We start from the raw sequence: 52,528 nt of genomic DNA, 5'->3' as shown, positions 1-52,528 counted from the left end.
TAGCTTACCTCGGACACGCATATGTGGCACTTGTCGGGGTTGAGCCTCACCCCTCGCTCCCTTGTGCGCTTCAGCATCGCTCTGAGACGCTGGTCATGTTCCTCTTTAGTCTTGCCGAACACTAGTATATCGTCCACTATGGCCGTCACACCGTCCAATCCTTCATATGTTTCATCCACGCGTCTCTGGAACTCGTCTTGAGCGGACACGATTCCGAATGGCAGTCTGAGGAAACGATACCTGCCAAACACTGTGTTAAATGTCGTCAACATTGAGGATTCAGTGCTCAGTTTGATGGCCCAATAGCCTGACCGCGCGTCTAACACGCTAAAGTACTCAGCTCCAGCAAGCTTTGTGGTGGCGTCCTCCAGCGTGGGGAGGGGGTAGTGAGGTCGTTGTATCACTTTGTTAAGAGCTCTGGGGTCTAAACACACTCTAAGTTTGCCTGTCTTTGGCTTCTCAACAATGACGAGTGCGTTCACCCATTCTGTGGGTTCTGTTACCTTACAGATTATGCCGCCTTTCTCCATGCTGTCAAGCTCGTCCCTCAGTTTGCTGCGTAGGGCGATGGGGATTCTGCGTGGCGGGCAGACGACCGGCGTTGCATCTGGTGTGACGCGGAAGGTGCACTCGCCTGGGAACTCTCCTATTCCCTGGAAAACATCTGCATACTCATCCATTATGCTCTGTGATGTGACATTGTTTTCCTCGCTCACAGCCATCACTATTTTTACCAAGTTTAGGTCACGGCATGTTTTCATTGCCATGACTGGTGGGGCGTTTGTGTCAATGACGTAAAAGTCCAGCATCATTGCATTGTCTCTGTACTTACATTTGAGTTTGCATGTGCCTTTCACGCTCAGCGCGCCTCCTCCATATTCAGTGAGTCTGTGTATTGCTGGTTTCAGTGTCACATTTTTGAACAGCGCCTGGAACAGGTTGGTGGGAATAGTATTGGCCTGTGCCCCAGTGTCTAGTTTAAACTTTACCTTCTGTGGAGGTGTGCCAATTCCAACCTCTACGTAAGCCTGCTCGTTGCTTTTTCCGTTGTTCTCTATTGAGATGCAGTCTATGTACAGCTCTGTCTGTTCTCCCACAGCGGTGCTCTCCACTGTAATGTTGTCGAAGTACAGTTCTTCCTGCTCTCTGTCAGTGGTGTACTCTTCTGGGTTCTCTCCGACGGCATGTACTGTGCCGCGGTAGTACTTTGTCTGTCCCTGGGAGCTAGACTTGCATACTTTAGCAAAATGATTGAGCTTCTTGCATTTAATGCATTGTTTACCCTTAGCTGGGCAAGTGGCTTTAGCGCCGTGTAGCCCTCCACAATAGCTACACGCCCTAGCGGCGGTGCTAACGTCCCTTTGTCTGAAGTTAGCGTTAGCTGCTTTGGGTGCGTTCGGTTTGTAAGTCTTTCTGCCTATTGCGTGCACCGTTTCATGTGTGCTGTCCTGGCCCATAAACGTTAGCTGTTGCTTTGCTAGCTCGTGTGAGCGGGCTACATCTATGGCCTTTTCTAGCGTTAGCTCAGCTCCCTGGCTAAGTAGCTTTTCTCTCACTCTGGGTGAGTTGGTGGCAAACACGATGCGGTCCCTGACCATCTCGTCGGCATTTGGGTAGCCACAGTCTTTGACTAGGAGCTTTAGCTCAGTTACAAATCGTTCGAAGGATTCACTCTCTCCCTGCATCTTTTCATGAAATTTATATCTGGCATAAATCGGGTTTGCTTTGGGGGTGATGTACTCAGTGTACTTATCGTAGTACGTTTCTAGCTTCTTGGCTTGTTCTCCGCTGAGTGTCCAAGTGTTGTGCACATCGCGCCCTTTTTCCCCTATCCAGAGCAGGAGGTAGCTGCATTTCTCCTCTTCGTTCTTCCCGCGCAGGGGGCCCTTGAACATTAGCTCCGTTGTTTGCCGAAATCGTCTCCATGCTTCAGGTAAGTTCGCCGATTCCCAGTCCATCCGTGGAGCTGGAACGCCGTACGAATCCATATTGGGTATTTAAACTCCGCTACTCTGACACCATGTAATGATCTGTGCCCTCTGGCTATGTTAACTTATAACATTAATAAAGCAAGGACGACTTCTCTCGTGCTGGGTGTTTATTCACCGACCGGATTCCGACTGACGTTGTTACGTACATCACGTGACTTTGTTGTGGCGCTACGGAAAGCCGTAAGGGACATTAGCAAATCAAATGTTACTAGCAAATATTACAGTTATTACTAGCCAAAAAAGGCTACGTTAGCCAGCCAGCACACAAAATGGGGACTGCACAAGGTGTATGAAGAAAAGTGAAAGACAGCGCCATCTAATGAGCAAATGTGGTTTAAATGTGTTTGTTTTATTGAAGTAAGGACATGTTTGGTTCAGGGGGTGAAACAAGATAACGCATATTTAGATATTCTTGATACTGATAGCTTCTACACATGTATGTAATGCCTTTTGAGTGGTGACCACAAATACAATGTTCTATTTGTTCCTTAGAAAACGAACTGGATGGAGAAACGGTGGACCATGCCTTAACAGAAACCATGCTAGGCCACTTATTTCAGGGCTCTTTCAAAAAGCAGGCAAAGTTTCTGCAATTAATACGGCAGATGAAGGAGCCAGTGTACACAATAACGTTGGAACCGTTGGAGCCAGGGGCTGCAATGTTGGAGCCAGAGGCTGGGAGCCGTCCATCACTTGGGACAAGGCAAGTATGAATATATATATATATATATATATATATATATATATATATATATATATATATATATATATATATATATATATATATGCTATGTCACACTCCATTCCAATAATCCAATGAGTTGTTTAGTTGTGCAGCAGATGACCTGGGTGATGGCAACACCAAGTGAATGTGCAAGCAAGTGATATTATTGGAATAAAAGTAGATCAGATAATTGGCATTTTATTACAAACTTTTTAAATGTTGTCGTATCTTTTATAGTGGTTATCAAGCCATTGGTAAACTCCCCGAAGTTTGTGTCATCCCAACATTCCCAAAAGATCTTCAATTAAAACTTGATGCAAAAGAAGAATGCCACAGAGTAGCGAAGGACAGGAATAAAATAATCAGTCTTGTATGAGACAGTTGCACAATACACTATGTAAGTATTATTGGCTTAATTATATTACACCCCATATATTTCAACATTTCACAATAGTGGCTATATTTTCCTAGCCCAGCTTCACCATCCTGATCATGTGATCAACAAATTCTGTCTCTCACATCAGTCTGGGATCAGTCCATTTGGGTCAGTAACCTAGAAATACAAAATCTACTGGGCCAATCACAACCATTTATCTAATATGGGGTGGATTTAAAACTATGACTGTATAGAGGAGCGCCGTTGAGGCATTTTTTTTTTTTGGGTACACAACCATTTTGTTACTCGGATTGGTTGCAGGTCCATCCAATTGTGTCCAGGGGCATTTTAATTGATGCCCCTTGATAATGCCCCTTGAGACTCGAAAATGAACTGAGCGACTCAGATGCTTCGCTTTTTGAGAATTGGGTCTGGCGATGCCCGGCTAATACTTTAATGACCACAGATGATTTTCAGGGTAAATAAAAAACACAAAAATTAAGTTGTTTTTCTTCTGTGGTAGGTATCCCACTAACACAGAGTATATAAAGGCAGCCTTCCGGAAATACCCATTCCTGAAGGATGTTCAAGGAAATGGCTATGCATGTAGCTTTGCTCCATTGACACAGTGATAATTATTTGGTCAAATGTAAACCCTGATTGTCATTGTTGTCTAGCTAGCTTGGTGGCTTGTTCATTCACAGTGACTGCTTTTGTTAGAAACTATCCTTTTGGTAGCTAATGCTTTTGTACAATTTTGTTGCTGAAATAACCTGGCGCATGTAACTGAAATGCAAGTTCAAGTCGGAACGTGCTCCACTTGTCCACAACGTTGAAGTTAAGAGGATCAAAGAAAAGTATGGCCACGGAAAGAAGTCCAAGCAACCTGAGAGTCCAAACAACACCTGTTGGAGAACTGAGCAGCAATCAGTGAGTTCGATTTAAAATACATTAGTGTTTGACTGAGTCAGATGCCAATTTAAGTGTTTAGTAAAGTGAGGAATGATGTTTTTCTATTCCATGTAACTGTTTTTGTCAATAGGAAATCGATCATCTTGGGGAGGATGCATCCTCGATTGAGGGTCATTTCAAGGTCTTGCATACTCAGTACAACAAGACGCAGCCAGGTGCAGTGATAGTATGTGACCTGATGTAGAGAAAGTTTGCATGGAGGTGAAAGGAGGTTGTAGAGGGAATGAGTATCAAGGACACTGTGAAGAGGTATCCCTTCTTAAGGACACCCTCTGGGGTAAGCGTAAAAAAAAAGTTATATGGATGTTCATAGCTTGAGTAGATTATGCAATATCTAGATATATAAGGTAGTGTATGTGTGATAATACTTAATGTAATACATTTGCAGAATTGGTATAGAGTCAGCATGCCTAAAGTTGTACCTTTTTGTGTGTCTTGTCTGTTTGCAATTGTCTGAGGAGGTGGATAGGATCCACACCACAGACATCAGCATAAGCGGCAGCTTTACTGATTGCTTTGAGAAAATTGTTCCCAAAGTGCTTGCTCTGGCTCAAGCAAAATCCCCATTAGCGAAACTCTACTCTCAGGCAAGAGAGGATGCACTCACAGAGGATCTACCAGGTACTTACAAAAGAGCATACAGGAAGTAAATGAAGAGCTCCAGAAAATGACTACAGGCCAAAATGATAGAGCAAATAAACCAGTAGAGTTGTCTGAAAGGCTTTTACAAAAAGCAGGCATTGTTGGTTCTGCATCTCATAAGTGGTTTCCTTTTCTGATTGCACATCGTGTTCCCCCTGATTGTAAATATTGGTCTGTATAACTGTTATGTCGAGAAACTGTAGATATTGTTACGGCTCCTAAGGTGAGAAGAGAGAACCTTCCACTTTTAGACTTGCTCGTTCAATGATTTTTGACAGGGCTGAAAGATGTATTTGGCAATGTTATTACACCAAAGTGCCATTGTTGTGGTTACACCGCCCCGAGCTGCCTCCCCGGCACGTTCAAGCCACTCCGCCAGCTCGGACGTGCCGGAAACATCCGAGCGCTCGGCTCGCGCTCTGAGGAGACGAGCGCTGTCCTGCACCAGGTGTTTGCCATCATCCATCAGGCACACCTACGGTAATCAGGCAGCCCTCTACAAGAAGCCTGCCAGAACGCTTGTCTGTGCTTCGACGTACTGAACCCTGTGGTAAAGTTCTGACAAGCCCTCCAGCGTTCCTTGCCCTCTTGCTATTCCGTTTATTTCCCATTGTCTATATTCGTGTCTGTCCTTTTTCCCTCCCAGGGCTCTCCCTCCCCGACTTCCAGGGCTCCCCGCGTCTCCCTCGCCCCCAGCGACCTTCACGTTTTCCCACCTGACCTCTCCAGCGATCTCCCTCCGTGTCTCTCTACCTGGACCCCTCCTATTCGGACTTGACTTCCGGGATCTCGGACCCGGACTTCCTCGGACAACCCCTCGCTCTATGGATTCGGACTTTGGTAGCCAGGCGCACATCGTCTCAACAACGCCCACCTGCGAATCACCTGTCATTATCCCCTGTGGCAGTGTTTGTTTTTCTTCTCTGCATTAAATCGCCCTTCGGGTTATCCCGATGCTCTGTTGTCTGTCTGTCCTTTTGGGTTTCGCTACACTGGCCTCTGGTCTTCATTCGTGATACGTAACAGCCATTACATGATTCACTACTCTAGATTAATAGCAATGTTCTTCGTTCTCTCTGGTGCATGAGGTTTGAAGGCAAGCGCCAGTATTTTAAAAATGTTGCCAGTAATTGCCGGAATTTTATCAATATAGCTTCCACTCTGAGCAACCATCACTAGTTAAAACAATGCTGGGAATTTTCCTCAAGGAATTTCTAGATGATTTTGAAAAGGTACCAGGAAGGAGTACTAGCACACCATTTATTTCCTTACCTCTAAGTCTTAGGTGTGTCCTTAAGTTATATTTTACAGATGTTAGTTTTGAAGAGACGGTACTTCAGCATTGTCAGAATTAACAGTTAACAATGTGAAGTACAAGCACACAAGATGTATTTGTAGTGGATGTCTTGCATGGTGAGAGAATCCCTTCGTTTTTCCATGTTAAATACATTTTTAATTTTGACACTACAGGGGTACTTGGTGGTAAACTTCTACTTCCTGAGTCTTTTAACCCTCGCTTTCATGCATACTGTGTTAAGTTTGACCAGGAGTGGACTGTGATACAGCCAGGGGCAGAGCTGGACTTCAGTGCTATAGATGCATATTCAGTTGATGGTAATGTCTTTGTTCCAGTGAAATATTGTGTTTAAGAACATGGACTGCAATGTAATGTTATTGATACTCAGTGTAAGAATATGAATGTATAAGCTACGGTTGATGGTTTAAGTATATGCAAACTAAAATATCTTACTTAACGTTTACTGTAACCAGTTACAATGTCAAATAAATGCTGACATTTTTTTTACCTTGCCTACATTTTTCTGTAGAAAGGGGACATTTTTGCCACCTAAAAGGTACAATGGCTTCGCCACTGGGGTGGTACCCCCAATAAGGACAAATTTGTACCATTTTATGGGGTACACTTTTGTACCAGTGCATCAGTCAGTTAAAAGGTACAAATGTTAGGGTTTGCGGAAGACCCCAAGCAGAGATGGGGTTAGCCGAAACTGGCGTACTTTATTACTAGCTCATACAACGGTCAACACAGGAGGGCAATGAGCGACTAAGAAAACAGGAAGTCCAAGAAAAAAAACTCACGGGTAATCCAAACTGGGAACACGGCAGGATACTTCCACAGGGAAACTTCACAAAGAAAACAGTAAACCAAGGGCTGAGATAAACTCGGAGAGAAATGCACCGGGAGGGAAGAGTAACCACTCCTGCGAGGAGGTTACGGCACGAACTGACAACAGGCGCGGGAGACCAGCAAACTTAAGCCCAGCCCTGACGACTAAGCCCGGCCCTGACGATCTGATTGGCTGCCGGCGCGGGGTGGGCGGCCCGGCCCCGACGAGCTGATTGGCTGCCGGCGCGGGGTGGGCGGGCCACGACGCGGGGTGGGCGAGCCGTAACAGTAACCCTCCCCCCCTCCACGGGAGCCACCAGGCGACTTGCCCAGCTTGTAGGGATGGGGAACGATGAAACTCAGTGAGAAGCCCAGGGTCCAGGATGAGCTGGCGGGAGACATAGCTACATTCCTCCGGACCGTAGCCTTCCCATTCCACCAAATATTGGAACCCCCGTCCTCGGTGCCGGACGTTCAGCAGCCGGCAGACCTTCCACTGGGGGTGCCCATCCACGATCTCAGGGGGAGGCGGAGCTGGGGCCGGAGGCATCAGAGGACTGTGGGAGACAGGCTTAACCCGAGACACATGAAAAACAGGATGGATCTTCAAGGAAGCCGGAAGCTTCAGACTCACCGCCGCGGGACTGAGCACCTTCCTGATCTCAAAGGGCCCAACAGACTGGGGGTTCAGCTTCTTCGCGATGGACTGAAGCGGGAGGTCCTTCGAGGACAGCCACACCCTTTGGCCTGGTTGGTACGTAGGCGCTGGGGACCGACGTCGGTTGGCTCCCCGACTGGCGCGCTCAGCTGCCCGGAGCAGAGCAGCTCTGGTCACCTCCCAGACGCGACGACAAAGGTTCAGATGGGCCTGCACGGAAGGAACTGCCACTTCCGACTCCTGCGCAGCAAAGAGAGGCGGCTGGTAGCCCAGGGACACCTCAAAAGGTGAGAGGCCGGTGGCAGAGCTGACCAGGGAGTTGATGGCATACTCGACCCAGGGGAGGAACCGGCTCCAGGAGCTGGGTTTTCTTGGCGGCCACGCACCGGAGGGCAGACTCCACGCTCTGGTTCATCCTCTCCGTCTGCCCGTTAGTCTGTGGGTGATATCCAGAGGAGAGACTAACAGAGGCACCCAACCCCTTACAAAAAGCCCGCCATACCTGGGAGACGATCTGGGGCCCTCGGTCCGAGACAACGTCCAGGAGCAGGCCGTGGAGACGGAACACGTGGCTCGTCAGGAGGTCCGCCGTCTCAGAAGCCGATGGGAGTTTGGGGAGGGCCACCAGGTGCACTCCCTTACTGAAGCGGTCCACCACTGTCAGGATCACAGTGTTACCCTGGGAGGGAGGCAGTCCGGAGACAAAATCCAACGCCACATGGGTCCAGGGCCGGCTTGGAGTTGGGAGGGGCTGCAACAGACCCGCGGGTGCCTGGTGAGGGGCCTTGCTGCGAGCACAGACGGAGCAGGCCTTTACGAAGTCCCTGACGTCGTTCTTCATGGTGGGCCACCAGAAACGCCGAGCCAGGAAGGTGAAGGTGCGGTGGACACCCGGGTGGCAAGCAAACTGACTGGCATGGCCCCACTGAAGAACCCGGGACCGGACTGAGTCCGGGACGAACAGACGGCGTGGAGTTACGTGGCTCGGGGCGGGATGGGAGCGCAACGCCTGCCTGACCACGGTCTCGATGCCTCAGGTAACCACGCCAACCACCCTGGCCTCAGGAAGGATGGGAACTGGCTCCTCTGTAGCTGGCTCCCTCCTCGGATGTTGTCGGGACAGGGAGTCTGCCTTCGTGTTGCGGGACCCGGGGCGATAAGTCAGCGTGAAGTCAAACCGACTGAGGAAGCTGGCACACCGGGGCTGTTCCGCCCCCTCCACCACTACTGCGAGGAGGTTACGGCACGAACTGACAATGGGCGGTCCGGCCCGGACGAGCTGATTGGCTGCCGGCTCGGGGTGGGCGGGCCACGGCGCGGGGTGGGCGAGCCGTAACAACAAATATGTTATTAAAGGTACATAATTGGCTCTCAAAAAGTACAAGCAATAAGGGTACAACTCTGTACCTATGATAAGGGTGCTATTGCTGTACCTTAAGGGTACCACTCCAGTGATGAGACATTTGTACCTTTTAGGTCCATTTTTGTACCTATAAGGCACAGACTGTAAGGGTACTACTATGTACCCATTAAAATGGTACAATGGATGTACCTTTTGAGGGTACTGCCCCAGCGGCAAGCGTTTGTACCTTTTTTGACATTGTCGTACCTTTTTTTTCTGAGTGTGTATAGTATAGTACAGTACAGTACAGCTCTTTGTCTCCACCCAGTGAGCAGGGTAGTTTACTGTGGTTTGGTAGAACATTGAATTTGGGGTGTTTTTCTTCAGATTTGGGCAGAAGCATGACGGATTGATGGGAGGGTTTTGCACTGTGTTAAAAAGTACAGCTCTGTCCCAACTTCTTGGTCTTTGCACTGCTGACACACTCGTTTGTCTGTTGGCAGCAGTGTTTTGTGTGTGCCAGTTTCTATTGCTAAGCGGTGCTCATTGAGTCTGTTTCGTCTGCGTGTTTCTCACATTTGTTGCTTTTATTTTAGTTGGGTAATCTGCTAATGTATATTCTCTGTCTAGGGCCAAATAGCATTGCATCTGGCTTTGTGATTTGGTTTTGGTTTGCCATATTCGTAATAATTGTCTTTTAGGTTTGAGGAAATGTGTTTAAGCCGAGTGTGTTGTGTAGTCTGGACCTGGTCTTGAGCCTTTAAGGTGTTAGTGTGTGTTAGTGGAACGGGACGGCTGAAGACCAGGTTGGTAGGAGAGTTCTTATCTTTGTCTCTATCTCTCTGTCGCTGTCGCTGTCTATCTCGCTCCCTCCCTCTCTCTCTCTCCCTCCCTCTCTCTTTCTCTGTCTCTCTCTCTCCCTCTCTCTCTGTCTCTCTCTCTCTCGCTCCCTCTCTCTTTCTCTGTCTCTCCCTCTCTCTGTGTCTGTCTGTCTCTCTCTCTCTCTTTCTCTGTCTCTCTCTCCCTCCCTCTCTCTTTCTCTGTCTCTCTCTCTCCTTCTCTCTCTCTCTCTGTCTCTCTCTCTCTCGCTCTCTCTCTCTCCCTCTCTCTCGCTCCCTCTCTCTTTCTCTGTCTCTCCCTCTCGCTCTGTCTCTCTCTCTCTCTCGCTCGCTCTCTCTCTCCCTCTCTCTTTCTCTGTCTCTCCCTCTTTCTCTGTCTCTCTCTCTCTCTCGAGCGGAAGTGAGTGGAAGTGCGAGTGAGTGAACGGAGCGACAGCGTTTTTTGCTTCGGTGTGAGCGAAAATTTCCATGCTTTCTCTTTCTTTTCTGTATCTATTTTCGTGATTAGTTTGTTGTTAGGTGGTCAATTTTTTTGGGGTGTAGTTTGGTGGTCCGGTTGGCAGCCGGGCACCATGCCCGTTGTCAGTAGTAGTGCGGAGCTGGAGAAGCTGACACGCCGTCATGCGGTTAAGATATTGCCGAGTGTCGGCTGTTCAGTGGAGGAGGCCAGCTATGCTGTTAGGGTGGAGGAGGCCAGCTATGCTGTTGGAGAGGTTGTCGGGTTTGAAAGTGTGAAGTCTGCTTCGCTTATGAACAAAGCTGTTGTCATTTTCTTAGATGACGTGGCCAAAGTTGGAAAAGTTGCGGAAAATGGCGTCGTGATTCGCAACACTTTCACCCCTGTTCTCCCGCTGGTGAACCTGGCAAAGAAGGTCACTATTTCAAACGCGCCTCCGTTCATTAAGAATGAAATGTTGGCCACGGAGCTGTCGCGTTTCGGGCAGCTGGTGTCCCCCATTAAATTGGTTCTGCTGGTGTCCAAGTCGCCAAAACTAAGACACGTTGTGTGTCACAGAAGACAGGTGTTCATGATCCTCCAGGACAACACAGGCGATTTAAACCTGACTTTCACGTTCAAAGTGAACGGTTTTAGTTATAACGTGTTTGCCACCTCTGAGACGATGAAATGCTTCGGTTGCGGTGCAGAAGGACATGTGGTTCGGTCTTGCCCTGAGGCCGGACAGCAGACCAGCTCGAACCCGCCGCGGCCTGAGGCGCCGAGTCTGACTCGCCCGGTGCACAGCAGTCCGCAGAGAAAGTAGAGGAGACCGAGGCAGACACGCAGGACAGGGAGCAGACTGAGAAACAGGACCAAGCTAAGAGTCGAAATGATGCCGATAATGCCCAGACCAGAGAGAAACCGAAAAAATGTAAGCTGACAGAGGAAAGGAAATGTGATAAAGGTAAAATGAACTGTGGTCAGAGTATGGAAAGTGCGGTCAGTAAGGAACTGGTAGATGGCAACATGTTTACGGAGGAGAATGGTTTAACAGCTAAACGCAGTAAAAGGAAAATGTCTGACAAAGAGCAGGGTAGTGCCAAGGCCAAGAAAGTGTTGGATGATTTATCGGATGAGGAAAGTGAGTGGACACCATCACAAGAGGATGAAACCATTTTTTGTCCCCTCGAGACAATTAGGAATTTTTTAACTGACACTAAAGGGCAAAGGGCGGTTAGAACCGACCAGTTCTTCCCCGATTTGAGATCTTTCGTCAGGTCTGTGGCACGACTGAGGAAGGAAGAGGGGGCTTTCACTGACCAAGAGGTTTGCCGGCTCAAGAAAATTACGACAAAAGTCAAGGCACAATTAATAATCGATGATTAAGACAAAATTTGTTCTCATATTGTTTGTATGTGCTTTTCTTGTTGCAGAGACAACTTCTTTCCCTTTCATGGCTGATTTGAAGATAGGGTCTTTAAATATAAATGGAGCCAGGAGCGATGTGAAAAGAGCTTCTCTCTTCAAGTTGGTAGAATTGAAAGGGTTGGATGTGGTCTTTATTCAAGAAACTCACAGTGACGCTGTGAATGGAAGTGACTGGAAGAAGGAGTGGCCTGGGGAGGTCTTCCTAAGCCACAAATTAACTAACAGTGGCGGCGTTGGTGTGCTTTTCTCTAAGGGTTTCAGTCCCTCTTCTTTTGAGGTAGAAGAGATAGTGTGTGGTCATATTCTAAAAGTCACGGTACAATATGAGGGTGCAAAATTAATTTTTGTGAATGTTTGTGCCCCAGTTTCGGCATTGAGAGAATGAGACTGCTGAACACCTTATGTGATGTAATTCACATTTGTACCGATTTCTTTTTGTTTCTGGGAGATGATTTCAATTGCACGGAAAATGCCAAACTAGACAGGAACCATCTAGAGCCTCATCCCGCTTCATCTGCTAAACTTAAGCGGTTGATTGAAACCCATGGCCTAAAAGATGTTTGGAGAGGTTTTTACGAGAGTGACAGGCAGTACACGTGGAGTCACTCCAAGGATAATGTGTTATCTCTGGCCAGACTTGATCGTTTTTATTGTTTCAAACATAATTTTGGTATCTTTAAATCAAGTCAAATAACTCCTGTTGGTTTTTCTGACCATTGTCTTGTTCAGTGCTCTTTTTTCATTCAGAATGTTAAAGTACGGAGTGCATATTGGCATTTTAATACTGGTCTTCTACATGATAGAACTTTCAGAGAGGCTGTTGAGTTTCTTTGGGCTTTGCACGGAAAAAGCAAGACCACTTTTTCTTCATTACAGCAATGGTGGGATGTAGGAAAGAGCAAAATAAGACAATTATGTCAGGAGTATACTCGCAATGTCACCAAGTACATTACCAGATCTCTTAAAGAACTGGAGATTGAAGTAGTAGAGTTACAGGATTTAGTGGATTCTACAAGAAATCAAGGGCATATTGAAGCCCTTAAAGCTAAAAAGGCTGCCTTAGCCAACCTGTTGGGCACCACAGCACAGGAAGCTCTGGTCCATTCACGTTTCATGAATGTGTCTCAAATGGATGCCCCATCACAGTTTTTTTTTGGTTTGGAGCGAAGGAATGGTCAAAGGAAGATCATTCATTCGTTACGCTCTGGCGATGGAACCACAATAACGGGAACCCCTGAGAGCCGCAGATATGCCACCTCCTTCTACAATGATCTGTTTAAAAGTTAATTTGTGGAGGATGCAGAGTTGGCCAGTTCTTTTTATGCTGGGCTACCTCAGGTGGACGGTGATACCAATGCGGTGTTAGATGCAGAACAGTCTCTGAATGAACTGTATACTGCTTTCATGAGCCTGGGCAATTGTAAAGCACCTGGCATTGATGGACTGCCCGCTGAATTATATAAGTCTTTCTGGTCTGTGGTCGGCAAAGATTTGCTGGAGGTGCTTCAGGACAGTTCGTGCAGAGGACAGCTACCACTGAGCTGTAGAAGGGCAGTTATCACTTTGCTGCCAAAAAAGGGGGATCTACAAGACCTGAAGAACTGGAGACCTGTATCTCTGCTGTGTGGGGACTATAAAATCCTCTCCAAAGTTTTAGCCTCTAGACTTAGAGAGGTGATGAGTAAGGCCATTCATGTTGACCAGACTTATTGTGTGCCCGGCAGGTTAATAAGTGACAATATCACCCTAATTGGGCACGTTTTGGACCTCTCTGGCTCATTGGGTGTAGATACTGGTCTCATTTCCATAGACCAGGAAAAGGCTTTTGACCGGGTTGAACACAAGTACCTGTGGCAGACGCTAAATGCCTTTGGGTTCAGCCCAGGTTTCATAGCCAAGATCCAGGTACTGTACCGTGACATTGTGAGTATACTAAAAATTAATGGTGGTTTGGCTGCGCCTTTCATTGTACAGAGGGGAGTACGTCAAGGATGCGCACTCTCTGGAATGCTGTACTCCCTTTCCATTGAGCCTTTCCTTCACAAACTCAGGGAAAAACTCTCAGGTGTTTTTTTCCCAGGTTGTACCACAGCTGTGAAGGTCTCAGCATATGCAGATGACGTTATGATAATGATTAACAAACAGTGTGATATTGATACCTTGGAGGGGACTGTAGGTCTTTTCAATAGTTTGTCGTCTGCTAAGGTAAACTGGGAAAAAAGTGAAGCCGTGATGGTTGGGAAAAGGCCACTTGACAATTTAGTTCTACCGGGAGGGCTGATTTGGAAAAAAGGAGGGATAAAGTACTTGGGAGTTTATTTGGGTGACGAATCTGTGTTGGAAAAGAACTGGGAGAACATTTTAGAAAAAATAGAAGGCCGGCTTAAAAAGTGGAAGTGGCTCCTGCCAAGCATGTCTTACAGAGGGAGGACGCTTGTAATCAACAATCTAGTATCCTCCTCATTATGGCACAGCTTAGTTTGTGTTGACCCCCCTCCAAATTTACTTGCAAGAATTAAAGCTGTTTTAGTTGATTTTTTGGGGGGATAAATTGCGTTGGATTCCCCAGGCTGTCCTTTTTCTCCCCAAGGAGGAAGGAGGACAAGGACTTGCACATTTGGCCAGTAGAGGCGCTGCGTTCTGCCTTCAATTCCTCCAGAGACTGCTTTATGGCCCGAAAGACTTGGTGTGGAGACCACTGGCACACATAGTGTTGCAGAAGTTTGGTGGTTTGGGACTGCATGACTCACTGTTCCTCATGGATTTGAAGACTGTGAAGTTTCAAACCCTGCCACCTTTCTACCGCGGTGTCTTCACAGTGTGGAAGATGGTGGTGAAAGAGAGGACAATGCAAAGTGACTCCCTGTACTGGTTGTTGAGGGAGCCTGTGGTGCATGGAGGACGTCTGAACACACCCTGCTGGGCAGGATCGACAGTCAGAAGTGTTTTGCAGAGCAGGTTTTCTAACCCTTGAATCGGTGGTGAACGCTGCTGGACCTGACCTGAGCAATGCAGCTGCTCTTGCGGCTGGTCTGGGAGTGCGATCTGTGAGGATCATCAACAAGCTGCTCGAACACTGGAAACGCTGTCTGACGGGGCATGAATTCATCCTGTTGAATGAATACAGCAATGGTTTGATCGTGCCTAATGTCGATGATCCTTTTCCTTGTTTAAGTATTCGTCCCAGCTTTGATGACTGTTCAGGCTTTTTTTTAATGAGAAGAGAAGTACTTTTCTAAATTTAGAAGAGGCAAAAGGCAAATTACTGTATGGAACGATGGTTAAATGTCTAAACAAGGGTAAACTACATGACCGTGTCGACACACCTTGGCGAAGTCATCTGGGCTTGGGAGTCGACGTCAGACCTGCTTGGAGGTGTTTATACAAACCACCATTAACAAAGAAGGTTGCTGACTTGCAGTGGAGGATTGTGCATGGGGTGGTAGCAGTTAATGCTTTTCTTTCTGTCATGGGTCAGGGTGTGAGTGATAAATGTATTTTTTGCCCTTACAAAGAAACTGTTTTCCACTGTTACCTGGAGTGCGTGCGCCTGGTACCACTGTTCATGTTGTTGGAGAGTTTATTCAGAAAGGTAGGGGAGGTTTTCTCCAAGCACACTTTCATTCTGGGGTTTGTGTATAAACGAACTGTAAAAGAAAAATGTCAAATGATGAATTTCATCCTGGGACAGGCAAAACTGGCCGTATTATGTAAGCAGAAAGAGGAAGATAGAAGACTCAGTAGACACTGATGTAAAGCTGCTGTTTACTAGAATGGTAAAAGCCAGGATGATTCTTGATTTCAATTATTACAAAGAAATGAAAGATACCCAGCAATTCAGTGTTATCTGGGCTTACAGGGAAGTGTTATGCTCAGTGAAAGATGACCAACTTGTTTTTTCTGGAGAATTGATGGGATTTACCTTTTATTTTCTACGCAATGTATTTATTGGCTTGTGGTTTGAATATGATTGTATTTTTCTAAAATAAAAGTCACTTTTTAAAAATCAAAAAATCTCCCTCCCTCTCTCTTTCTCTTTCTCTGCCTCTCTGTCTCTCTCTCCCTCCCTCCCTCCCTCCCTCTCTCTTTCTCTGTCTCTGTCTGTCTATGTCTCTCTCTCCCTCTCTCTCTCCCCCTCCTCTCTTTCTCTGCCTCTCTGTCTCTGTCTCTGTCTCTGTCTCTGTCTCTGTCTCTCTCTCTCTCTCTCTCTCTCTCTCTCTCTCTCTCTCTCTCTCTCTCTCTCTCTCTCTCTCTCTCTCTCTCTCTCTCTCTCTCTCTCTCTCTCTCTCTCTCTCTGTTTAGCGTTGCAAGTCAGTTTAACTTTCATGTTACAACCTGGTGAACTCAACTCTGCCTAGAAACCGAAGTGTCACAGCTCTTCCTGAATTTCTATTGGCTAAAAGGTGGTTTTGGCGCCCTCCTGCTGAAAAGGTTTTCAACATCCAGAAGAGAAGCGTCCGTCGTCGGTTCTTTTATTTAGTTCTATCAAATGCAGTTGGTACAAGAAACAGGATGAGAGTCATTTTGCAGCTAATTTTTTGTCCTCTTGCGTCTGCAGGTATGTGTGTGTTTAAATTCGGACCTTTAAACACGTTTTCTTGCATAAATTGAATAAGTCACTGCGCGTGCTCGGGTGATATCACGGGCTAAAGTTGTAATATTCACCTCGAGCGCGGGAGAAGATAAATGCTGAGTCATCCTTTAGTTTATGTTTTATGATCTATTCCTTAATTTCCAATATTAACATTTGTCTTTCCTTGAGCTTTTTTGAAAGAATGATCATTTAACCGGAGATTGTTCGTGGAGATGCTGTAGTAACTGTGTCTTTCCGGTTTATTTACTGATCATACCAGCGTCGAATAACATCAGTCACTATCTTAACATTATTCCACCACGTTGTGTTTCTACCCAGTCGCACGGACTTTCGATCGTGATACCACCACGATTATGACCTGATTTACGTGATGCGGTCACGAAGGTTAGGGTTAGGGTTCTATCAGATCGTGACCACATCACGTAAATCAGGTCATAATCGTGATGGTATCGCGATACATTAATTAACGTGATGCCATCACGAAAGTCCGTGCGACTGGGTTGGTTTCTACCGATTCACGACTTTTCTTCTTACCTTACCGATAGTAGCCGTATGGGGGCGCTGTGGTCACGTAGTTGGCAGCTGAACCCAAACGTGCGTCTTCTATACAGATGACGATATATATACTTCCTTTTTTTCTGAAAATGACCTTATAGATTACAGGCTATGAAATAAAAGGGGATTATTATAATTACAAGAAGTTGGTGATATAGTTTAACTGTCGTCTCAAATTACCTAACTCCAAACTGTTCCCGTGACAACCATCACAACACAAATAGTGACACAATATAAAATATTTAAAACTGTCATAATCCTCAATCTTCAGTCCACATACCTTCCTCTGAATACCTTTCTCTACTTTCATTACTGCCGGGAGTTTACTTCATAGGAAGGTTTCTTTCTTTCTTTCCGTCTTTTTCTTTCTTTCTTTCTTTTTGTCTTTATTTCTAGGCCTCTAGTTAAATATTTAGGCAAATAACATTTATTTTCAGACCAAGTACAAGTTCTTACATCTGGTACCGAGTACCTATATGAGTACTTAGTAATACCATTAAACTTCTAACATGTTTTGTTTTCATCAGATGTTCGTCACTTTCTGACTGTACAAACTAAATACACAACACGATGCTGTTGCTGACTATACAAACTAAATACACAACACGATGCTGTTGCTGATAAAATGATAAAATAACCTCCACCCAGAATATTCTGGTGTACATACGGTAATAAAATAAATGACAGATTGTTTCTTCTTCTAGTTCATAAGAAATAAGGATATCCAACACCAGTTTTAAATCTCTCTGAGGTCTTCTTTGCTGGATATATACGATGCATCATTTTAAAGGAGACCTTCTTAACTTCATCATTAAGACATTTGTCCCCAACTAGCCAAATTTCCTGCCAAGTAAACTCTCCATAAAAGGAGGCCCAGTAACCTCTCCCTGGGCCAGGCGGAGCTGCAGCTGGTATGTGATTCCTGATGTATTTATTCAGCATCCATTCTTAGTAAAACCAACCTCTCCAGGAAGTACACCACTGCTGAATGGATCATCACTGAGCTCTCAGTTACTGGGCCTCTAAGAACCTGCAGCACAGCATACTGTGTCCTCTTCTGGCGTACCTGGTAGCCTGAATTTAGAGAGAAACTCACTACACGTTGATAACTGTCACGTTAAACCTCGTGTTTTCCTGAACCATCTGACTGTGTCTGTTGGCGTGCCGGCCGTGTGTTCTGACATCTTTCCCGCGTGCATATTGAGTTGTAGCAGGTGGTGGCGCTGTTGGTTATGCAGGGTTTGGAAGCGTAGGCTATATTAACTGCTACTGAATTCATCAGCTAGATCGTTTTACCTACAGGATCATGAATACACATTGATTTGAGGGATTTATTTTGAACTGCAGTGAAAAAACCCACAAGGTGGCGCTGCTGCGTCGCAGTGCCTCTGCTACAATGAGGGGCTCATGTTTAATCCTTTTTAAACAGCGTGTACTCGTCTTTTTACACAGTTCTGTGTAGCTTTTAGCTGCTGAAGCAGACGTGAGGCAGAAAACACGGCTGGCACGCAGGACTCGTGTAGTCGGCCATCGGTGCATGTGCATCGGAGTAGATTTACATGTACGATGATGAGTACACGAGGACAGTACCGGGATCTATTTAGGGATGTTTGTTTTCTAAATATAAGCTGTAAAAAGAAAAGACAAGACGGGCAAAGTCCTCAGTAAAACACAATAACCATGATTATATGAGTTACACTGGTAAATACTTCCTTCTGACTTTGACCTTAAAGTACAGACAGACACAAAAACAACTAAAATCCCATCACAAAAATCAGTGATGAGAAAAAAAAAAAGATGTAATTCCCAAAGCTGAAACCCTCACATGGTGTGTTTTCCTGACAGTGACCCACTCCCTGAAGTACTTCTACACTGCATCCTCCCAAGTGCCACACGTCCCGGAGTTTGTGTCTGTTGGGATGGTTGATGGTGTTAACATAGATTACTATGACAGCAACACTCAGAGAGCAGTACCCAAACAAGACTGGATGGACCAGGTCACAGCAGGTGACCCACAGTACTGGGAGAAGCAGGCTGGAGGTTTGATGGATGCCCAGCAGGTCTTCAAAACCAATATTGAGACGGCGAAGCAGCGCTTCAACCAAACTGGAGGTGGGTTTATGTTTCACTTCTCACCAATAACATGTTTTTTATTCAAAGAGACAAAGCTTCCACCTTACACACACACACACACACACACACACACACACACACACACACACACACACACACACACACACACACACACACACACACACACACACACACACACACACACACAGAGCGTAAGGGTGTTGTGGGTTCTTCCTCGGATCATTACAAAATACTTTATTTCAAAATGATTTTATCAAAGCATCTCGTGAGGAACATTCAGCTGTCATTAGCAATGAACAAAAAAGGCTCGAGAGTCGAGACTTCCCCCCATAGTTTTCATTACTCGACAGGAAGAGTCGGGACTTCCCTCCATAGTTTTAACTACTCGACAGGAAGAGTCGGGACTTCCCTACATAGTTTTCATTACTCGACAGGAAGAGTCGGGACTTCCCTCCATAGTTTTCATTACTCGACTGGAAGAGTTGGGACTTCCCTCCATAGTTTTCATTACTCGACAGGAAGAGTCGGGAATTCCCTCCATAGTTTTCATTACTCGACTGGAAAAGTGGGGACTTTCCCCCCATAGTTTTCATTACTCGACAGGAAGAGTCGGGACTTCCCTCCATAGTTTTCATTACTCGACTGGAAGAGTCGGGACTTCCCCCATAGTTTTCATTACTCGACAGGAAGAGTCGGGACTTCCCTACATAGTTTTCTTTACTTGACTGGAAGAGTCGGGAGTTCACTCCATAGTTTTCATTACTCGACAGGAAGAGTCGGGACTTCCCTCCATAGTTTTCATTACTCGACAGGAAGAGTCGGGACTTCCCTCCATAGTTTTCATGACTCGACTGGAAGAGTCGGGACTTCCCTACATAGTTTTCATTACTCGACAGGAAGAGTCGGGACTTCCCTCCATAGTTTTCATTACTCGACTGGAAGAGTCGGGACTTCCCTCCATAGTTTTCATTGCACTACTGGAAGAGTCGGGACTTCCCCCATAGTTTTTATTACTCGACTGGAAGAGTCGGGACTTCCCTACATAGTTTTCATTACTCGACAGGAAGAGTTGGGACTTCCCTCCATAGTTTTCATTACTCGACAAGAAGAGTCGGGACTTCCCTCTATAGTTTTCATTACTGGACAGGAAGAGTCGGGACTTCGCTCCATAGTTTACATTACGCTACTGGAAGAGTCGGGACTTCCCTCCATAGTTTTCATTACACGACTGGAAGAGTCGGGACTTCCCTACATAGTTTTCATTACTCGACAGGAAGAGTCGGGACTTCCGTCCATAGCTTTCTTTACTTGACTGGAAGAGTCGGGAGTTCCCTCCATAGTTTTCATTACTCGACAGGAAGAGTCGGGACTTCCCTCCATAATTTTCATTACTCGACTGGAAGAGTCGGGACTTCCCTACATAGTTTTGATTACTCGACAGGAAGAGTCTGGCCTTCCCTCCATAGTTTTCATTACTCAACGGGAAGAGTCAGGACTTCCCTCCATAGTTTTTATTACTCGACTGGAAGAGTTGGGACTTCCCTCCATAGTTTTCATTACTCGACAGGAAGAGTCGGGACTTCCCTACATAGTTTTCATTACTCGACAGGAAGAGTCGGGACTTCCCTCCATAGTTTTCATTACTCGACTGGAAGAGTCGGGACTTCCCTCCATAGTTTTCATTACACTACTGGAAGAGTCGGGACTTCCCCCATAGTTTTCATTACTCGACTGGAAGAGTCGGGACTTCCCTACATAGTTTTCATTACTCGACAGGAAGAGTCGGGACTTCCCTCCATTGTTTTCATTACTCGACTGGAAGAGTTGGGACTTCCCTCCATAGTTTTCATTACTCGACAGGAAGAATCGGGACTTCCCTCCATAGTTTTCATTACTGGACAGGAAGAGTCGGGACTTCGCTCCATAGTTTTCATTACGCTACTGGAAGAGTCGGGACTTCCCTCCATAGTTTTCATTACACGACTGGAAGAGTCGGGACTTCCCTACATAGTTTTCATTACTCGACAGGAAGAGTCGGGACTTCCGTCCATAGTTTTCTTTACTTGACTGGAAGAGTCGGGAGTTCCCTCCATAGTTTTCATTACTCGACAGGAAGAGTCGGGACTTCCCTCCATAATTTTCATTACTCGACTGGAAGAGTCGGGACTTCCCTACATAGTTTTCATTACTCGACAGGAAGAGTCTTGCCTTCCCTCCATAGTTTTCATTACTCGACGGGAAGAGTCAGGACTTCCCTCCATAGTTTTTATTACTCGACTGGAAGAGTTGGGACTTCCCTCCATAGTTTTCATTACTCGACAGGAAGAATCGGGACTTCCCTCCATAGTTTTCATTACACGACAGGAAGAGTCGGGACTTCCCTCCATAGTTTTCATTACTCGACAGGAAGAGTCGGGACTTCCCTCCATAGTTTTCATTACTCGACTGGAAGAGTTGGGACTTCCCTCCATAGTTTTCATTACTCGACAGGAAGAATCGGAACTTCCCTCCATAGTTTTCATTACTGGACAGGAAGAGTCGGGACTTCGCTCCATAGTTTTCATTACGCTACTGGAAGAGTCGAGACTTCCCTCCATAGTTTTCATTACACGACTGGAAGAGTCGGGACTTCCCTACATAGCTTTCATTACTCGACAGGAAGAGTCGGGACTTCCCTCCATAGTTTTCTTTACTTGACTGGAAGAGTCGGGAGTTCCCTCCATAGTTTTCATTACTCGAGAGGAAGAGTCGGGACTTCCCTCCATAATTTTCATTACTCGACTGGAAGAGTCGGGACTTCCCTACATAGTTTTCATTACTCGACAGGAAGAGTCTTGCCTTCCCTCCATAGTTTTTATTACTCGACGGGAAGAGTCAGGACTTCCCTCCATAGTTTTTATTACTCGACTGGAAGAGTTGGGACTTCCCTCCATAGTTTTCATTACTCGACAGGAAGAGTCGGGACTTCCCTCCATAGTTTTCATGACTCGACTGGAAGAGTCGGGACTCCCCTCCATAGTTTTCATTACTCGACTGGAAGAGTCGGGACTTCCCTCCATAGTTCTCATTACTCGACTGGAAGAGTCGGGACTTCCCTCCATAGTTTTAACTACTCGACAGGAAGAGTCGGGACTTCCCTCCATAGTTTTCATTACACTACTGGAAGAGTCGGGACTTCCCTACATAGTTTTTATTACTCGACTGGAAGAGTTGGGACTTCCCTCCATAGTTTTCATTACTCGACAGGAAGAGTTGGGACTTCCCTACATAGTTTTCATTACTCGACAGGAAGAGTCGGGACTTCCCTCCATAGTTTTCATTACTCGTCAGGGAAGAGTCGGGACTTCCTTCCATAGTTTTCATTACTCGACTGGAAGAGTCGGGACTTCCCTCCATAGTTCTCATTACTCGACTGGAAGAGTCGGGACTTCCCTCCATAGTTTTCATTACTCGACTGGAAGAGTTGGGACTTTCCCCCATAGTTTTCATTACTCGACTGGAAGAGTCGGGACTTCCCTCCATAGTTTTCATGACTCGACTGGAAGAGTCGGGACTTCCCTACATAGTTTTCATTACTCGACAGGAAGAGTCGGGACTTCCCTCCATAGTTTTCATTACACTACTGGAAGAGTCGGGACTTCCCCCATAGTTTTTATTACTCGACTGGAAGAGTCGGGACTTCCCTACATAGTTTTCATTACTCGACAGGAAGAGTTGGGACTTCCCTCCATAGTTTTCATTACTCGACAAGAAGAGTCGGGACTTCCCTCTATAGTTTTCATTACTGGACAGGAAGAGTCGGGACTTCGCTCCATAGTTTACATTACGCTACTGGAAGAGTCGGGACTTCCCTCCATAGTTTTCATTACACGACTGGAAGAGTCGGGACTTCCCTACATAGTTTTCATTACTCGACAGGAAGAGTCGGGACTTCCGTCCATAGTTTTCTTTACTTGACTGGAAGAGTCGGGAGTTCCCTCCATAGTTTTCATTACTCGACAGGAAGAGTCGGGACTTCCCTCCATAATTTTCATTACTCGACTGGAAGAGTCGGGACTTCCCTACATAGTTTTGATTACTCGACAGGAAGAGTCTGGCCTTCCCTCCATAGTTTTCATTACTCAACGGGAAGAGTCAGGACTTCCCTCCATAGTTTTTATTACTCGACTGGAAGAGTTGGGACTTCCCTCCATAGTTTTCATTACTCGACAGGAAGAGTCGGGACTTCCCTACATAGTTTTCATTACTCGACAGGAAGAGTCGGGACTTCCCTCCATAGTTTTCATTACTCGACTGGAAGAGTCGGGACTTCCCTCCATAGTTTTCATTACACTACTGGAAGAGTCGGGACTTCCCCCATAGTTTTCATTACTCGACTGGAAGAGTCGGGACTTCCCTACATAGTTTTCATTACTCGACAGGAAGAGTCGGGACTTCCCTCCATAGTTTTCATTACTCGACTGGAAGAGTTGGGACTTCCCTCCATAGTTTTCATGACTCGACAGGAAGAGTCGGGACTTCCCTCCATAGTTTTCATTACTGGACAGGAAGAGTCGGGACTTCGCTCCATAGTTTTCATTACGCTACTGGAAGAGTCGGGACTTTCCTCCATAGTTTTCATTACACGACTGGAAGAGTCGGGACTTCCCTACATAGTTTTCATTACTCGACAGGAAGAGTCGGGACTTCCCTCCATAGTTTTCATTACTCGACAGGAAGAGTCGGGACTTCCCTCCATAGTTTTCATTACTCGACTGGAAGAGTCGGGACTTCCCTCCATAGTTTTCATTACACTACTGGAAGAGTCGGGACTTCCCTACATAGTTTTCATTACTCGACAGGAAGAGTCGGGACTTCCCTCCATAGTTTTCATTACTCGACTGGAAGAGTTGGGACTTCCCTCCATAGTTTTCATTACTCGACAGGAAGAATCGGGACTTCCCTCCATAGTTTTCATTACTGGACAGGAAGAGTCGGGACTTCGCTCCATAGTTTTCATTACGCTACTGGAAGAGTCGGGACTTCCCTCCATAGTTTTCATTACACGACTGGAAGAGTCGGGACTTCCCTACATAGTTTTCATTACTCGACAGGAAGAGTCGGGACTTCCGTCCATAGTTTTCTTTACTTGACTGGAAGAGTCGGGAGTTCCCTCCATAGTTTTCATTACTCGACAGGAAGAGTCGGGACTTCCCTCCATAATTTTCATTACTCGACTGGAAGGGTCGGGACTTCCCTACATAGTTTTCATTACTCGACAGGAAGAGTCTTGCCTTCCCTCCATAGTTTTCATTACTCGACGGGAAGAGTCAGGACTTCCCTCCATAGTTTTTATTACTCGACTGGAAGAGTTGGGACTTCCCTACATAGTTTTCATTACTCGACAGGAAGAGTCGGGACTTCCCTCCATAGTTTTCATTACTCGACAGGAAGAGTCGGGACTTCCCCCCATAGTTTTCATTACTCGACTGGAAGAGTTGGGACTTCCCTCCATAGTTTTCATTACTCGACAGGAAGAATCGGAACTTCCCTCCATAGTTTTCATTACTGGACAGGAAGAGTCGGGACTTCGCTCCATAGTTTTCATTACGCTACTGGAAGAGTCGGGACTTCCCTCCATAGTTTTCATTACACGACTGGAAGAGTCGGGACTTCCCTACATAGCTTTCATTACTCGACAGGAAGAGTCGGGACTTCCCTCCATAGTTTTCTTTACTTGACTGGAAGAGTCGGGAGTTCCCTCCATAGTTTTCATTACTCGAGAGGAAGAGTCGGGACTTCCCTCCATAATTTTCATTACTCGACTGGAAGAGTCGGGACTTCCCTACATAGTTTTCATTACTCGACAGGAAGAGTCTTGCCTTCCCTCCATAGTTTTTATTACTCGACGGGAAGAGTCAGGACTTCCCTCCATAGTTTTTATTACTCGACTGGAAGAGTTGGGACTTCCCTCCATAGTTTTCATTACTCGACAGGAAGAGTCGGGACTTCCCTACATAGTTTTCATTACTCGACAGGAAGAGTCGGGACTTCCCTCCATAGTTTTCATTACTCGACTGGAAGAGTCGGGACTTCCCTCCATAGTTCTCATTACTCGACTGGAAGAGTCGGGAATTCCCTCCATAGTTTTAACTACTCAACAGGAAGAGTCGGGACTTCCCTCCATAGTTTTCATTACACTACTGGAAGAGTCGGGACTTCCCTCCATAGTTTTCATTACTCGACAGGAAGAGTCGGGACTTCCCTCCATAGTTTTCATGACTCGACTGGAAGAGTCGGGACTCCCCTCCATAGTTTTCATTACTCGACTGGAAGAGTCGGGACTTCCCTCCATAGTTCTCATTACTCGACTGGAAGAGTCGGGACTTCCCTCCATAGTTTTAACTACTCGACAGGAAGAGTCGGGACTTCCCTCCATAGTTTTCATTACACTACTGGAAGAGTCGGGACTTCCCTACATAGTTTTTATTACTCGACTGGAAGAGTTGGGACTTCCCTCCATAGTTTTCATTACTCGACAGGAAGAGTTGGGACTTCCCTACATAGTTTTCATTACTCGACAGGAAGAGTCGGGACTTCCCTCCATAGTTTTCATTACTCGTCAGGGAAGAGTCGGGACTTCCTTCCATAGTTTTCATTACTCGACTGGAAGAGTCGGGACTTCCCTCCATAGTTCTCATTACTCGACTGGAAGAGTCGGGACTTCCCTCCATAGTTTTAACTACTCGACAGGAAGAGTCGGGACTTCCCTCCATAGTTTTCATTACGCTACTGGAAGAGTCGGGACTTCCCTCCATAGTTTTCATTACACGACTGGAAGAGTCGGGACTTCCCTACATAGTTTTTATTACTCGACTGGAAGAGTTGGGACTTCCCTCCATAGTTTTCATTACTCGACAGGAAGAGTCGGGACTTCCCTACATAGTTTTCATTACTCGACAGGAAGAGTCGGGACTTCCCTCCATAGTTTTCATTACTCGACTGGAAGAGTCGGGACTTCCCTCCATAGTTCTCATTACTCGACTGGAAGAGTCGGGACTTCCCTCCATAGTTTTAACTACTCGACAGGAAGAGTCGGGACTTCCCTACATAGTTTTTATTACTCGACAGGAAGAGTTGGGACTTCCCTCCATAGTTTTCATTACTCGACAGGAAGAGTCGGGACTTCCCTACATAGTTTTCATTACTCGACAGGAAGAGTCGGGACTTCCCTCCATAGTTTTCATTACTCGTCAGGAAGAGTCGGGACTTCCTTCCATAGTTTTCATTACTCGACTGGAAGAGTCGGAACTTCCCTCCATAGTTCTCATTACTCGACTGGAAGAGTCGGGACTTCCCTCCATAGTTTTAACTACTCGACAGGAAGAGTCGGGACTTCCCTCCATAGTTTTCATTACACTACTGGAAGAGTTGGGACTTCCCTCCATAGTTTTCATTACTCGACTGGAAGAGTCGGGACTTCCCTCCATAGTTTTCCTTACTCGACTGGAAGAGTCGGGACTTCCCTCCATAGTTCTCATTACTCGACTGGAAGAGTCGGGACTTCCCTCCATAGTTTTCATTACACTACTGGAAGAGTCGGGACTTCCCTCCATAGTTTTCATTACACGACTGGAAGAGTCGGGACCTCCTGTTATGTCTGCACACATCGACAGTGCTTCAGTTGATTTGGTGCTGTTTTGATTTAAAAATACAATACTTCCCTCAATAGTTTTCATTACTCGACAGGAAGAGTCGGGACTTCCCTCCATAGTTTTCATTACTCCAGCTTCCAGCACATGCAGACGTCCCTCACACAGGAAAAGAAAAAAAAGAAAGAGGACAGGTGGCGGTGCTGCAGTTTCTTCCTCATCTAAGGTTGACGAAATCGTTCAGCTGATGACGGGTTAAACTGTGGATGTGGACATGGTATTACTGCCTACAGTGAAGGTGGTGGAATACACTGACTCTTAGTTTACATGAGCTGGCAAGTGAAAGTGTCCAGCAACAGTCTGTAAAAAAACACAAAGAAAAACCAAACAGGCTTAAAAGTGATCAGGCGTGTGTGGGGCTTGTTTGAGGATGGGTGCGGTCATGACAGGAAGTGATGTGGACATGTGTTGGATGATGTTTCCCCGTCAGGAACCCTTCCATTTAAATATGTTTAACATATTTCATCACAAAAATATTGCACTGGTAGCTCTTTTTTGCCATGTCCTCTTTAACATCAAGACCCAACAGGTTTCATTTGACGTTTTGTGAATTCACCTCGTGTCACACAGAGTGGTGGAGAACACAGACCACATGTTTTTTTTGGACGGCGGTGTGTGAATACAGACTGTGTCCACAGTTTCAGAGGTTTTCCTGTTTCTCACACACAGTCTGGGGTCCAAACTGGTGCAAACTGCTTAAGAAGATCTTACGTTTATTCACAAGAACACTTCTTCTTCTGCGACTCCGGGGTCCCTTAAAGACGAACTACACTGGTTTATAGAGCAGCCTCAGGATAGCAGAGAGAGAGAGGGGGGTCTTTAAGATGGATGGATGAGGGTCCACATTATCTGCTGTCAACCGTCCAGTGTGTCTTAACCAGTCGTAACATCACCTACTGAACAGCACGCTGTGGGCTGCCAGGTCAGATATGGACCTTCCTTCAGAGGAACATTCTAGACCAGCCTCAGGATAGTCTACAGCATCTGCAGACCTTTCCTCTCCTGTTGTGAAGACTTGTCAGTGTTGTCTTCAGATGGAGAGGACCAGACAGAAGGATTAGCCCACACTGTGTCCGTCCTAATTTCCACAGATGATATTTATTTAAGCTCAATAAACACAGATAATATTTATTTAAGATCAATAAACACAGATATTTATTTAAGCTCAGTAAACACAGATAATATTTATTTAAACTCAATAAACACTGATAATATTTATTTAAGCTCATTAAACACAGATAATATTTACTTAAGCTGAATAAACACAGATAATATTTATTTAAACTCAATAAACACAGATAATATTTACTTAAGCTCAGTAAACACAGATAATATTTACTTAAGCTGAATAAACACAGATAATATTTACTTAAACACAGATAATAAACACAGATAATATTTACTTAAGCTCAGTAAACACAGATAATATTTATTTAAGCTCAATAAACACAGATGATATTTACTTAAGCTCAATAAACACAGATAATATTAATTTAAGCTCAGTAAACACAGATAATATTTATTTAATCTAAGTAAACACAGATAATATTTATTTAAGCTCAATAAACAAAGATAATATTTATTTAAACTCAATAAACACAGATAATATTTATTTAAGCTCAGTAAACACAGATAATATTTATTTAAGCTCAATAAACACAGATAATATTTATTTAAGCTCAGTAAACACAGATAATATTTATTTAAGCTCAATAAACACAGATAATATTTATTTAAACTCACTAAACAATATTTTTTTAAGCTCAGTAAACACAGATAATATTTATTTAAACTCAATAAACACTGATAATATTTATTTAAGCTCATTAAACACAGATAATATTTACTTAAGCTGAATAAACACAGATAATATTTATTTAAACTCAATAAACACAGATAATATTTACTTAAGCTCAGTAAACACAGATAATATTTACTTAAGCTGAATAAACACAGATAATATTTACTTAAACACAGATAATAAACACAGATAATATTTACTTAAGCTCAGTAAACACAGATAATATTTATTTAAGCTCAATAAACACAGATGATATTTACTTAAGCTCAATAAACACAGATAATATTAATTTAAGCTCAGTAAACACAGATAATATTTATTTAATCTAAGTAAACACAGATAATATTTATTTAAGCTCAATAAACAAAGATAATATTTATTTAAGCTCAGTAAACACAGATGATATTTATTTAAGCTCAGTAAACACATAACATATTTATTTAAGCTCAGTGAACACAGATAATATTTATTTAAACTCAATAAACACAGATAATATTTATTTAAGCTCAGTAAACACAGATAATATTTATTTAAGCTCAATAAACACAGATAATATGTATTTAAGCTCAGTAAACACAGATAATATTTATTTAAGCTCAATAAACACAGATAATATTTATTTAAACTCAGTAAACAATATTTATTTAAGCTCAGTAAACACAGATAATATTTATTTAAGCTCAGTAAACACAGATAATATTTATTTAAGCTCAATAAACACAGATGATATTTACTTAAGCTCAATAAACACAGATATATTTACTTAAGCTCAATAAACACAGATAATATTAATTTAAGCTCAGTAAACACAGATAATATTTATTTAATCTAAGTAAACACAGATAATATTTATTTAAGCTCAATAAACAAAGATAATATTTATTTAAGCTCAGTAAACACAGATGATATTTATTTAAACTCAGTAAACACAGATATTTATTTAAGCTCAGTAAACACATAACATATTTATTTAAGCTCAGTGAACACAGATAATATTTATTTAAACTCAATAAACACATATAATATTTATTTAAGCTCAGTAAACACAGATAATATTTATTTAAGCTCAAAAAACACAGATAATATTTATTTAAGCTCAGTAAACACAGATAATATTTATTTAAGCTCAATAAACACAGATAATATTTATTTAAACTCAGTAAACAATATTTATTTAAGCTCAGTAAACACATAATATTTATTTAAGCTCAGTAAACACAGATAATATTTATTTAAGCTCAATAAACACAGATGATATTTACTTAAGCTCAATAAACACAGATAATATTTATTTAAACTCAGTAAACAATATTTATTTAAGCTCAGTAAACACAGATAATATTTATTTAAACTCAATAAACACAGATAATATTTATTTAAGCTCAATAAACACAGATGATATTTACTTAAGCTCAATAAACACAGATAATATTAATTTAAGCTCAGTAAACACAGATAATATTTATTTAATCTCAGTAAACACAGATAATATTTATTTAAGCTCAATAAACACAGATAATATTTATTTAAACTCAGTAAACAATATTTATTTAAGCTCAGTAAACACAGATAATATTTATTTAAGCTCAGTAAACACAGATAATATTTATTTAAGCTCAATAAACACAGATGATATTTACTTAAGCTCAATAAACACAGATATATTTACTTAAGCTCAATAAACACAGATAATATTAATTTAAGCTCAGTAAACACAGATAATATTTATTTAATCTAAGTAAACACAGATAATATTTATTTAAGCTCAATAAACAAAGATAATATTTATTTAAGCTCAGTAAACACAGATGATATTTATTTAAACTCAGTAAACACAGATATTTATTTAAGCTCAGTAAACACATAACATATTTATTTAAGCTCAGTGAACACAGATAATATTTATTTAAACTCAATAAACACATATAATATTTATTTAAGCTCAGTAAACACAGATAATATTTATTTAAGCTCAATAAACACAGATAATATTTATTTAAGCTCAGTAAACACAGATAATATTTATTTAAGCTCAATAAACACAGATAATATTTATTTAAACTCAGTAAACAATATTTATTTAAGCTCAGTAAACACATAATATTTATTTAAGCTCAGTAAACACAGATAATATTTATTTAAGCTCAATAAACACAGATGATATTTACTTAAGCTCAATAAACACAGATAATATTTATTTAAACTCAGTAAACAATATTTATTTAAGCTCAGTAAACACAGATAATATTTATTTAAACTCAATAAACACAGATAATATTTATTTAAGCTCAATAAACACAGATGATATTTACTTAAGCTCAATAAACACAGATAATATTAATTTAAGCTCAGTAAACACAGATAATATTTATTTAATCTCAGTAAACACAGATAATATTTATTTAAGCTCAATAAACAAAGATAATATTTATTTAAACTCAGTAAACACAGATGATATTTATTTAAACTCAGTAAACACAGATAATATTTATTTAAGCTCAGTAAACACATAAAATATTTATTTAAGCTCAGTGAACACAGATAATATTTATTTAAACTCAGTAAACACAGATAATATTTATTTAAGCTCAGTAAACACAGTTAATATTTATATAAGCTCAATAAACACAGATAATATTTATTTAAGCTCAGTAAACACAGATTATATTTATTTAAACTCAATAAACACAGATAATATTTATTTAAACTCAGTAAACAATATTTATTTAAGCTCAGTAAACACAGATAATATTTATTTAAGCTCAATAAACACAGATAATATTTATTTAAGATCAATAAACACAGATAATATTTACTTAAGCTCAATAAACACAGATGATATTTATTTAAACTCAATAAACACAGATAATATTTATTTAAGCTCAATAAACACAGATAATATTTACGTAAGCTCAATAAACACAGATAATATTAATTTAAGCTCAGTAAATACAGATAATATTTATTTAAACTCAATAAACACAGATAATATTTATTTAAGCTCAATAAACACAGATGATATTTACTTAAGCTCAATAAACACAGATAATATTAATTTAAGCTCAGTAAACACAGATAATATTTATTTAATCTCAGTAAACACAGATAATATTTATTTAAGCTCAATAAACAAAGATAATATTTATTTAAGCTCAGTAAACACAGATGATATTTATTTAAACTCAGTAAACACAGATCATATTTATTTAAGCTCAGTAAACACATAAACTATTTATTTAAGATCAGTGAACACAGATAATATTTATTTAAACTCAATAAACACAGATAATATTTATTTAAGCTCAGTAAACACAGATAATATTTATTTAAGCTCAATAAACACAGATAATATTTATTTAAGCTCAGTAAACAATATTTATTTAAGCTCAGTAAACACAGATAATATTTATTTAAGCTCAATAAACACAGATAATATTTATTTAAGATCAATAAACACAGATATTTACTTAAGCTCAGTAAACACAGATAATATTTATTTAAACTCGTATAAACACTGGTAATATTTATTTAAGCTCATTAAACACAGATAATATTTACTTAAGCTCAATAAACACAGATAATATTTATTTAAACTCAATAAACACAGATAATATTCATTTAAGCTCAATAAACACAGATAATATTTACTTAAGCTCAATAAACACAGATAATACTAATTTAAGCTCAGTAAACACAGATAGTATTTATTTAAACTCAATAAACACAGATAATATTTATTTAAGCTCAATAAACACAGATGATATTGACTTAAGCTCAATAAACACAGATAATATTAATTGAAGCTGAGTAAACACAGATAATATTTATTTAAGCTCAATAAACACAGATAATATTTACTTAAGCTCAATAAACAAAGATAATATTTATTTAAGCTCAGTAAACACAGATGATATTTATTTAAACTCAGTAAATACAGATAATATTTATTTAAGCTCAGTAAACACATAAAATATTTATTTAAGATCAGTGAACACAGATAATATTTATTTAAACTCAATAAACACAGATAATATTTATTTTACTTCAGTAAACACAGATAATATTTATTTAAGCTCAATAAACACAGATAATATTTATTTAAGCTCAGTAAACACAGATAATATTTATTTAAGCTCAATAAACACAGATAATATTTATTTAAACTCAGTAAACAATATTTATTTAAGCTCAGTAAACACAGATAATATTTATTTAAGCTCAATAAACACAGATAATATTTATTTGAACTCAGTAAACAATATTTATTTAAGCTCAGTTAACACAGATAATATTTATTTAAGCTCAATAAACACAGATAATATTTATTTAAACTCAGTAAACAATATTTATTTAAGCTCAGTAGACACAGATAATATTTATTTAAGCTCAATAAACACAGATAATATTTATTTGAACTCAGTAAACAATATTTATTTAAGCTCAGTTAACACAGATAATATTTATTTAAGCTCAATAAACACAGATACTATTTATTTAAGCTCAGTAAACATAGATACTATTTATTTAAGCTCGGTAAACGGATAATATTTATTTAAGCTCAGTAAACACAGATATTTGACTGGAATTTTTATTTTTTTGTGACAAACCCTCAGTCACATCCTCCCCAATAAAAACTCATTAAATCTAGGATGAGTCTTTGTGTGTGTGTGTGTGTGTGTGTGTGTGTGTGTGTGTGTGTGTGTGTGTGTGTGTGTGTTTGTGTGTGTGTGTGTGTGTGTGTGTGTGTGTGCGCGTGTGTGTTTGTGTGTGTGTGTGTGTGTGTGTGTGTGTGTGTGTGTGTGTGTGTGTGTGTGTGTGTGTGTGTATAAATCTTTCCTTCCTCTTTACTGAGAGGAGAATCTATAAGGTGGTGTAAAAGTGGACAGGTGTAGCGACTGTGTTGTGGTCCCTCTGTGTCACTGTGTCTCTGTGGTAAACACTAGGTCTGGACTCTTAAAGGTTGACTGTGTCAGGATGTGTCTGTAGTTTAACACACTGTCTGTCTCTGCGTCTCTCTTCTCTCAGGCGTCCACACTGCTCAGGTCATGTATGGCTGTGAGTGGGATGATGAGACTGGAGACATTCATGGATATGAACAGCAGGGTTATGATGGAGAAGACTTCATCATACTGGACCTGGAGACAGAGTCATGGGTTGCTCCGACACCACAAGCTTTCATCACCAAGCTGAAGTGGGATCAAGACAAAGCTAGGTTAGCTCACAAGAAGAACTACCTCACCCATGTGTGCACTGACTGGCTGAAGAAGTATGTGCAGTGTGGGAGCAACAGTCTACAGAGGACAGGTAGAGTCACATGACCTGATGTGCTGTCATGGACACAACAGTGTTCATATATCTCTACTGTTTCTAATGTACAGTGACATTACAGGGGTCATGGAATCGTGTGTACACACCCACTGTACACACAACATCATCGTTGTTTGACTCTGTTTACAACGACCACATTTTATTCTTACTTCATTCCAGCTTTCTTTTTACCTGCATCTGTTTGTTTTTTATTCTTTATCTCTCTCTGACTTTGTGCACCTCTCCACCCCCCTTTCCCTTTCTTTTTGTCCCCCTATTCCTGGATCTCTCTCTTTGTCTATCTTTCATTTCTGTCTTTCTCTCTCTCTCATTTCTCTCTCTCTCTCTCTGAGCGGAAGTGCTGCTATGTCTAGATGTCTAGATGTCTTACAACTTATTTAGCAACAGCTGGATGCCTAAAGGAGCTTTGGAAAGACACCCACTCAACCATGCGTTTGTGCAGTTCACTTAAAACTAGGTTGTCTCGTAGTTGTTTAAATAAGCAGACTGGGAGACATACGCTAATGCATAACTACATAGCAATAGCACTACTCAGTCGCTCTCATAACTACCCAAAAAATGAATATGCTGCCTGGAACTTAGCTAACGCTAACTGCTAGCCCATTACTAAGTAAACTCTGTCCTGCACGGATAAGTTTAAAAGTAATACATGCCAACATAAACTGAATCCTCATCACTGCCAGCTATTTGAACAGATTGACTGCATTTGAGCTAACCTTGGCTTAAAACAGTTAGCTAAAATCTACCATTGCAATCTGTTTACAGTTAGCTAGCTAGCTGAGGTGTCCATTCAGCAAAGAAAATCCCTAGCAGCTAGTGTTGGCTATATTTCAAAGCATATGTCATTGAGCACCAGTGCTGTGATTGGCTGAAACTGTAGGGGGCGGGGAGTGCCTTCCATGCAACGCTGCCTGGAAGAGTACGTTGGGGGCTTAAAACACCATCGAGCCTAGATGGACTTGGATCCAGCCTCAGTTGTCCTATAGGGGAAGAGTCTTGATTGTTAACAACTTGATTGCCTCGATGTTCTGGCACCGGTTTACAGTTGTAGAACCTCCGGACACGCTCATACGGGAAGTACAGAAGACGCTGGTGGACTTCTTCTGGGGAGACTTTCACTGGACCAAGTCTGCTGTACTGTTCCTACCAGTGCTAGAAGGAGGCCAGGGCCTGATTGACCTCCGCAGTCGTATCATGGCTTTTCGCCTTCAAACTGTACAGTGCCTTTTATACCATGACCAGCGACTTTGGAGTTACTTCGGAGGGTTATGAACCTGAACTATGACAAGCACTTGTTCCTTCTGGACCTGGCTGGCATGGATTTCACGACAACACCCTTCTATCAATCTCTCCTTCGTGCTTGGGGAACGGTCTTACGCACCAACAGAGACTACTCCCAGCTCTATGGCGGTGTAGGGTAGGAACCACTGTTCCATAACCCACTGATACACTGCAGGATGCTCAGCTCCGTAAGTGTACAGAGATCCCTCATAAGAGCTGGACTTACGAAGTTAGTGTGTCTCAGATCAGGAGGACAGTGGAAGACGTCTGGCACTTTGAGCCAAGAGACTGGCTTTAAATCTCTTCGTTTGATGGAGAGGCTCTGTTAGCGACGGGCGTTGGTAAACATCGGAACACAAAGAGCCATTGACATCTATAGCTCTGACAACGACTCCAAAGGGGATAAATTCCGAGTCTCATCACCAGCCAGTCAGACTAGCTTGGTCTGGTCAGAAAGATACGAACTGAGGAAGCCTCTTGAATGAGAGGCGAAACGTCTTCACGGATATATACCAAGTCCAGTTGCACTTGATTCAACTCCTTTGGATAACCATGACCTGGATGAATGAGAACATTCACAGACACGAGTATGGAGAGGTTCAGCCAGCTATGCAGCCTGCTTTTTCCATTTTTGTCAATCCGTGCAGCAGTGGAGGAGCAGGAGGAAGTGAAGGGGACCATTCTGTCTTTCAAAACACCAGAACTACATGACTTCTTAAAGAGAGACTGACATGCCCTTTCTGAACACATGTTTTAACATTGGGAGTTTGAATCATAACCGAAAATAGGTGTGGTTTTATGTATTCAAAGTTATTGGCTACTGTCTTCGCGTGGGTGGGGCTCGGTACTGCTTGTCACTTGCCGTAGAAACCACGGCATGGTGGTAGGCCTGCGGCACGGCAGTGCAATACAACTTGGCGAATAATATGTTCGATGATACAAATAACTGTTAGATAGATAGATAGATAGATAGATAGATAGATAGATAGATAGATAGATAGATAGATAGATAGATAGATAGATAGATAGATAGATAGATAGATAGATAGTAATACGTCGTAGCAAGATCGATAACGAAGTCTCAGCAAAATAGCACGAACTCGAGCCAAGTAGCTAGCAGGAGGGGGTGAAAGAACGGCTTCTCCGTGGTTTTATAGCATCTCGCTATGGACACACCCTATATGCAAACTGACTGGTGTCTACATGTCCAATTTGTCATTGGACACCATCTACAGTCAATCACAGATCTCTCTCGAGTGGCCGCAGACGCCCTGTTTTGGCCACTGAATTTCTCCGTGGTCACAGTCCAACTCGGAACGTAGCCTATCAATAGGAATTTTCAGATTTTGATGTCAGTATCACTTTAAGTACATCACAGAAGGCCTTGTATGCAGTCACTGTAAAGCAGGGGTGCCCAACTCCAGGCCTCGAGGGCCGCAGTGTCTGCAGGTATTTGGTACAACCGTGCACTATACCACCTGATTTAACTAATTCCTTTCCCTCCTTGGTACAAGAGGTGAGCTAATTGTATGTATTTACTACATTACAATGTAGCGATTTCGCGGGGGGGGGTTATCAGGATGGGCGATATGACTTCAAATCAATATCACGATTATTTCATACTTTTTACCTCGATTATGATTAACGAATGATTATTTATTTTATGTTTTTTACACTGCCCTGATAGTTCTCTGACAAGGACTGTACTGTAAACATGCTGAACTGTTGGGATATTTTTTCTAATGAAGCATATCTTATGTTTGTGATCTTTAAATAATTTAAGGCACACAGAGGAACTGTTTATGGATTTTTATTGAAAATTTTTCAGGATGCAAGGAGTTTATTTATTTCGAACGTTAAATTTTTTTAAAAAATGTATAATAAAAGAAAACAAAAGAGAAAAAAATCAAAACAAACAAGCAATATCATCATCAAACATTTGTTTTAAATCTCGGCAGTTCGAAAAGGAGTAGGCAGAAGTTACAAAAAACTTTTATAGTCCTACCTCCTTTTTCTATTTTAGTATTTCAACAGTGAACTGTGTGATTTAAATGAAAACTCAATCATCTACCATCAGTGACCATGACGTCTATCTAGTAAACCATACAAAGATCCTTCATTCAACACAACAAGAACGAAGCAAGTGCAGAGCAACATCAAAACAACTCAAGAACAACAATTTCGAAACAGTTCGAAACAACTACTTCGAACAGCTGAAATCAAAATCAGTTGAAATCGCGGGTTCCATTCATCGTCAGTGTAGTGCAACGTGAGGCTCAAGCATGGCTCCATCGCCCTACCTGACCAGAGACCAGGCGTGCTGCAAAGTAGCGAACAGATTGTAGTTCAGCAGCTACCTTCTCACCACATGTTGTGTACATGTTGAACAGGTTGTAGGTCAGCAGCTACCTTCTCACCACATGTTGTGTACATGTTGAACAGGTTGTAGGTCAGCAGCTACCTTCTCACCACATGTTGTGTACATGTTGAACAGATTGTAGGTCAGCAGCTACATTCTCACCACATGTTGAGTACATGTTGGGCCCCGGCTGTTTGGTGTTACGAGAGTTGGCCTGTAGATGGCAACAGTTATGTTAAACAAGAAGAAACTCAAGCTGAAGCAATCCAGCGTGCCATACATGGGTCATCTTCTCACCACAGAGGGCCTGCTCCCAGACCCAGAGAAGATAACGGCAGTGCAAAACATGCAGACGCCTACTGATGTCGAAGCGCTACAGAGACTTCTGGGGTTTGTGAATTACTTAGCAAAATTCCTTCCCCACCTATCTGATGTGTGCGAACCACTCAGGCGGCTGACGGACAAGGACATCCAATGGGCGTGGCTTACCGCAACACGAAACAGCCCTCAACACTGTGAAGAATCTGCTCACACATCACCCAGTGCTCAAGTACTACAACATTAAAGAGGAGGTGACACTTCAATGTGATGCCAGTGAAACAGGCCTCGGTGCGGCTTTCATGCAAAATGGACAACCTGTTGCATTTGCCTCCAGAACTCTTAACTCCCACTGAACAGAGGTATGCTCAAATCGAGAAGAAATGCCTAGCCATTGTCTTTGCATGTGACAAGTTTGATCAATACATTCGTGGTAGGGAGAGCATTACAGTGCACAGCGACCACAAGCCACTGGAGGTGATCTTCAAAAAGTCCCTCCTCACGGCCCCCAAGAGGCTACAGAGAATGCTACTATGGCTCCAACGCTATCAGCTGCAGGTACAATACAAACCGGGCAAACTGCTGCATGTAGCGGATTTTCTCTCCTGAACGGCTCAACCAAATACGACACACACACAAATGCAAACAGCAGCCACAGTCTACACCATGGGCCTGACCACAGAGGCCCTCGAAGGTGTGGATCACAGCAGCTGTGCCAACATCTCCACAAAAACACTGGAGTCCATCAGAGCCGCCATGCTCAAAGATCCCTTATGTCAGGCTCTGTGTGCCCAAATCTCTGAAGGCTGGCCCATCTCTAAACGAGCAGTAGATCAAACACTGAGGCCGTTTTGGACATTCAAGGAGGAGCTAGCCACTGACAATGGACTGATATTCAAAGGTGACAGAGTGTTCATCCCAGAGCTACTACGCGATGACTTCCTATCAAATATTCACTCAGGGCACTCCGGCATTGAAGGCAGTCTCAGGAAGGCACGGGACACAGTATTCTAGCCAGGAATAATAGAGGAGGTGAAGAAGTATGTGAGCAGATGTAGCACGTGCAACACCCTTCAGGGGCGACAGCAGAAGGAATCACTCAATCCCCATCATCTCCCCAAACTCCCATGGTCTAAGGTAGGCATTGACCTGTTCACTGTGAACCAATCACACTACCTCATAATGGTTGACTACTACTCGGACTACTGGGAGCTGGATGAATTGGAGGAAACCACAGCATCTACTGTCATTGATCGCTGCAAACAGCACTTCAGCCGACATGGCATCTCTCACACTGTCATCTCAGACAACCCCCCCCCCTTCTCTGGACTTGACTTTCAGACCTTCTTAAATGACTGGGACTTCTGACATGTAACATCATCACCATACCACAGCCAAAGCAATGGCAAGGCAGAGTCAGCTGTCAAAATAGCTAAAACAATATGGAAAAAGGCAGCGCTGGCAGGAGAGCACCCATGGAAGGCAGTGTTAGCATGGAGAAACACTCCAATGGAGGCACTTGACAGCCCCCTGGCTCAGCGGCTCATGTCCAGATGCACGCGCACACACCTGCTCTCCAAAGATATTCTGCTTCAACCTCGGGTAGTGCAAAATGTGGTCACGAAGAAGCACAGAAAGGGGCTTATTTCCAAGCACCACTGTGATGCACATGCCCATGACATGCCAGTGATCATTCAAGGGGAGACAGTCCGAGTCTTGCTACAACCCAACGTGCCCAACAGGGCATGGTCCCTTGGAATCTGCACTGACCAGAAGAGTGACAGATCATATGAGGTGCTGGTACATGGTAAAACATACCGAAGAAACAGGAAACACATCCGCCCAGTGGACGAAACACTCAGACCTTCATCGCCTGGGAACCCTGAAGAGGATGATGACTGGTGGAGTTGGGGTGGAGCTGTAGTGGCTGACAATCCAGAGGGTCACGCTCCAGCACTGGCTGAAAACACAGTCCAGGCTGCAGACCCTGAGCCTCAAGGTCTCTGTCAAACCAGGAAAAACATCAGGCCTCCAGAGAGGTACACCAAAGACTATGTGACTTGAACATGGACTTATAAAAAAAAAAGAGAGAGAAAGGCACGAGAATGTAATGCTTATCATCTGAGTTACTGTTAATTGTTTATTCAGTAGCCACTACAAGAACTCACTGTTTAAGTTTTATATCTCCGAGAGAATCACTTTCATTTATGTGAAGGGAGTTGGCCTGTAGGTGGCAACAGTGTGTTAAGCTTACGCATCTGTGATCTACTAGACAGGAGAAGTAGAATGATTGCGCCAACGTACAACGCATGTTCTGTACTATGTCCCAGAGTTATAAGTAAAGCTTCATAAACCCACGTATCTGCACGATCATTTCAACATTTGGGAAAAGTGTGTTGGCGATGGCACAGCGCATCTTTTGTCGAGGGTTTTAACGACATGTCTAAACCAACTATGTTGCACAGCAGCTATGGGAGCCACATCCTTCACGATGTGATATGCAATGGCATCAGTTATTTCTTTCGATCTTCTTGAATCCTTTGCATATTGTGTGGCATTTGTAAATGCTTGTGTTATCGACAGCTGCTTTGTGGAAGCACTTTAGCGTTTGTCGGTCTCTCTTTTTTTGAGCTACACACTCTTCATATCCGGTAATGGATTGTGTTCCAAGCGATTAAACAGACTGGTGGTGGTACCTTTGGTTGCTGAAATTGTTTTTCCGCAGTGTTTACGTTAGACATTTTTGTTCTGTGTCGTCTTCATTGAAGCCAAAACGTGTCCAAACGACGGACATGGCGTTGTGTTCAGGTATAAGCTGCTCAGGTTGAGGCCCATTTGTTGGCTCAGTGTCAGCGCTCGTGTCATCCATGCGCCAGCTCGCTCCGAGTGAACTCGGACTAACGTTAGTTGGACGGGGCGGAGGCACGTGACTGGACACGACGTAGTATTTTTTTAAAAATGACAGTTCATGAACGCACGTGTTGGGGGAAATTATTAACCAAATTAACCGACATGAGCAAGATTAAGTCGGTGAGAGGTTCTTAATGTCGGTTTTGGTACTCTTTTATGTATGCACCATTTTGAGGTTGACACACCTGCAATTTCTGCTTGGCAAAATGACAATAAAGTTCTTCTTAATTCTTATAAATTTCTTATTGGCTACTGCTAGTTTAGCCATCTGGCTGAGCCGTAAGAACCGGGCATGGTTGGTGGACTGTGTGGACCCTGTGCAGGTTCTTACAGGACTGCTGAAGGCTCAGTGGAATGTGCCTACTACAAAATGGCAGACAATCTGGTGGCTTTCAGCTTTAAATTGGCAGCCAGGGGAGTATTGTGCTCAGTGGGAGATGATGAAGACCTGCTCTTCTCTTTCTAATCGGTGTAAAATGGGGAAGTCATGGCTGTATTGTTGGCTTATGTTTTCACTTTCACTTACGTAGTTGATGTCCTTTTGGCTGTATACCTATTGTAGTGCTTAATAAAGGGCTTTGTCAATCTCTCTCTCTCTCTCTCTCTCTCTCTCTCTCTCTCTCTCTCTCTCTCTCTCTCTCTCTCTCTCTCTCTCTCTCTCTCTCTCTCTCTCTCTCTCTCTCTCGCTCTCTCTCTCTCTCTCTCTCTCTCTCTCTCTCTCTCTCTCTCTCTCTCTCTCCAGTCCTTCCCTCAGTGTCTCTGCTCCAGAAGTCTCCCTCCTCTCCAGTCACCTGCCATGCTACAGGTTTCTACCCTGACAGAATCGTGATGTTCTGGAGGAGAGAGGAAGAGGAGCTCCAGGAGATGGTGGACCACGGTGAGCTCCTCCCCAACCACGATGGAACCTTCCAGAGGAGCGTTCACCTCCACGTTGACCTTTCATCAATTAAGTCCGAGGACTGGCAGAAGTACCACTGTGTGGTTCAGCTTTCTGGGATGAAGGAGGACATCATCACCAAACTGGATCCATCACAGATCAAGACCAATTGGAAAAATCCTGGTTAGTTCGTTTGTTTCTGTCGAAGCCATTGAACAGAGTCACAATGGCCCAAGTAGGTTCTAGCCAAAGATTGACTTATGTGACTCTCAATCATCAATCAGTCTGGACTTCTTGATGTTCTTGCTAAGGTTGGATGTTTTTGACAGGTGGGAACCCTCCATATAGACTATGGTTTGCACCAAATTAATAAAAAAATTTAAAAAAGTTCACCAAAATTCAGGCCTCCTGGTTCGCCTACAGTAAAACTGTGGTATGGACTATTTCTGGTGTAAGAGCAAATTCTCCCAAAAAAAAACCCCTCCCAATCCTACCATCACTTGGGTGCAACCTGTGGCGGATCCCATCGTCTTCACTCGTGTTGCCATGGAAATAGATCCTCCCAGGCCAAGCAGTGTGGACCAGCGTCGCGACCTGATCGCCACTTTAATCAAGGCTTTAGCGAATGGCTCCAAGTTTTTAAGCACACACCTTAATCTCTTGGAATGGACCCTCGGACACGAGAGATGCCAACGACGACGACGACGACGACGACGAAGAGCAAATTCACCTTTGTCTTAAGGAAGGAAATGATGAATTGATTCACTGTTCATAGGGGGGAAAAGGCTGGAAGTCGTTTATTGCTTTAAGTGATTCAGAATCTCCAGCAACAAAATGATAAAGAAAAATGGAGCATGACTAACAATTTACACAATTTACACTTCATCCATTTGAGCCCCAGGCTGCGGTCACACCAGACACTGGCAGAGCGAAATTCCTTCGAGTTCCTTTGTGAAATAGACACAAAAATCTCTTTACTCATATAAATTAACGAACCCTAGTTTACACTGTCTACTCCTGCTCCATGACTGACGGGAAACCATGATGCCTATTTTTTTCGAGGAGCAGTTTGTTTTTTGACAGAGCACAATGGTATAAAATTAGATGGTTGCACACTGCTGAATGATAGCGTCCTCTGTTTACTGTCTCTAGTGACTGCTCCGTCAGAGGTCACAACAGTCGAAGCAGCTCTGTTATTGGTCGACGGAGCGAATTCACGTGTCAAAGTTCACCAAATTTGAACTCGACGTGAAGTCATCGAGGCAAACTCACCTTGCATTCAGATGGATCCAAGTTCGCTTACTGCGACGAATTCATTGATATTGTTGCGAATGCTGGGGGCAGTCTGGGAGACCGTCGCCACAGCCGGGACGCGAACCCGTGTCTCCCCCCCCCCCCGCAAGCGACAACGTTAACCAGTTGATTAAAGGGTCCGACCCGTTAGTCAAGGACCAACGTGTCTACTTATCCATGCACGTTACACTACCCCCCCCCTCCTTCAGGAAGCGCGTCCCCGCGCTTAAGCATATCAGCTCCCTCACGCCTCTGGGCGCACGCGCTTCCAATGACCTCACGGTCTCACCATCCCACTTCTGACACCAATGTAGCGAATTCGGGGGGGCAACCACAGGAACTGCTGCATCCGGGACGCGAACCCGTACCTCCCGCACCGCGGAAGACATCGCCAACCGCTTGACTAAAGGGTTGGACCCTTCAGACTGGATAACGTTGTCGTTTGCGGTGCAGGAGATACGGGTTCGCGTCCCGGCTGTGGCGGCTCCCGGGCTGCCCCCCGAATTCCCTGCAATATGAATGAATCATATCGGTTTCCTCCCACAGTCCAAAGACGTGTAGGTCAGGTGAATCGGCTGTGCTAAATTGTCCCTAGGTGTAAATGTGTCGGCCCTGTGATGGACTGGCGGCCTGTCCAGGGTGTCTCTCCGCCTGCTGCCCAGTGAATGCTGGGACAGGCTCCAGCTTCCTGCGACCCCAGTTGAGATAAGCGGCTTGGATAATGGAGCGGAATGAAATCACTGATATGAATCAAATTCATCATGAAATTTCACATTCACCAACTCTGCTGTGACTGCAGCCGAAGACTCACAAGGATATATGTTTCTGTTTATATATACACACACATGTATTTTTTTCTATTTGTTTAATCAACAGTCGAGACCATCCCCATCATCGTTGGAGTGCTTTTTGCTGTCATCTTCATCATCATCACAGTCCTTGGCGTCGCACTGTACAAGAAGGAGAAAGGTGAGGGAATCACATGAAATGGTTCACGTGTTTGACTTGTTTTCCATCAAGTTGATATTCTAGACATTTAGATGGCTCTCTTATCTAGCCTCTCACCCGCCGAGTCTTACATGTAGCGTAATACTGAGAGAGAGAGAGAGAGAGAGAGAGAGAGAGAGAGAGAGAGAGAGAGATTGTTCTGAAGGTATTGTCTGATCTACTCCAGTCAACGTCAGAGTAACTTAAAATACATCACCAACATTATAACCAACCTAATACTTGGGTCAAGGGTCATCTGGAGATGTGGTTCAGTGGGGAGAGGGTGAACGGGGATAATACATAATATATGGTGTTTTCCTCTGTGACACCCTTAATCGTTTGTTTTATGTCTTTATTTCAGCCAAATGCCCTCCACCTTGTAAGTAGATGTGTTTTACTTCATGATCAGGTCCTGAAACTTTCACACCACCTTACTGATGCAGAAATGTCATTATTACTGTTCCAACATTTTGCAGCTGAGGAGAAAATAAGCAATCCAAAGACTAGGGCCAATTCTGCAGTTGTGGTCAAGTCTTGGCTTTTCTTCACGTGTTGTATTGCAGCAGCTTGCTTCAGGAGCAGTTTGTTAATGGGCTGTTTCTGACCTCACAGCTCCTGACAGCGGCCCTGAACTCTCTCACAAACTGAACCCCGACGCGTCACACTGAACTAAGTAAGTCTGGCGTACATGGACCTGCCACATGTTACCTGCTGTGCTGTGTTGTGTTATAGCGACATCACCTGGCTTTGTGTGAAATGGTTGGTTGGTAAGGGCGGTCCTCAAAGTTAACAGGTTTTGACCACCACGTCCTCAACTGACTTTGAATGACCCGACTCTCTTTGGAGCTGCAGAGACGACCTTTGACCCACACTGGTTTTGCTAAAACATGGAAGGCTTAAAGTGTCGCTACCCAGGAAATATGAACATTTGTATTATAAACTGACATCTGCTCTCATCAAATGGATGATGAGAAAATTGAAACAGATGATGGTATTTTATGAATAATTGTGTCCTTGGTTGACAAAATTATCCCGTGTTTACTGGAAAGATCATCGACATGTTTGACTATTTAAATGATGAGTTTATAATAATGATTTTATACACTTTGTTTGTTGGTCTTCAAAGAATTAACATGTAGTGTTTTGGGGCGGAGCCTCTTAAAGTTACAGTCCTGAAGTTTTAAATGCAAAAGCTCTTTTTTGACATGTTGTGTAGCTGGAGTATTGAAGTTCAAGTAGGAATCTCCTAGGGTGCGTGGTGTTTTCCATCTTCATCATAGCAGCCAAATGAGGGAGAAGAGGGCAGGTGGTGTTGAGCGTGAAGAGGAAGGGACGTGGTTGTGTGTAACAAGCAGATACTATGACAGGACAAGCTGGTAGAGGAGCTTTACCAGCAGATAGAACAACATGGATGAGGAGAACTCAGGCTCAGCACGTGTTCTGCTTTGGTTCTGCTGACTCTCCTTCATTTTGAATGGAGCTCTGACGCTTGGTGTGGTCACATACCACCACCACTTAGTCATTTAGGTAAAAACAGCATCAGCACCCTAACTCAAGACTGACACGTGCACATATTTCCTGTCTTAATTGTGGTTGTGTCTTTTTGTAGGTCTGTGGACACGTTGGGGAATCAAGTAGGGAGGAGCCCTCTCAAAATCAGACTTTAGCCCATCACTTGGGGATGTGTCAGTTAAAGATCATTCATTAATCATAACGAGGGTAACGGGTGTGGGCAGTTACACATGACATGTTAAAGGACAAAAGTCAACAATCCATCACAGTTGTGGAACAAACTGATAACGTCACACACACATGAAGAACAGTGACTATCCGCCGGATCAGTGATTCTCTGACATGAGGAGAAAGTCCCTCATAAAGCTTTTATATGACCTTGTATGAATGACATGGTGCTGGATGGAGGCTCTGGACCAGGGGTAGGTAACCAGGGGCCATGGAGAGCCATGTGTATGCAGGTTTTCATTCCAGCCGGACTCCACACCAGGTGACTTCACTGATACATTCCTCCTCTTTGGTTGAAGGGTTGCTAATCAGTGACCTCACCTGGTGTGGAGTCCGGCTGGAAGGAAAACCTGCATACACATGGCTCTCCATGGCCCCTGGTTACCCACCCCTGCTCTGGACTCTTATTGTGAAACTTGCAGCTTTTCTTTTTTCGTGTTGGTTGAAAGGCTTCACGTCACGTCTCTCATCAGTAAAGCAGGGAACAAGTAAGACTGCAGATTAAGACCGCTGACTGAAGGAGGCAGTGAATGTGGACTCATTAACATGGTGTTGGAATAAAACTGTAGGGATAGTTTAAACCAGTAACCTGCAGTACGTTGTGTGTACAGATTACTTTTCCTAATCCCCCTTCCACAGACAACACGATTCACCTGCAGACGACCGATGAAAACAGCAACACGAATAAAGAAGTGATGGAATATGAATGCTCTCTACTCAGAGGAGGAGGGACGCACTAGCGGTTTCCAAATGAATCCATGAAGCTTCCCCGTTTGTCAACACAACAAAAGCCCTCCGAAAACACAAATAACACACACACACACACACACACACCTTTAGTCTCCACCATGACACGCTGCCCCTTTCATTCCATCCTTCAGGGCACCTCTGTGCTGGACTGTTGTCCCGCACCATTACAGCCGGTCTTCCCCCACATGGTCTTTCTAGAGCTCTGCTTGCAGAATGGACACGTCTTCCTGATGGAACATCTGTCTGCGGAGCATCGACAGGTTGACCTGCTGTACACGTGTTGTGTTTCCTCTCTGGAACAAACTGTGTGGCTAAGTTACAGACTGTTTTTACCGTCACGCTGCTGCTTCTAAGCGACTCGTAGTGTGCAGGGTGTGTATTTACGCACTGCTGCTGAGCTGGTAGAGAATTAGGTTTAATTTGCTGGATATTGTTTCATGTCCTATAAGAGCTTATCTTGAGTTATCATAACTTGGTTGAAGGGGTTCGGTTCTTTTTTCCCCCATTACCATATTTACAGAATATATGCTAAAGAAATGTTGAATGTTTTGCTGGAAAAAATGCTTTTAATCAACGGTAAATTGCTTTAAACTGCTGTTTTTCTGTTAAATAAAGTCCTCAATATGTCAGAGTGTCTTTCTGTTCAATAAATCCACATGTGTTCATCAGCGTATCTGAGTTCATAGTTTAAAGTAACACTGCCTGAGTTCAAACTACCGACACACAGAACTGCTCTCTGGACCTGGACTGTATGGCCTGTGAGCCAGAATTCATATGAACATGTAGGCATGTTTAACGATGACGCTTTACTTACACCACCCCTCTGGCATGACAAACCCCTACACACATCAGGAAGACTTCTTTTTCTTTTTCTTTTTCTTTTTTTTTTTTTGGTGGGAATTTTTACCCTTTTTCTCCTCAGTTGCATCCGGCCAATTCCCCCACTCTTCCGAGCCGTCCCGGTCGCTGCTCCACCGCCTCTGCTGATCTGGGGAGGGCTGCAGACTACCACATGCTTCCTTCCTCCGACACATGTGGAGTCACCAGCTGCTTCTTTTCACCTGACAGTGAGGAGTTTCACTAGGGGGACGTAGCACATGGGAGGATCACGCTATTCCCCCCCAGTTCCCCCTTCCCCCGAACAGGCGCCCCAACCGACCAGAGGAGGCGCTAGTGCAGCAAGCAGGACACATACCCACACCCGGCTTCCCACCCGCAGACATGGCCAATTGACCTTTCGCAAAGTACCGCCCCAGAACGGTGCTTGTCCAATCCTACCTTAGCAACGGTCCGTCAAGCTTTCAAACACACAACAAAATGCTGAAACGGTGTGCCTATGGGATCTGCAAATCGGATACTAGATATGTGAAAAGTTTGGAGGGGGTGTAATGTTCTTTCCCTTCCCGAAACCCAGAACGCAAGGAGCCCAATGTCGGCAATAGATTTGGCAGTATAGCAGACCCCATGGCCAGCTTAATCCACCCAAAACCAACAAAAATACCTGTCTGCTCCAAGCTAAGCTAGCTACTAGCTATTATTGATAGCTAATACAGCTAACGTGTTATTACTGTTGCTTTTACCCACACAATGCGCTGAGTTCTTCCTTCATGTGTTGGTGTTTTGCGGCTACTTCCTGGATAGTTCTGAAATGCTTGACGGGCATAGCAACAGTAACCAAGGGGGGCGGGACTTTGCGAAAGGTCAATTGTGTCTGTATGGACACCCGACCAAGCCAGAGGTAACACGGGGATTCAAACCAGCGATCCCTGTGTTGGTAGGCAACGGAATAGACTGCTACACTACCCGGATGCCATGAAGACATTTTTAACTTTTAACATTCACTGTGATAGTCCACTAAGCCCTGTGAGGAGAAATTGAGTTTTTAGGTTGCCTCGGGTCAAAGGTCACGACCCATCGAGTGTTAGGATTCCAGAGTCCTCATGGAGGGTAAGGACGCTTGTTGCCTCTGTCTTCTCAGTTGGACCCAGGACGGTAAAAGCAGGCGTAACCATAGTCACCACACTAAACAGACCAGAGGTGATCTTCAGTTAAAAGCGTAGCAACATGGCTGTTGATTAGTAAAGTGACTGTTCCACCGCTGATTTGTGGAAACCAGCAGCTGAAACTCTGCCAGCCTGGATGTCAGCCATGTTCTCCAACACCTTGTTTTGCACTTTCTGGGGTTGGAAAGCCTCCTGTTGGTGCCGAACTAGTGTTTTAGATTATGACCTGTTGTATAGTGAGCCAGGAAGACTGCTGTCATCTCTTTCTATCACTGTCCTCATCACGCCAGGCTGATGGTTTGAATCCTCCTGTTGCTCCGGCTTGATCGGGCGGCCCCTACAGACTCCATTGGCCGTGTCTGTGGGTGGGAGTCCGGATGTGGGTATGTATCCTGGTCGCTGCACTAGCGCCTCCTCTGGTCAGCCTGTTCTGGGGGGGTGGGGGGTGGCATGATCCTTCCACGCGATACGTCCCCCTGGTGAAACTCCTCACTGTCAGGTGAAAAGAAGTGGCCGATGACTCCACATGTCTCAGAGGAGGCATGTGGTCTGTCCTGTAGAACAGCACAGCGCAAGCAGCGGAGGACCTGCGGACACGGGGATTCATGGTGGGTGCAGTGACAGTAACTCTAGGCACCAAGGATAAAGACATATTAGAGGAAACGCTGGCCCGACTTCTGCCATGGGTGATGACCGAGACCCAGCGCGGCGGAGATGTGAACCGGTTCCAGCAGCAGGTCCGGGAGAGGCTGAAGGAGTACCGCTGGATGGAGTCGGGGCACAAGTGAGCGACTGATTCTTAATTCCCCATTAACAAATTTCAATGAGGGTGAGACCCCCAACTCCTTCCCGTTTTTTTGTTTTTTTGTTTTTTGTTTTATTTACGTTTTAATCTGGATCCAAGGAAGCACCTTCTACCGTGTTGGGAATCCACTAATAACACTAAAACCATGCCCAGCCCTGTTCCTTTTTTAAATCCATTCAAGTATAATGAAAGGCAGATAGATGCCCTTGGTATAACAGACAGAGCCACACAAGACTTTTCTTCTTTTCTTTTTGCTACCGAGGGGCGCCACCTTGTGGCCAGCTCCCCTCACTACTAAAGGTCTGGGATGTCACAAGTAAAATGAACGTCTTGCCAACATTATAACATCATCTCATTAAACGTAAATAGGATAAATAATCCGATCAAAAAAGGAGAGGATAAATATAGCTTTTTGGCAGGAAACCCATCTCTCTGGTACTGAACACGAAACACTTAAAAAGAAAAGAGAACACTTACTTTTCATCATATAAAAATGGTAAAAAAAGAAAAGAAAAGGGGAGTTGCCATACTGATTTCAAATTCAGTTCAGTTTGAATTCATATCTGAGATAAGCAATGAAGAGGGCAGATTTGTTCTGATAAAGCAGTAAATAGATCAAAAACAGGTGACACTATTTAATGTGTGTGCCCCTCCTGGGAGTGTTAGGTCCTTTTATAAAAAAAGTGTTTGACTTGACTGCATCAGAAACATATGGGACCCTTATTTGTGCAGGAGAAGAAGCATCCTGGGACCGATTTTCAAGAATAAGGGTGATGTGCAGAACTGTAGCAACTACAGAGGTATAAAGTTGATCAGCCACAGCATGAAGATATGGGAAAGAGTAATAGATGCTAGGTTAAGAGGAGAGGTGACGATTAGCGAGCAGCAGTATGGTTTCATGCCAGGAAAGGGCACCAGATGCGATGTTTGCCTTCAGAATGTTGATTGAGAAGTATAGAGAAGACCAGAAAGAGTTGCATTGTGTCTTTGTACAAACCCCAATGCCAATGAAGTTGGGACGTTGTGTAAAACGTGAATAAAAACAGAATACAATGATTTGCAAATCCTTTTCAACCTATATTCAATTGAATACACTACAAAGACAAGATATTTAATGTTCAAACTGATAAACTTTATTGTTTTTTGCAAATGTTCACTCATTTTGAATTTGATGCCTGCAACACGTTCCAAAGAAGCTGGGACAGGGGCAACAAAAGACTGGGAAAGTTGAGGAATGCTCGAAAAACACCTGTCTGGAACATTCCACAGGTGAACAGGTTAACTGGACAGGTGAGTGTCATGATTGGGTATAAAATGAGCATCCCCGAAAGGCTCAGTCGTTCACAAGCAAGGTTGGGGCGAGGGTCACCACTTTGTGAACAACTGCGTGAGCAAATAGTCCAACAGTTTAAGAACAGCGTTTCTCAACGTACAGTTGCGATGAATTTAGGGATTTCATCATCTCCAGTCCATAATATCATCAAAAGATTCAGAGAATCCGGAGAAATCTCTGCACGTAAGCAGCAAGGCCAAAAACCAACATTGAATGCCCGTGACGTTCGACCCCTCAGGCGGCACTGCATTAAAAACCGACATCATTGTGTAAAGGATATGACCACGTGGGCTCAGGAGCACTTGGGAAAACCATCGTCAGTTAACACAGTTGGTCACTACATCTACAAGTGCAAGTTAAAACTCTACCATGCAAAGCCAAAGCCATATATCAACAACACCCAGAAACGCCGCCTGCTTCTCTGGCCCAAGCTCATCTGAGATGGACTGACGCAAAGTGGAAAAGTGTGCTGTGGTCTGACGAGTCCACGTTTCACATTGTTTTTGGAAATCATGGACGTCGTGTCCTCCGGGCTAAAGAGGAAAAGGACCGTCCAGATTGTTCTCAGCGCAAAGTCCAAAAGCCAGCATCTGTGATGGTATGGGGGGGTGTTAGTGCCCATGGCATCATGGGTAACTTGCACATCTGTGAAGGCACCATTAGTGCTGAAAGGTACATACAGGTTTTGGAGCAACATATGCTGCCATCCAAGCGACGTCTTTTTCAGGGACGTCCCTGCTTATTTCAGCAAGACAATGCCAAGCCACATTCTGCACGTGTTACAACAGCATGGCTTCGTACTAAAAGAGTGCGGGTACTGGACTGGCCTGCCTGCAGTCCAGACCTGTCTCCCATTGAAAAAGTGTGGCGCATTATGAAGCGCACAAGACGACAACGGAGACCCCGGACTGCTGAGCAACTGAAGTCGTACATCAAGCAAGAATGGGAAATAATTCCACCTACAAAGCTTCAACAACTAGTGCCCTCAGTTCCCAAACGCTTATTGAGTGTTGTTAAAAGGAAAGGTGATGTAACACAGTGGTGAACATGCCCCTGTCCCAGCTTTCTTGGAACGTGTTGCAGGCATCAAATTCAAAATGAGTGAATATTTGCAAAAAACAATAAAGTTTGTCAGTTTGAACATTAAATATCTTGTCTTTGCAGTGTATTCAATTGAATACAGGTCGAAAAGGATTTGCAAATCATTGTATTCTGTTTTTATTCACGTTTTACACAACGTCCCGACTTCATTGGAATTAGGGTTTGTAGATTTAGAGAAAGTATATGACAGGGTGCCGAGAGAAGAGGTGTGGTATTGTATGAGGAAGTCGGGCGTTGCAGAGAAGTATGTAGTAGTGGTGCAGGATATGTATGAGAGAAGTGTGACAATGGTGAGGTGTGCGTTTGGAATTACAGATGGGTTCAAGGTGGAGGTGGGATTACATCAAGGATCGGCTCTGAGCCCTTTCTTGTTTGCAATGGTGATGGACAAGATCAGGCAGGAGTCTCCATGGACGATGATGTTCGCGGATGACATTGTGATCTGTAGGTCACAGGTTGAGGAGAGCCTGGAGAGGTGGAGGTATGCACTGGAGAGGTTTATGGATGTGGTGAGGGAAGACATGCAGGTGGCTGGTGTGACAGAGGAAGACGCAGAAGACAGGAAAAAATGGAAACGGATGGTCCACTTTGGCGATCCCTAACGGGAGCAGCCAAAAGTAGTCATAGTAGATTTGTGCAGGAGACTTTAATATGCTTCTTAATCCTTTACGAGATACAACCAATAGGAAAAGGAGAAGGACTTATACTGAAAAATATATCAACAAGATGCTTAAAGACCTGGGACTGGTCCATGTCTGGCGGTCCATGCATAGATCAGACCCAGGATACACTTTTTACTCTGTGCGACACAATCTATTCAAGAATAGATAATTTCTTCATGTATAACAGGGATTTACATAGACTGAAGGACTGCAGGATAGGCCAGAGGGCGCTCTCAGACCACTCGGGATATATCTAACATTACATTTGAGGCTAAATACAGGCATGTTGAACGACCACACCTTCAGAAGTTCAATGGAGACAGACATAGGCGTATATCTACAGGACAATGATAACGGTGAGGTAAACCCTAGTGTATTATGGGATACTGCCAAAGCTTTCCTCAGGGGAAAGATCATAGCCAGGACCGCCATACTGAAAAAAGATAAAAGCACAAGAACTGTCAAGACTACAGGAAAACCTGAGAGACTTAGAACAAGTGCATATTGTTA

General features: G+C 43.5%; 1 protein-coding gene across 1 annotated transcript; it reads left to right on the top strand.

Moving 5' to 3' along the window:
* Positions 1 to 15,972: 15,972 nt before the first annotated feature.
* LOC130120552 (major histocompatibility complex class I-related gene protein-like) lies at positions 15,973 to 46,726 on the top strand. Its single transcript, XM_056289135.1, has 8 exons — positions 15,973 to 16,094; positions 18,531 to 18,797; positions 33,297 to 33,575; positions 41,210 to 41,527; positions 43,514 to 43,606; positions 43,986 to 44,003; positions 44,237 to 44,297; positions 46,004 to 46,726. Exons 1-7 carry the CDS (start codon positions 16,049 to 16,051, stop codon positions 44,290 to 44,292), a joined length of 1,077 nt encoding a protein of 358 aa, XP_056145110.1. The 5' UTR covers positions 15,973 to 16,048; the 3' UTR covers positions 44,293 to 44,297; positions 46,004 to 46,726.
* The last annotated feature ends 5,802 nt before the right edge of the window (positions 46,727 to 52,528 follow it).

This window comes from Lampris incognitus, chromosome 11 (assembly GCF_029633865.1).
Source record: "Lampris incognitus isolate fLamInc1 chromosome 11, fLamInc1.hap2, whole genome shotgun sequence".
Classification (NCBI taxonomy): domain Eukaryota; kingdom Metazoa; phylum Chordata; class Actinopteri; order Lampriformes; family Lampridae; genus Lampris; species Lampris incognitus.
The sequence above is the reverse complement of the archived record's forward strand: the minus strand, read 5'-3'. Positions and strand labels throughout refer to the sequence as shown.

Bases quoted from the DNA above. Each gene is read 5' to 3' on its own strand.
- LOC130120552 (XM_056289135.1), top strand. From the start codon at position 16,049: ATGAGAGTCATTTTGCAGCTAATTTTTTGTCCTCTTGCGTCTGCAG. The intron at 16,095-18,530 runs GTATGTGTGTGT...TTTTCCTGACAG, and splicing joins TTGTCCTCTTGCGTCTGCAG to TGACCCACTCCCTGAAGTAC. The intron at 41,528-43,513 runs GTTAGTTCGTTT...TTTAATCAACAG, and splicing joins GACCAATTGGAAAAATCCTG to TCGAGACCATCCCCATCATC.